Here is a 72,089-nt window from a genome sequence, read left to right on the forward strand (position 1 = left end):
CTTTTTCATTAATCCATATTGGCCACAAGCCGGTGGTGAGGAAGAGCAAACTTTTCGTTCTGTGTTTTTCCTTCCTCTCAGCTGTTATATGTAAGTTATAGTTCTTATTCTTTCTGTATAATAAATATATGCAAGCTTGTCCATTCTGTTCTCTCATTGTCTCTGTTATGTCAAAGCAAGTACATTTTAACCTTTTAGCTGTTGATTGGTTTGAAATCTCAACATTTCCTGTTACCTATTGGCTGCATGTACAGTATATGTTGGGTCTTGAAGTTTCTCTGTGGTTGGCTGACGGTAGATGTCCATGCTCTATAACCTGTTCTGAAAAAGTGCAGAAGACAACTGTAAAGGGAATTTATGTGGATAAATATGTGATCAGCTTAACCTAATACAGTGCTACCTCGGTTCATGAACGCTTCTGTTCACGAACAACTCGGTTCTCAAGTTCACAAAAATTTGCTTCGTTACACAAACTCTGCTTCGGTTCACGAACACAAGCCCTGGCCATCTTCCCTGCTCTGACATGTGGTAGCGACTTCCTGTAGGTGACATCGCGATCACAGAGAGACAATGAAAGTGTACTGTGAAGACACTTACAGTGTTGAGAAGCTTTTTGGTGTGCTTTTTTAGCACATACTGTACAGTACTGTACTGTACATCCCTGTGCACGCTTGCTGTAAAGCTTTTTTGTGTGCTTTTTATCACGTACTGTACTGTACCGAACATCCAGTATGGCTCCAAAGAAAATTCAGAGCAAGCATGGTGGTAAGAAGAAAGTGTGGAGCAGTAATGAAGGTGACAAGACTCTTCAGAGCAAGCATGGTGGTAAGAAGAAGGTAGGAAGGTCTCAAGCAAGGTTAGTGTTCTCTCTCTTTCTCTCTTCATACTGTACTGTACTTTGTTTCATATTTTTGTGGTTCAAAAACACAAAAAAAGTTCAGAACGGATTAACCTGATTTACATTGAACCATATGGAAAAATTTGCCTCGGTTCGCGACCAGAGTCATTTCACGAATTAAGTTTGTGAACCGAGGTTTCACTGTATGGTGTTTTCAAAATTTTTCACACCTCCATTTAGGTTCTTGGATAATTCACATGTGTCTTGACACATTTTTTGATACAATGTTGATTGGATTATGGTGGCTGAGATTAACATGTGGGTGTAAATGTATAATATGTTCCCAACACTCTTTTAAACAGAGAAAGCCAGTGAATAGGCTGCCTTAACTCAAACCACACTAAAACAGGTTAATTTGCACGTTGTAATGTACCGCAATGAAACATGCAGGTGTCCGGAGCATGTTCTTAGGCAACTGCTGGTCTCATTCCTTGTCCTTGTTTTGGCTGAGCTGCACTCTGCCTATCTGACTGTCCACCTTGAGGAAGTATGTGTTGCAACCAATATCACAAGCATGACACTTAGGGCTTGGCAGGCTTAAAACTTGGTTTGGTCTCCACCCAGGGGCTGTGTTTACATCAATCCTGTACAACCCTGTTTTAACCCTGTCAATCCCTTAGTGTCATGCTTGTGATAGTGTTTGCAACATGTGCTTTAAGCTCCCTGTTTGCTTGCCCTGTTCCTGTACCTTGACCTTTGCCTTCGCCTGTTCCCCGCTCTGCCTGCTAGTTTGGATTCCCTTGTTATCAACCTCGGATTAAACTTGGACTATTATCTGAACTCTGCCTGCCTTTTGACCATGAATTTGATGCTGACTACTCTCTGGACATTGCCTGTCTTGAACCCGGACTGCCTTCGGACCACTCTGCCAACCGCAAGTACTTGTTTGCTGAGCTTTGTTTGCGCCTACCCCAGTGTGGTGGCCAGGCACTATAGCATTGTGTATAAAACCTGGGGGCAACTGAGCACCAGTAGGCCTGCTTGTCTTGGGGAAAAGAGGGCTGCTATAGGAGAAGAACACACAGCCAGCTATAGTGCCTGACCATCAATGCATGCTAGGGTTAGGCATGACAGCAGGTCAAAAGAGGCCTTTGCAGTTTTCCATAATGCCTTTCTATTAGTGCTATGTACATTTCCATAGTGTTTTCTTATTGGCGCTATATAAATTAAAGATATCGTTAAAACATGGAAGTCCAAGCAAGGAAAATGTGAACGTCTCATTAAAAATTACTTCCCGATAATTGTTGCAATAGTAACTATAAATGTGTGCATGATGAAAATATACTATATTTTTCTGTTAAATTCCATCCCATTGTAAAACTGTGGACTTAATTAAGACATGAAAGGTCAGCACTGCCAGGAAAACATGAAAATGAGAATCTAGCTTTAATAATTACCTCAGACTTATAAAAGGTTATTTATAAGGCCTCATTTAGCTGATTTCTGTGTCTTGACCCCACTGATTCTCAAGTTATTTGAAAAGGTTTCTTGGAAATTAAAATTTGTGAGGGTTATTTAACACAATACAAGGTTGAAATTGCTGTAGCGTCTCCAGTAGTTGAGTATGCAGTAAGACTTACTCAACAAGGCTTACAAAAATTAAGAACATCATAGGCTCATCTGTATATATGGAGTCCCTGGGAAGGTCCCTGTGTCTGGATCTGGTCCCTGTGCGGGGCTGTGTGATGGTCTGGTCGATCGGCATGCTGTGGCCACCAGAAAGAGGCTGGAACCGGCGTGGAGTGCTCATGGGTGACATCATGGGTCGCAGGAATACAATCGGGGGAACTTCTACAGAGGGAGAGAAAAGCCTAGCAGGCTACCCACTCAGAGCTACAGCTCCTTCTATTGGCCTGGAGGGGGAGTGTCCTAATGGTGCTATTTATATGTCAGCGCTGTGAAACAACAGGTCCCAGCGTGGACGGAAGTGTAAAGTAATTGTGTTTGGGGGAACAAATATAAAACTACTGGCTGATAGGGTTAAAAGAGAAGTATAGCAGCATTAAAAAGGAACAAAAAAACAATAAATAAAAGCAATGAAATGGCCAGAAATAAAGGCTAAAACATAGAGAGGCAAAGCATTCATCCAGGCTTATTCCCAAGGCTCACCCCTGATTACAATTTCCAAAGTATATTACCCCTGAAAGAACATATATTTATATATATATATATATCTATATCTATATAGATATATATATATATATATATATATATATATATATATATATATATATATATATATATCTATATAGATATATAGATATATATATATATATATATATATATCTATATAGATATATAGATATATACATCTATATAGATATATATATCTATATCTATATATCTATATCTATAAATCTATATCTATATCTATATCTATATATCTATATATATATATATATTCACACATACAGTGTGGACGGAAAATATTCAGACCCCCTTACATTTTTCACTCTTTGTTATATTGCAGCCATTTGCTAAAATCATTTAAGTTAATTTTTTTCCTCATTAATGTACACACAGCACCCCATATTGACAGAAAAACACAGAATTGTTGACATTTTTGCAGATTTATTAAAAAAGAAAAACTGAAATATCACATGGTCCTAAGTATTCAGGCCCTTTGCTCAGTATTTAGTATAAGCACCCTTTTGATCCAATACAGCCATGAGTCTTTTTGGGAAAGATGCAACAAGTCTTTCACCCCTGGATTTGGGGATCCTCTGCTATTCCTCCTTGCAGATCCTCTCCAGTTCTGTCAGGTTGGATGGTAAACGTTGGTGGACAGCCATTTTTAGGTCTCTCCAGAGATATGCTCAATTGGGTTTAAGTCAAGGCTCTGGCTGGGCCATTCAAGAACAGTCACAGGCTTGTTGTGAAGCCACTCCTTCGTTATATTAGCTGTGTGCTTAGGGTCATTGTCTTGTTGGAAGGAAAACTTTCGGCCCAGTCTGAGGTCCTGAGCACTCTGGAGAAGGTTATCATCCAGGATATCCCTGTACTTGGCCACATTCATCTTTCCCTCGATTGCAACCAGTCGTCCTGTCCCTGCAGCTGAAAAACACCCCCACAGCATGATGCAGCCACCACCATGCTTCACTGTTGGGACTGTATTGGACAGTTGATGGGCAGTGCCTTGTTTTCTCCACACATACCGCTTAGAATTAAGGCCAAAAAGTTCTTGGTCTCATCAGACCAGAGAATCTTATTTCTCACCATCTTGGAGTCCTTCAGGTTTTTTTAGCAAACTCCATGCAGGCTTTCATGTGTCTTGCACTGAGGAGAGGCTTCCGTTGGGCCACTCTGCCATAAAGCCCCGACTGGCGGAGGGCTGCAGTGATGGTTGACTTTCTACAACTTTCTCCCATCTCCCGACTGCATCTCTGGAGCTCAGCCACAGTGATCTTTGGGTTCTTCTTTACCTCTCTCACCAAGGCTCTTCTCCCCTGATAGTTCAGTTTGGCCGGACGGCCAGCTCTAGGAAGGGTTCTGGTCATCCCAAACATCTTCATTTAAGGATTATGGAGGCCACTGTGCTCTTAGGAACCTTAAGTGCAGCAGAAATTTTTTTTGTAACCTTGGCCAGATCTGTGCCTTGCCACAATTCTGTCTCTGAGCTCTTCAGGCAGTTCCTTTGACCTCATGATTCTCATTTGCTCTGACATGCACTGTGAGCTGTAAGGTCTTATATAGACAGGTGTGTGGCTTTTCTAATCAAGTCCAATCAGTATAATCAAACACAGCTGGACTCAAATGAAGATGTAGAACAGGGGTCTCAAACTGGTGGCTCTCCAGCTGTTGCAAAACTGCAAGTCCCATGAGGCATTGCAAAGCTGACAGTTACAAGCATGACTCCCTCAGGCAGAGGCATGAAGGGACTTGTAGTGTAGCAACAGCTGGAGGGCCACCAGTTTGAGACCCCTGGTGTAGAACCATTTCAAGGATGATCAGAAGAAATGGACAGCACCTGAGTTAAATATATGAGTGTCACAGCAAAGGGTCTGAATACTTAGTGATATTGTGTGTGATATTTCAGTTTTTCTTTTTTAATAAATCTGCAAAAATGTCAACAATTCTGTGTTTTTCTGTCAATATGGGGTGCTGTGTGTACATTAATGAGGAAAAAATGAACTTAAATGATTTTAGCAAATGGCTGCAATATAACAAAAAAATGAGTGAAAAATGTAAGTAGGTCTGAATACTTTCCGTCCCCACTGTATACATATACACACATAAAAACATGCATAAAAAACATATGGAAAAACATATAGAAAATGTATACAAGGGCTATACATAAATTACACACATGTGTTCTATCTACATACATGCCCCCACAGGAGTCTTCAAAATTTCCGGGAAACTTTCAAAAAACTTTCCAAAGAACCTCCCTCTCCAGAAGAAGTTCTTCGGGAAAAACCTCAGAAAACCTCCTAAAAAATCCCCTAAAAAATACATCAATATTAATTTTAATTTAATTATAATTTTAAATGTAAGAAATCATGTTTACACTTAGCCCGGCCATACACTCCCATACCCATGCATGCGCATCGTGGGTGCACACAAATGCAAACCCATGCATGCGCAAGCATAGGAGCACACCCAACGCATGGACGGGAACAAGGGTAGGGGGGTCAGATGCTTGTAAAATAAGACTATGATTATAACTATAAGTCTTATGGGCCTTAATACCACTGTACTTACTATGGCTCTCAGTCATAGCTGTAATATGGATTAGGTGGGTCTGCTATAAGAGAAAAGAGAGCACATTTGGATGTTAATCAGGTTAATGTATTAGCAGGGTTTAAAGATACAAATAAGCGAATAACTAAATAAGAAAATGTATCCATTCAGAGGGCTTTATGAGGAAAAAAGGAGGAGGGCTCACAACACTGTGTGTACCTCGATATCCTTGTTTAACCCTCCTGGTGTTAAAGTACCCAAGGAATAGATATAGAATGTTTCGTGCTGGCACAAACATTTGTATCCTTCAGGAAACACTGCCAGAATTGACTCAACGACCCACACCCTGAGACCAACTGTGGATTGGTTGTGGTGTGTTAAAAAATGTTTTAGGACGCTATGGTGATCACGGCCCTTTCCAATAAAGCGCCTGTGTTCACCAAAGCGTGCTCTGAGGGCTCTGATGGTTCTTCTGACATAAAACAATCCACATGGACATGTGAGACAATATATAACATAGTCCGTGGAACAGTTGTAGAATTCTTTTACAGTGTAACTCTTCCCTTTTAGACCCCATTCACACTGGGGCGTTTTTCAGGTGTTTTTCAAGAGCTTTAACATTAAAAAAGCACCTGTAAAGTACCTGAAAGAAGCCTCATCTGCAATCCCAATGTGAAAGCCCGAGCCCTTTCACACTGCCAGCTCCCGAAAAATGCTGGTAAAGCGCAGTTTAAGACCCCTTTCACACTGGGGTGTTTTTCAGGCGTTTTTCGGGTGCTGGCAGTGTGAAAGGGCTCGAGCCATCGGCGCACCCAACCCGGTGGCAAAAACACGAAAGCGCTGCAAAGACGCTGCTTGCAGGACTTTTTTTTGACGCCCTGCCAGCGCAGCACCCCAGTGTGAAAGCACTCAGGCTTTCACATTGGGATTGCAGATGAGGCTTCTTTCAGGCGCTTTACATGCGCTTTTTTTAACGCTAAAGCGCCTGAAAAACTCCTGAAAAACGCCCCAGTGTGAAAGGGGCCTTAATGGGATCAAGACCAGTGGTGCTATGGTAGGTTGGGCAGTCTTAATTTTGCTGAGAGCAATTTTACTTTTTATGTTTCTAGATTTTCTGTATGCTATTTTGGGTCTGGTATCGACTAGGGTCTTTAGATGGAGATCTTCCAGTAGTATGGACCAGTGTGCAGCAAGAATTTTTTCAATTTTTTTGTATTTAGTGTGAAATTGTGTAATGAATCTCGTGGGCTGTTTTTCAGCAGGTGGTGATCGTGTGTGAGAACCTTTAGATAGGCTACGATAATTCTCAAAGGCCTCATCTACAAATTTGGTGGGGTAGCCTTTATCCAGGAATTTCCGTGAAAGAAGTTTACCATGGATATCATAGTTGGAGTCCCTAGTGCAATTTCTGCGAAGCTGACAAAATTGGCTCCTCAGAATATTGCTGACCCATCTTGGATGATGGCAACTATCATAGTGTATAAAGGAATTCACTGCGGTCGGTTTGATGAAGTTTTTTGCATATATAGTTCCATTCTCATGACATAGTTCCACGTCCAGGAAAGCTAAAATATTAGGATCAGCAACATGGGTAAAGGATAGGCCCAAGGTGTTTTGATTGCAATATTGTACAAAAGCATTAATATCTTCAAAAGAGCCATCCCATATGATCACTATATTGTCGATGTATCGACCATAGTAGATCACATGGGCAGCAAAGGAATGATTGGCAGTAAGATACATATGCTCCCAATATCCCATGGTAAGATTGGCGTAGCTGGGGGCAAAATTAGCCCCCATAGCCGTGCCATTGATCTGCAAAAAATGGGTTCCATTAGATTCAAAATAATTAATTGTGCTTGAGGCAAAACTGTAAAGCCTCAAGAATAAAATGGGCTTTCCGTGGGTTGGTATGAGGGTCATTGGCTAAAAAATGTTCAACGGCCAGTATTCCCACATCATGGGGTATCGAAGTATACAGAGATGACATGTCCAAAGAAAGCCACCAGTAACTCTGTTCTCATGTATAGGGTTTGAGCATGCCTACTAGATGGGGTCCATCATGTATATACAAAGGAAGATGCTGTGCAAGGGGCTGAATGAATTGATCAATGGTGATGCTATCCATAGCCGCTACGATCGGGCTGCCTTGAGGGTGGTTAAGGTCTTTATGTATTTTAGGCAAGTGGTAAAAATATGTGACTTTATAAAAAAAATTCTTAAGAAAGGAGGCTTCTTAAGAATTTTTTTCATAAAGTCCCATATTTTTACCCATACAGAGACTTCTCTCCCTCTGTTGACATCCCCCCGGATGTGTTCCTGCAACCCATGACGTCAACCACGAGTGTTCATGCCAGTTCCGGCCTCTTTCTGGTGGCCACAGGATGTGCTGATCGACCAGACCATCACACAGCCTCGCACAGGGACCGGATCCAGACACAGGAACCTCCCCAGGGACTCCATACATACAGATGAGCCTATGATGTTCTTACTTTTTGTAAGTGTGTTTTTAAACCTTGCCATTAAAGCTGCTTCTAATATTGCACTTAGGTGACGCCTCATTACTGCCTTGTTAAGTAAATATTTTAATGCTATATTAAATATAGCATTTAAAAACTAAATCCAATGAATGACATTTTTACTGATTTAGAATGCAGAGAGACATACAGTGAAGCACAGCACTGGACAGGGGAGCTGCCAAAGTAAACTTTTCCTGTTAACAAGCTGGTGATTGGTAGGTGATCTGAGCAACCAATCACCAGCTTGTTAATAGAAAAAGTAAACTCTGGCAGCTCCCACCCACCCTCCCTCCCCTCCCTGCCCCCACCTCATCTAGTTCTTTGACGACTCCCGTTGTATGCTAGGCCCTGCTAAGGGAATAACAGGGGCCAAGGCTAGGAGGAGAATCAGCTCTCGTTCAACCCTGCCTGCCAGCAGCCCCCGCTCCTCCCCTCCGATGTGTCTCCTGGGCTCCACACTTGCCCTCAGCTTATTTACACTCGCCTTATGCGAGCAGGTGAGTGGAAGTTTTGAAGGCCGTGATTATGATTACACTCGCAAATCCTACTGCTGCAACCAGAACGTGATGTATTTTCCCGCTCTGGGACAACAATCTTAGCACGAGCAGACTGAATGTGATCATCAGTGGGCCAGTTAACCCACTAGTTAGCACTTTGCACACACGGTGTAGCTGCCACTATGAGATTTATTAGAAGCATGCATCATTTACAGCAGGTTTCCTCAAACTATGGCCCGCCCAGTTGTTCTTGAACTACAATTCACATCATGCCTAGTCATGTCTGTGAATGTCAGAGTTTTACAATGCCTCATGGAACTTGTAGTTCTGCAACAGCTGGAGGGCCGTAGTTTGAAGATACCTGGTTTATAGCATCTTCTGTTGCAATTTTGACCTTTAAAGAAGTCCAGCCTGAGCTCGTTTGGCTCGGCTTCTTCTATGGATCACAGGAGTGCAATTCGTTTTGCGCTCCTGTGACCCATTTTCAGCAGAGAGCGGGCTGAAGTCCACTCTCTGCTGACGTCACAGGAATCAGTCCAGGCACCACGTTATTGGGACAATGAAGTCTGGTCCGTGGACTGACACCCATCTCAGCCTCTCAGCGAGCTGCTGAGAGCCTGAGAAGGCCGCTCCCCGCCCCTCCATAACTCAGGGCTCCAATGAACGAGAAGGGAGCAAAGTGGAGAGCTGCTGATTGACAGTCAGCAGCTCTCCGCTTGAGGAGCTGAGAGAACCAAGCCATTGGCAATGGTCGATCGCCGGTTCTCAGTGTAGAGGCACCGGGGGACAGATGCAGCATTGGACCAATGCTGCATCCACCTAGGTAAGTATGATGGGGGGAAAACCCTCAAAGCCATACTTCTCTTTTAAAGAAAATGTCAGTATCACTCGCTGTCATGCCCAGACAGGAATGTAACAGAATTATATAATACAGTTTTAGGAGTTAGTAGTTCCGATAAAAGTTTATTTCTAATTACAGCATTCAGAGATTCAGCTTACATATTTTCAATTATAATTTTAATTAAAAAAAAAAGAGAAAAACTAAGCAGGAAATATTTACAGAAAAAAAATATTTCAAACCAGACAATAAGCAATAGTAAAATAAACAGGTATGGTGCTAACTCAAACACAAAAAAAATATTCACCAAAAACATAAACCCATAATCAACATCAAACAAAAATATCCAATCTACAGTAGGTGGGTTGAGTGGTGTGGCGATTCCTTAATTTATGATATTCCAATCACAATGATTAAAGCATAAAGTGAAGTAGCAGATTAGTCTTTTAACTGGACTCCACCTTCAACCGTGAGTGAGAAATGCAAACTCACCAAAATGCTATAACAAATATGCCTTGTAGTAATTAACTCTCTCGATCGGCAGTGTATATGAAAGGGATGGTTCTCAGCTCCAGAGATGTCTCCTTAAAATGATCTAACATAAAAGGCTCGGGAGAAGCATAAGGGAAATCATAGTGCAGTATGTTAATTAAAAAAATCTATTCCAACAGGTATCTAAAAAATGTGCACTTACATTTAAAAGGGCTGTAAGTCAGCACCAACATGTACAGCCAACTGAATGTTCCCCTTCAAAGGAAATCCGTAACGTGAAAAATAAAGGGTCTTCCACTGGTAGTGTGGAGCTAAAGAAAGCCAAGCAGTGAGCATTTACAGTGGGTTTAGGTCAGCAACTGGATTCTTTACATTTTGGATTTATTTAAAAGTGGACCTGAAAAAATAGAGATGACGCACTCACAACTAAAATGGAGTGAATGGTTTATCTGACTGGGACAGCTCACATCTGTGAGAGTTCACTGAGCGTGGCCAGTGTCTTGCAATCTCATACTGGACTGAGTGGAGGATCTGGAATGCTATTTGGGGTTGAAACCTACTTGGTTGCAAGCAAAAGATACGGACATGTCCTCTTTCCTTTCTTCCAGAATGCTATCAGAGGCTTTGTCTCCACTGTCAGAATCATATTGGGTATAGAATAGGTGAACAGTGTTGTCTTTTAATTTTTTTTAGAACCCAAATGCTCTTGTCAGCAGCACCGCAGTGTATGAAACATTCAACATACTGGGCTTAGTCCCTCATTCCATATTACATTTTCCTTAAATTGTGTATATCTTAATCTCAGTGCATGTGTGCTTTATCAATGATCTTCCAACAGACTAATTCAGTAGGAGGGATGAGGTTCAGGTTTGTGTCCACCAAGGGTTTGATGGGAACCAAGTGTGTTCAAAGTTTATTTTCCTGGTGATCGAAAATAAATCTATGATAAATGAGTCGCCCAAATTCTTTACATTCTAACATTATATCCACTTCTGCATACAGCCCTGGGGGGATGCACATGCATCTGCCAGTGGCTCTGCTCTGGGTAATCGCCCATCTCAATTTGACCTTCGGCTTGTATAAAAGCAGTGTGAACAGCAAGCTTTGACAAAGCACTTGCAGAGCTTTTAGCAAGCTTTGTTGAAGCTTTTAAAGTACTATTCAGTTGCAGTTTGTAAATTTTGAACACTCTATATTCTAATGGGAGTGCTGATTGCCACTTGAAACAAGCTGCTAGCAGGCTTCAGCACCTCTTGAAGCTTGTTAAAAACCTGCTGAAGTCTGCTAGCAGTTTGCTTAAAGTGTAAGGGTTTGTCTTTTTTGTTTAAAATAACAAACATATCATACTTACCTCCACTGTGCAGCTCGTTTTGCACAGAGTGGCCCCGAACCTGGTCTTCTGGGGTACCCCGGCAGCTCTCGCGGCTCCTACCCACATCAGATAACCCCCTCGGAGTAGCGCTTCCCCGAGGGGGTTACCTTGCAGGCGCTCTCCCGAGTCCAGCATTCGGCATCCATAGCCGCTGAATGTATGACTCGGCCCCGCCTCCCGGCACCCGCGTCATTTGGATTTGATTGACAGTAGCAGGAGCCAATGGCTGTGCTGCTATCAATCTAGCCAATCAGAACACCAGCTAGAGCTGGTGTGCTTGTCCCCAACGCGAGAAAAAGAGGGTTCAGGTAAGTAAAATGGGGGCACTGGGGGGCTGCTGCACTGCAAGAGGTTGTTCACCTCAATGCATAGAATACATTGAGGTGAAAAACCACGAAGGTTTTCTACCCCTTAAAGTGGAAATCAGCACTCCTATTAGGATCTGTGTTCAACATTTACAAACTTAAGATTAATGCAAATTCTGTGTCAGTGCTTGCTATTCACACTGTTCTTATACAAGCTGAAGCCCATGTGAAACAGGCCTATGGCATGTTATTTAAAGGATATGTGTTTTCGTCCTCGAAGATATATAAATAGGCCCTCTCCCCGTACATAATTTTTTTTTATGTTTTTGCATTGGTACTTACATTGGTACTTTACATTTCCCACATGGTTTGTCTATTATCCCTAAAAAATGTCCATAATGTACTAGAGGATTTGCCTCCTATAGGGTTTGCCACTAGGTTTGGGTTTGTTCATTGAGCTTCAAACAGGATTCACCGAACCCTCACCAAACGGAATCCAGGCATATTTTCTCATCCCCACTCAATAGAATTATTTTTGTCAGTTGATGTAATCATTCTCCTATTTTCCATACTTTATATGTAATGAGTGCATAGGCCCAGAAGGCAATTTTTTCAGCTTTGACGTTGTGCTTTGCATGGCAAAGCAACAATTTAGCAACAGTTTACTGTTAAAACAGACCTCTCCAGTAACTTACAGTATACTTACCTTCAGGGCTGGGACAAGGGGTGGGCAGGAGGGGCGGCTGCTCTGGGCACTGTAGTATCATGTGAGGTGGGGGGTGCCCAATGGAGATTGGGGGGGATTTGTGTTGGAAGGGGGTATTCAGGGGTGGCGGGGGTAAGTATTGTTCTAGTTGGGGAAATTTGGAGGGGAAGTGAATGGTGATTTAGGGGGATTTGTGCTGGGAGGGGGAGAAGATTTGTGCTAGGAGGGGGGATTTTGTGCTGCGAGGGGGGTGTACTAGGAGGGGATATTTTAGGGGTAGAGGATTTGTGCTAGGAGGAGTATTTTTTTTGGGGGGTGGGCAAAGATTTGTGCCGCGAGGGGGGATTTCAGCAAAGGGGTGGATTTGTACTGGGAGGAGGAGAGATTTATGCTTATGGAGCAAGTTTGCATATTAGTGCTCAGTGTTTTTGTAGGGGGATTTTTGCTTACACTAGACTTGTGCACTGACAAAAAATGTGTTAGTTTTCGTTTTCGTTTCATTCGTTTTTTGCTTTTTTCGGAAATTTCGAAATTTGTTTGTGAACGTAACAAATACGAATTTATCTAAAGTTACAAATTATCCAAAATAACGAATGCTGCATCTAAACAAATGGAATGGAACAAATTAATAATAAATAATAATAATAAAAAGGTTTTATTAATATTATTGTTATTTATTATTGTTAGATTGTTACATTCCATTCGTTTAGATACGGCATCCATTATTTCAGATAATTCGTGACTTCGGATAAATTCGTTACGTTCACTAACAGTCAAATCTACCTATAATATAATATTCATTATAAGTTAGGTATTATTTTAGATTTTCGGGTTTTCGAATTTTCATACTTTCATTCTTTTGAATGTTCAGATTTTCATTCTTATTTTTGGATTTTCAAATTCCCAAATTTTTGATTTTTCTAATTTCCTTATTTTGAATTTTCGAATTTCCCAAATTTCGAATTTCCCCAATTTCGATTTTCCGAACTCCCGAATTTTCCGAAATTTTGACTTTCCGAATTTTCGAATTTCCGAATTTTGAATTTCCGAAATTTTCCAATTTCCAAAATATCCGATTTTTGATTTTTCGAATTTCCTAATTTCGAATTTTCGAATTTCCCTAAAAAGGTTTTATTAATATATTATATAATATTGTTATTTATTATTATTAGATCATTACATTCCATTCATTTAGATACGGCATTCATCTTTCAGATAAGTCCTAACTTTGGATAAATTCGTATTCGTTACGTTCACTAACAGCCAAATTTGAAAGTAAATTCCAATACCTATAATATCATATTTATTATTAGTTAGTTGTTATTTTAGATTTTTGGGTTTTCGAATTTTCAGATTTTCATTCTTTTGAATGTACAGATTTTCATTCTTATTTTTGGATTTTCAAATTTCCAAATTTTTGAATTTTCAAACTTCCTAATTTTGAAATTTTGAATTTTCAGATTTTCATTATTTTGAATGTTCAGATTTTCATTCTTATTTTTGGATTTTCAAAATCCCAAATTTTCCAATTTTCGAATTTCCTAATTTAGAATTTTCGAATTTCCCTTAAAAGGTTTTATTATTATTATTGTTAGTTATTATTATTAGATTGTTACGGTCCATTCGTTTAGATACGGCATTCATTATTTAAAAAATTTGTAGCTTCGGATAAATTCGTATTCGTTACGTTCACTAACAGCCAAATTTGAAAGTAAATTCCAATACCTATAATATAAGATTTATTATTAGTTAGTTGTTATTTTAGATTTTCGGGTTTTCAAATTTTCACATCTTCATTCCTTTGAATGTTCAGATTTTCATTCTTATTTTTGGATTTTCAAATTTCCAAATTTTTGAATTTTCTAATTTCCTTATTTTGAATTTTCGAATTTCCCAAATTTCGAATTTCCCAAATTTCGATTTTCCGAACTCCCGAATTTCTGAAATTTTTACTTTCCGAATTTTCGAATTTCTGAATTTTGAATTTCCGAAATTTTCCAATTTCCAAAATATCCGATTTCCGAATTTCCAATTTCCGAAATTTCGAATTTCTGACATTTAGAATTTTCCATTTTCCGAATTTTTGGAATTTCCGAATATACAATTTCTGAATTTACCAATTTTCAAATTTCAGAATTTTCGAAAATTCGAAATTTCAGAAATTCAGAAGTTCAGAAATTCGGAATTTCGGAAATTTGGAATTCCGGCATTTCGGAAATTCTGAAATTGAAAAATTTGGATATTCGTAAAGTAACAAATTTGTCAAGATTCATTAAAAAACTAATTAGAACTAAACGAATTGCACATGTCTAGCTTACACATAATGCTCAGTTTGGCATGTTAGCCCTGGGCTCTAGATGACCTAGCCCCAGCATTACTTACCTTCTTTTTGTTCCGTTGCTGCTTCATTAAGCTACTAGGAATAAAAGGATGTTTATAAGCCACTAATTATTGGAGTCAAAGCTTACACAGAGCTATAGGCTCTTGGTGTGACAGCCCTGAGTCTCCCAACATTGTTACATGGAGTGAGTCATATGATCATCTATAAGTGAAAGTTCTGGGTATTTCATTCAGCTTCCCGGACTAATCACGGAGCGGAGGCAAAGGTAAATATATGCTTCTGGACATAAGGGGGTTAAGACAAACCTGCCTCTGTGCCCTGAATGGGTAAAGAACAGGCCTGTCTAAAGCTTTTATAACAAACTTACTGGAGCAGCATTTTCATTCTCATTGTAGCCAAGAAATATGCTCACTTTGGAACTTTCATCCCGCTTCCTTTCATATAACACGAGCACTTCCATTAGAACACTTAGGAGAATAGAATAGATTGTCCCTTTGTAAATTCTATTATGTGGACATTGAAGTGCATTGCATGAGAGTAATTACATGTCTGAAAAGCAGGTTAATGTAAAATGAACAGCGAAGGGGGGAGAGGGAGGCTTTTCGAATTTGAAGAAAGTGCTGCGCTCAGCTCGGTATCTTGAAGACACATATGAACAAGGCTATCTAATGCTGTTTAACGGAACAATTTAATGCTCTATTGCAAATTACTGGCCAAAGCAGTCAGCTCACAGAAATTGTTAGTCAGGCAGAACATCTAATGAAAAAAATAAATAAATGAAGGTCACTCATCCGAATATATCAGATACAGAGCGGCAGTTAATTAAGCCTCCTACACATGAAATAATAAGTGATTTTCAAATAAGTCCAAAACAGCACCTTACATAAAGAATTTCTGGACAGTTGAATAATCAGATACATTAATATAAAGGAGCTGATTTAGGTGCCAGAAGATTTGTCAAATAATATGCATATACTTGAGATCCTGCTGTCCAATATACAGTATCTCACGAAAGTGAGTACACCCCTCACATTTTTGTAAGTATTTTATTACATCTTTTCATGTGATAACACTGAAGAAACTAGAAAAGCTACAATTTCTGGGGAAATTGTATGAAGTGTTCTTGCCTCCACCAGTAGTCTACAACTGGAGTGGGCGGAATAACTGGGAGGAGTGGCTTGAGTAACTGTTGTGTGGTTGGAGTGGCTGGAGTAACTGTGGAAAGGTTGGACTGGGCAGAGTAACTTTATGGAGTGGGCAGAGTAACTGTGTGGAGTGTTTGGAGTGAGTAAAGATAGTAAATATTACACTAACCAATTGATTGATCAAATTTAAAAAGTGCACATGACAAGCTTGATAGAGTGAGACATGCATTTCAACTTTTATTTATTTATATAGCACATTTAATTGCAACGTTGTTGCCCAAAGTGCTTCACAGTTACATTAAAACATACATTTATAAAAACATTAGCAGCATTATCAAGCCTAGCAAATGAATATATGACCACATTCATTTGGGAGGTCTCAGCATCTTGACGTAGAATGGAGGTGAAGGTGTGCTATCTGTTTGATGATAATCAGTGTTTACAACCACTGTTTCCAGGCAGCGCTCATGCCCTGTTTATGCTTCACAACCACTGCTCAAAACACAATACACAGGATCATGATAGCTGTAATAACTGTGCAGTACTTCAAACGGTCGTATTTTAAAAACTATAAATCCTACAGTGAAGAGCTTTATATTGTGAGAATAACAAGACCCAGACCTAGATTTGATGCAAAGTATGTCTCTGAAATATTAAAAATGAAGGCACAGTCGCAGTTTAGATATTGCCCTTCAAATTTGAAGTGGCTAGAGTGGAGTTTCAATAAATGTCAATAGACGGCGTGAGTTGCAAACAAATAGTCATATTGTGAAAACTATCAGGACTTTGGCTTAGCCATGGACACATTAGTGGCAGCAGGGATAGCTGAACATTTTGATATAAAGTTTGTGTAGGTGGGTTTGAAAATGAGGGAGTGGTGGCAGTTTAGAAATCATGTCCTGATTTTTCAGCTTTAGTCACCTCCCACTCTAGTTTTGAACATTTCGCCATTCATTCCTATGGGACCAATTTCACCACAAAAAAGACGATATATTGTGAACCATTCGGTGAAACGTTCCACATAGTAATGGCACACCGATCGGGAACAATCCGCACATTTCGGTATATTACTGTCTATGTAGTGTAAAAGCTGTGGGAGGAGTTAGGGTGGTAAATTTGGCTATAAGAATAATAAAAATATATATGTGAAATAACAGTAAGTGGTCTTGCTATGCAAGAACACTTAAATATATATGTGAAATAACAGTAAGTGGTCTTGCTATGCAAGAACACTTAATTACACTTTGCCACAATGTAAAGTAGTGAGCGTACAGCTTTTATAACAATGTAAATTTGCTGTCTCCTCAAAATAACTCAACACACAGCAATTAATGTCTAAACCGCTGACAACAAAAGTGAGTACACTGTGAAAATACAAGTGAAAATGTACAAATTGGGACCAAAGTGTCAATATTTTGCGTGACCACCATTATTTTCCAACACTGCCTTAACCCTCTTGGGCATGGAGTTCACCAGAGCTTCACAGGTTGCCACTGGAGTCCTCTTCCACTCCTCCATGACGACATCACGGAGCTGGTGGATGTTAGAGACCTTGCGCTCCTCCACCTTCCATTTGAGGATACCCTACAGATGCTCAATAGGGTTTAGGTCTGGAGACATGCTTGGCCAGTCCATCGCCTTTACCCTCAGCTTCTACAAGGCGGTGGTCATCTTGGAGGTGTGTTTGGGGTTGTTATCATGTTGGAATACTGCCCTGCGGACCAGTATCCAAAGGGGTGGATCATGCTCTGCTTCAGAATGTCACAGTACATGCTGGCATTTAGGGTTCCCTCAATGAACTGTAGCTCCCCAGTGCCAGCAGCACTCATGCAGCCCCAGACCATGACACTGCCACCACCATGCTTGACTGTAGGCAAGATACACTTGTTTTTGTACTCCTCACCTTGTTGCCGCCACAAACGCTTGACACCATCTGAACCGAATACGTTTATCTTGGTCTCATCAGACCACAAGACATGGTTCCAATAATCCATATCCTTAGTCTGCTTGCCTTCAGCAAACTGTTTGTGGGCTTTCTTGTGCATCATCTTTAGAAGAGGCTTCCTTGTGGGATGACAGCCATGCAGAACAATTTAATGCAGTGTGCAGCACATGGTCGGAGCACTGACAGGCTGACCCACCCACCCCTTCAACCTCTGCAGCAATGCTGGCAGCACTCATACATCTATTTCCCAAAGACAACCTCTGGATATTAGGCTGAGCACGTGCACTCAACTTCTTTGGCCGACCATGGCGAGGCCTGGTCTGAGTGGAACCTGTTCTGTTAAACCGCTGTATGGTCTTGGCCACCATGCTGCAGCTCAGTTTCAGGGTCTTGGCAATCCCAGCTCCCCATCCACACCTGAGATCTTGTAACACTAACGAGTCACATGACACTGGGGTGGGAAAATGGCTAATTGGGCCCAATTTGGACATTTTCACTTAGGGGTGTACTCACTTTTGTTGCCAGCAGTTTAGACATTAATGGCTGTGTCTTGAGTTATTTTGAGGGGACAGCAAATTTACACTGTTATACAAGCTGTACACTCACTACTTTACATTGTAGTAAAGTGTCATTTCTTCAGTGTTGTCACATGAAAAGATATAATAAAAGATTTACAAAAATGTGAGGGGTGTACTCACTTTTGTGAGATACTGTATACCACAAGGCTTTGAACACCACAACCAGTGGCGGAACTACCAGGGTCACAGTAGTGACACTTGTGACTGGGCCCTGGAGTTCCACCACTGTGAGGGGGTCTGTCCGTTCCACCACTGTGAGGGGGCCCGTCCGTTCCGCCACTGTGGAAGGGGGGCCCACCCACCCACGCTGCCAATGCCGCCAGTCCTAGTCAATGATCGGGACATTATGTCCCGGACATAGTGTACAATGTGGGAGGAGGGAGGGGGGCGCCATCGCTCACCGATTCTAGTTACAGTTGGACTTACTGTTACTGGCACAGCGCCCATTCCTCCAAGCAGATCCATGTCAGGAGGAGGAAACAAGTGGAGGTGAAAGTCAGCTGATCAGCTGACGGGCCATTCGAGTGAAGGGGGAGGAGCTCTTCCTTTTGTGAGGTGCAGACAGTGTCCCCATGTGCGGAGAGCAGTTACTGGAGGCACTGTGAGTTTTTAGACTGAGAGAGCACTGAGCAAGGAGGAGAGGCTTGACTGACACTACAAGCAGGTGAGTGCCAGTGTCATCATCCTATCACTATCCCTCTCCCCCTTATCCCATACCACCATCTGTCTGCCCCTGATCCCATCCTCCACCACCATCCCTCTGCCCTTGATCCCATCCCCCCACCATATCCCTCTGCTCCTGATCCCATCCCTCCGCCCTGATCCCATCCCCCACCACCATCTCTCTGCCCCTGATCCCATCCCTCTGCCCCTGATCCCAACCCCCTCCACCACCATCCCTCTGCCCCTGATCCCATACCTATGCCCCTGATCCCATCCCCCCACCACCATTCCTCTGCCCCTGATCCCATCCCCCCACTACCATCCCCCAGCCCCTGATCCCATCCCCCCACCACCATCCCTCTGCCCCTGATTCCATCACCCTCACCACCATCCCTCTGCCCCTGATCCCATCCCTCCAGCACCATCCCTCTGCTCCTGATCCTATCCCTCCACCATCCTTTGCTCCTGATCCCAATCCCGCCATCACCATCCCTCTGCCTAATCCTATCCCTCCACTACCACCCCTCTGCCCCTAATCCCATCCCTCCACCACTATCCCTCTGCTCCTGATCCCATCCCTCCACCACCATCTTTCTGCCCCTGATCCCATCCCCCTCCACCACCATCCCTCTGCCCCTGATCCCATCCCCCCACCACCATCCTTCTGCCCTCTGCCACTGATCCCATCCTCCCACCACCATCCCTCTGCCACTGATAACACCCCCCACCACCAGCACTGATCCCCCCCCTCCACTGATCCCACCCCCTTCCACACCACTACCACCACTGATCCAATCCCCCCCACCACCACAACTGATCCCATCCCCCTCCCATCAAAACCACTGCCACTGATCCCATCCCTCTCCTCCACCACTACTGCCACTGATCCCAAGGGGGCACTCAGGAGGATGTAAGGGTGCACTCTGGAGGCATTAAAGGGGCACTCTGGAGGTACTGTTTTAGTACCTCCAACTCTGGAGGTACTGTTTTAGTACCTCCAGAGTGCTCCCTTACATCCTTCAAAGGCTCCCTAGTAATAGTAAGGTCAGTGGCAAAACTACTAGTCTGAAAAATCACACTTGTGACTGGGCCCTGGTGTTCCACCACCATGTGGAGGCCTCAAGATGGCAGGAGGTCAGGGAGGGGCCTTTATAGTTTCCTGCACCAGGGCCCTGCAGGTTGAAGTTCCGCCTCTAACCACAACTAACATTTTAAGGCCCGTTTTTAAAATTCAGGCTGCAGTGTGGAGCTGGCAGAGCCCCAAGGTGTGCTTTCTTCTTCTTTTTTTTGCAGCCAACAGAGCTCCGTGAATAAGAAAAAATGGTCATGTGATGTTGACAGGTCACAGGATTTCCTGTTATTGGATCGGACTCCTGAAGCCAGCAGAGCGCAATGCACATTTATAAATCTCATCACTGTTCATCAAAAATGTGTACTGCTCTATTTACAACAGGGGTGTCCAACATTTTAATCTTCCTGGGCCACATTGATGTTTTGCTTGGTGTCTGTTTAAAGGTTCTTCCGGCAAAATCCAAGGAAGGTTATACCTCTGTAGTGTATTAATACCTTTACTAAACAGAAAAGCTGCACATAAAACTGCAGGGTACACAATTTATAGCATTACAAAACATGCCTACAAAATGTACAAGCCAATTATCCTTTCTAGCAAAATAAGCATGTAAGCATGTACAATATGGAAGCAATAAGTAACTAAATAGTAGTTACTCAACTTGAGCTTTCCATTGATTGAATATTCTCCATGGTTCTTTGCTCAGAGTCCAACTGCTTTCTCTAAAGTCCTCCAGTTTCCAGCAAATATGTTTCTCCTTTGTCTCCAAGCATAACTCTGTCCATTGTCTGACCACATGCCTGTTCAAAGTCCCCCCCCCCCTCATATCCTGTAAAGAGTTTCCTCTGCTTAACTGATACACCAGTCCTACTGGTTAATTTGCGTATCAATAGGGTTAGAAGCCTTAGCTTCTTAAAACAGCACATGGTCTTAAAAAATCTAACTATGCTATAAAATCACCCATAAATATCCCTAGCAACACAATTGGAAGAAGAATTGTCTTAGGCCGCACATAAAATACACTAACAATAAGGATAGCTTATAAAAGTCCAGTAAAGAGATTCTGGGGTTGATTTCCTAAAGGCAAATCCACATTGCACTACAAGTGCACTGCAAGTGCTCTTGAAAGTTCACTGAAAGTGCAGTCGCTGTAGATCTGAGGGGAAGATCTGAAATAAGGGGAAGCTCTGTTGATTTTATCATCCAATCACATGCAAGCTAAAATGCTGTTTATTTTATTTTCCTTGCATGTCCCCCTCAGATCTACAACTACTGCGCTGTTAGTAAATAAACCCCACTGTCACATTTTTTTGGCAGCATGTGCTCGCTAAGTGTAGCCACACTTTAACAAAAAATTTCCAAAAATTCTACATTTTTAAGTAAGTTTACAATTTTGAGTTGGGCTGCATTAATAGCAGTTTTGGACTGCATGCGGTCCATGGTCCACAGGTTGGACACCCCTGGTTTACAGTCATATCGGTTAGGGCCATAACACTGCTTTTTTAAATTGGACTCTTCTCTGAATGGCATGGTGATACCCACTCTGAACACTCTCCCTCCTGAAGCCCCTCCTCCTTTTATTCATCATAAAAAACAGACACTCCCACTACAATCTTTATTACTAACTTTTAGCTAGTGTGTGGCAGCAAGATATAAAGACTTATTTCAGTTGCACTTTCTGATCTACTATAATATTATTAAATACGTTTTGGATTTATATTTTAGCCCTGATAAAGAGCTAATGCACCTTATAATTCCTGAAATGTGTTGTCTTGATATCTTGGATTTTTTTGATGAAATACCCATGTTGGGCTCCCAAAACCAATGGTGTAATGATCCTGTTTTTACGCACCTGCTGGAATTTGCCCAAGGTGCCTTGTGGACATTTTTAAAAGCTGCTTAAAGAAGAGTTAAGCTACTCGGCATAGGATAGTGAAACACATGGAGATCACTGGAGATCATCACTGGATTTTCAGCTTCCAGGGGCATTGGCCAGTTATGGTATATGCACATTGGTCTAAGCAGCATGTAACAATGTATAAAACATCCATACACGGAATTCTTTAAGTAGAGCTTTTGCACTCTTCAAAATAGAACTTGCTCTGCACTGCAAAACAAAACTAACTTCAATTCGTTTATCAAGTCCATCCTACCCATACCCTCTTAACAGCCATTAAAACATGACAGAGGTTCCAGCCCCTCTCCAGTCTATCTAAAAGTTGAATAAAAAGTTTTGGCTACAGTTGGATTTTCAGCAAATTGTCACATTTTTGCACAGGCATTTTCTCTCTGTCCCTCTGTAAAGGCTTTCAATGTGATCATAATGCTAGGTCCTTGTTAAGATTGATATTGGAAGTACCTGTTTTTTTCTGTGAAATGTTCCCGTCTGAAATATCACCATCAATTTTCTGTAGATCCTCTCATATTTCACTGCTGGATAAAATGCCTGTCGCTGAGCTCATTAGTTGGCTATGGTTTAATGGCGTCCCAATGCTGTAGATAATTGATTCCCAGGAAGAGTCATATAGCTACAAAATTTGACAAGGTTCACTTCCTTACCATTTCTTATTAAAAATAATATGGTTGATTAACATTTAATACCATTGAAAGGTTAATGTGAAATTAAAAGATGACTAGGAATAAGATTGCTCCTAAGAAAGTTTGTAGTTTGAACAGTAGTTTAATATAGAACAGCAGCTTTAAAGTGACCCTGCCAACATTTTGTCCATTACAGGATCATTAAATCGTATTAAATTAAAAAGGAACGCTTAGGGGTCAGTTTTTCAGTGTTTTAATTATAATGTTTGCACAAGGTTCACCCAAGACTTTTGAATACAATTTTTTTTTTTAATGTGTGAACCTTTAGAAAAACTGTGTGACAATCTTGAGTGAAGACATTGAAAAATAGACCTCTTGGTGATCCTCCCTCAGGGGTGTTTCTCTCTTCTGCCGCCTTCTATTTTTGTTCCACCTCCAACATTTCCAGAAGTGACAGAGGCTTTTTCTATCTGCAGTTGCTTTACCTTGTCCCCTGACATCATTAATATTGCTTTTTTTTTTATAAATATTTTTATCATTTTTTAAGAATAGAAATTACAACATTGTATATAATTTATACAATAAATATAATTTTAAAGTATATATAAATACATTAACATTCAAAAGGAAAAAGAAAAAAGGAGGGGGGGGGAGGAAAATACCAGAATGAGAAGAGTTCATCAGAAGTGCAAAAGGCATCTATCAAAATTTTGAGGAAATAAAGATGTAACCCTGGGAGACCATATTATCTCAAATTTGTGTAAATCATCACAAAGAATAGCAGCAAGTTTTCTGTTAGACATGTACCAATTCATTTTATTTTTAACTGATGAGGAATTCGGTGTAGAGGACCACCAAGCTTTTGCCAAAGTTTGTTTGGCAGCAGTGAATAAAAATGTTAAGAGGTAGGGTTGTCCCGCTACCCATACTAGTATCGGTATCGGCACCGATACCGAGCATTTGCCCAAGTACTTGTACTCGGGCAAATGCTCCCGATGCTTCCCCCGATACCTGGACTGTCAGCGGTGATCGGCGCATGGGGGAGTTACAAGCTTCTCCCCCAGCGGCTTTCACCAGCTTTAGTAACATACAGCGGTGATCGCTCACAGCTGACTGTCACTGCATCCTCCTCCATGCCCCCTCCGTTCCTCTGTGCCTCTCCACTGTCCCCCTGCATTCCTCTCTCCTTATCTGTCCTCCTCCGTACTCCCCCTTCCTTCCTCTCTCCTTATCTGTCCCCCTCCGTTCTCCCCCTCCGTTCCTCTCTCCTTATCTGTCCCCTCCATTCTCCCCCTCAGTTCCTCCGTCCTCCTCCTCCTTCCCTTGTGTATGGATAGAGTCAGCTGACTCTGTCCATTCACATAACTGAAACATTGTAATCTCCTGTGATTACAATGTGTCAGTTTATGAATGGAGAGGAGCCGCTGTCTTCTCTCCATTCATTCTCAGTGCAGCTGACGCTGCAGAGAAAGGGACTGGGGAATCTCTATCCTCGGTTTCTTTCTCTGTCTCAAGGGGGAGATATCAGAGGTCTGTTAAGACCCCTGATATCTCACCAAAGCCCCCCAAAAGGGCTGATTTAAAAAAAAAAAAAAAAAAAAAACAATAAAGAATAAAAAAATATTTTCCTGACAGACTCCATGGCAGCAACGTGTGGGTTAAGTCCCGCCTCTACTACCCTATAGGACACTACTCCCATAAATCTTTGCTCCCTGCCCCCGGCCGTGTTCTTTTTTTGTCCTCCTCGCAAGACCTAGTGTTGGTCTTCCTACCTGAAGATGTTTATCCCCACGATCAAGGTTGGCCGAGCTGCGACTTGGATCAGGATAAGTCGCATTACTCCGCTAAGCCCTAGCTATTAGCAGGGTATGGAGTGGGGCATTGGAAGAGGCGCAGGAAGAAGCCATTTTCCCTGGCCACTGGCAGGCGAGGCCGCGCATGGGTTGGATAGCCAGCTATTAGCAGGTGACCCCTTGTTGCCCCTGGAAAGTCCGGTGTTTACCTTCGGCCTGATGATCGTGGCGGGATTGGTGAGATGTTTCCTTGCTATCATGGCAGCAGTTTCTGTTGGAATTCCTTGTTGTTTCTCTCCCTTGTGTGTCTTTCCCCTTCGTCTTACTGTTTATGTGGTTGCAGGCATGGCGGCTGGTTCTTCCTGCGTTCCAGCCGCCGTTTTTACTTTCACTTTGTGTCCGGCCGTACTGCGCATGCGCGGACGGCACGAAACCGAGGCTTGGTTTTTCGCGCATGCGCGATAGCGGCAAGTCGCCGCTAATCGCGCATGCGCACTGGCGTTCGCTCGTCACGGGCGGTGACGTCACTGGGGCGCCCTATTTAAACTGGGAAAATAGCCTGCAGACCCTGGGAATGCCTGCAGGCTGTTTTTGGCTCTTCCCCACGCTCCAGTGAATCAGCTACTGGTAAGTAGCTTTACATACAGGAGGGCTGTCGCTCCCTGGCTCATAGCCAAGTTAATTTGTTTGCTTTACGTTAACTTTGCAGTCAGATGGATATTTCTGAAGACATGAGCACTCCACCGCCTGCCTCTGGCCAGCCTCCTCTCACAAGGTACAGGGGCAGGTCCCATTGCCGAGGGCCCTTAGGCGGGTGGGGGGGGTGTATTTCCACAGATGATCGTTCTTTCTAACTGCTCTGTTTTGTTTCTGTGGTTCTCTGTCTTTTGCTTTAGCCCTTCCAGGTCAGAACAGCGTCGCAGCTCGCACAAAGGAAGTGATTCGTCAAAGTCGCATCACCGGCAATCCTCTTCCAAATCTAAGCATTACGGCTCCTCCTAAAAATCAGGACACCGTAGTGAGGAGCGCTCGCACTCCTCAGTGGCCCACTCCAGCCACTCATCAAGTGTCTGCTGGGGATGCAGATCGCAAGTACCTGTCGGTAAATTGCTGTGCGATTCCTGCTTCGCCAAAGCTTCCAGGGAAAGAGGTGATTCGGACCAACAACTTAAAGCCCTAGTTGAGAGGGTTGTAAAGGAATCACTTAAGGGTATTGAGGCAGTCCGGCCTGTTACCCCTCAGGCAGAGCCACCAGGTTCCCCAGTGAGGGAAACTCAGTTGCAGGACACCTGGGAGTCCTCTGTACCTAGCCACCCTTCAGTGGTCAACTCTGACAGTGACTCGGATGAAGATAATACCTGTGTGGGTTTTGACTTCGCTCTGCTACCTCCCTTGGTCAAGGCTATTAGAGAAACTTCAAATTGGGAGGATCCAACGGCTGTCCCTCCCAAACAGAGAAAATTCTTTAAACAGCTAAAGAAGGAGCGAGTTAACTTTCCTTTCTTTTCTGAGTTGGGCGAGATCATCACAGATGAATGGAGCAAGGTGGAGAAGAAAAACTCCATGCTTACTAAAATTTCAAAGCTTTATCCTTTTAGGGAGGAAGAAGTGAAGCATCTGGAATCAGCTCCATTGGTGGACGCAGCTGTGATGAGGCTGGTAAAACACGTGACACTCCCCTTGGAGGACACAGTGTCCTTTAAAGACAGATGGATTGATGCTGATCTGAGGAGAGTGTACCTTACAGCAGGCATGGCTTGCAAACCAGCCTTAGCCCTGGCAGCCCTGTCCAAAGCTATGGAGGTGTGGACGGATAGTGTTCAAGATACGCTAAGGAATATTTCAGATGACACAGCGAAGAACTCGCCTATTCAAGAATTAAGGCTAGCATCGGCCTTTCTGGGTGAGGCCTCGATTGACATCATTCGTCTGACGGCCCGAGTAATGCTCTCGTCGCTCACCGCCAAGCGGGCTCTTTGGCTCCGCCCTTGGCTGGCTGATCCAGCCTCTAAGCAGGTATGGTGCCGAATTCCCTACGGGGGCTCTTCTCTTTTTGGCAACAAGCTGGACGAGGCCATTACACGGGCTACTGGTGGGAAGTCGGGGTTCCTACCTCAGGATAGGCGCCTGCAAGGCCAAAGATAATCCTTCCCGAAGAGGCAATATCAAGATCGATCCAGAGAGGCTCGTACTTACAAGCAAGGCCGGGAATTCTCCAGATCCTGGAAATCAAGGCAATCGTCCTTTAAGAAGGCTGCAGGTAGTGAGTCGAAAGGGGAGAGGCAACCTTCCAAATCTTTTTGAAAGTGGGCCCGCTCAGGCAGACCGTGTGGGGGCCCGTCTTTTCCACTTTCGGCATGTCTGGGCGGCTTCGATTCACGACTTCTGGACAATCAAGACAGTCTCCTCTGGTCATGCCTGGACCTTTACCGACCCTCCCAGACTCAGGTGGGTACCCACTACTCTTCCGGCATCAGAAGAAAAAAGGACAATACTTTTAGCCTACATAGAATCTTTGTTGGCCCAAGGCGCTGTCATCCCAGTCCCAGTCAGCCAGCAAGGCATGGGAATGTATTCTCCCCTCTTTCTGGTTCAGAAGAAGAGTGGGGCCTGGAGGCCGGTCATAGACCTAACCCATCTAAATCGCTTCATCAAAAAGGAGAGGTTCAAGATGGAAACACTCTCCACAATTCAACAGTCGGTTCAACCAGGGGACTGGATGGTGTCCATAGACCTCAAGGACGCCTATTTTCACGTCCCCATCGCGGAAAACTTTCAACAATTTCTCCGCTTCTCCGTGGGCAAGCTTCACTTACAATTTACATGCCTTCCCTTCGGGTTATCAACTTCTCCTCGGGTTTTCTCAAAGGTGCTGTTGGCAATAGTAGCTCTCCTGAGAACCAGGGGGATTCGTCTACATCACTACCTGGACGACCTGCTTCTCTTGGCACAGGACAGGGTGCAACTCATAGCACACAGAGGGCAAGTGATTTCCACACTACAGGAATTCGGATGGATTCTGAACCAGGAGAAGAGCCAGTTAGACCCATCTCAGTCTCTGGTGTTTTTGGGTGCCCTCTTCGACACGGTCAGAGGCACCATTTCGTTACCGGAAGAGAAGATCTCGACATTCAGAGACAGGATCCACCCAGCTCTTTCTACTCCTCATCTTCACGCTCTCCAATGCCTGAGGATCATTGGCACTATGGTGGCGACGATTCCGATGGTGAGGTGGGCCCAATGGAGAATGAGGCCTTTTCAGAAGGGCTTCCTTCACCAGTGGAAGGGCAGCAAGACCCAGCTGATTCGGATTACTGCATCCATGAGGCACTCTCTCCTATGGTGGCTCCAACGGGAGAACCTCTCCAACTGCCATTCCATCCTTCCCATTTCTTGGGTGACTATAACAACAGACGCCAGCAACAGGGGCTAGGGTGCCCACTGTCTGGCGGAAGTGGCTCAGGGCACTTGGGAATTCCCCTCCAGAAGGATAGTGTCAAACATCCTGGAGCTGAGAGCAGCCTTCCAGGCACTTCTGGCGTTTCGGCATCTCATTCAAGGCTCCTCGGTCCTACTCAGACTGGACAATACCACAGCAGTGGCATACATAAGAAGGCAAGGGGGGACTCGAAGTCTCTCCTTACTACAAGAGGTAGAGCCAATTATGTCCTGGGCCCAGAAAAACCTGAAGGATCTGACAGCGACATATGTTCCAGGGGTTCAGAATGTTCAGGCAGACTTCCTTTCTCGGAGGCTCCTAGACAACAACGAGTGGTCTCTCCACGAAGAAGTATTCAAGTGGATTCTTTCGTTGGGGCTCCTTCCGGAAGTCGACCTGTTCGCCTCCCCCTGCAACAAAAAGATGGCAAGATACTATTCAAGGTACAGGGACCCTCAAGCGTATGGGGTGGACGCCCTGACGGAGAAATGGTGGTTCAACAGAGCCTATGCCTTTCCGCCAACTCCGATCATTCTCCAATTCCTGAAGAGGCTCAGGGCAGAGACAGCAGAGGTGTTAGCGATAATTCCTTACTGGCCCAACAGGCCCTGGTTCCCTCTCCTAACACTCCTCAGTGTCCGAGATCCGATCCCTCTTCCTTCCAGACCAGACCTCCTGTCTCAGGGGTCGAGGCTACACCCTTGCCCGGATCACCTGCGCCTAAGGGCTTGGCTTTTGAAAGGGGAAGGTTGGAGGCGCTAGGCTGCCCGGATGAAGTAATTCCCACTCTCCTTAGTTCAAGAAGGAATAGTACCAACCGAGTGTATGAGAGGATCTGGGCGAAATTTAGCAGCCATATGTCTTCCAGGTCCAACTCCTGTGATAATCTGGCGATTCAGGACGTTCTAAGTTTTCTGCAGACGGGTCTGGACATCTCACTGTCCGTCAGTTCTCTTCGTGTCCAGGTTTCTGCAATATCAGCTTTCTCCGGAGTCGCATGGGCCAAGCACCCTCTGGTCCAGCAATTTTTCAAAGGAGCAGTCAGGCTTAGGCCACAGAGGAAACCCAGATTCCCCAAATGGGATCTTCCGTTAGTCCTGGATTTCTTTGCTCAACTTAACAGATCTCTCTCAGTCAGAGAATTAACCCTCAAGACTTCGTTCCTGATAGCTATAACTTCGGCGAAGAGGGTCTCGGAAATTCAATCCCTGGGGTCCAAGGAACCATTCATCACCTTTTTTCCGGACAGAGTGGTCCTAATACCAATGCTTGGGACAAATCCCAAAGTTACCTCGGTCTTTCACGAGAACCAGGATATCACACTCCCTACCTTCAAATCCACGGGAGGTCCAGATCCACACCCTCTCGATGTAGGAGCTACTCTCAATCAATACCTGGAAGTTACGGCACCTTTCCGTCAATCTGAATTTCTTTTTGTTCTATTCCATGGGAAAAACAGGGGCTCTAGGGCTTCTGTCAGATCCATCGCGGCTTGGGTGGTTCAAGCCATCCAATGGGCTTACAGAGAGAAAGGCTTGGCTCCTCCTGAGGCGGTTACAGCTCACTCTACGAGAAGTCTTTCGACGTCCTGGGCGGCCTCACGTCATGTTGCTCCTGATGTGATCTGCAGAGCAGCTTCTTGGTCTTCGATTCATACCTTCAGGACCCATTATTGTGTTGAGCCAGCAACCTTATCTTCTGTTAAATTTGGTTTAAAAGTGCTGTCGGCTGACAGTGTTAAATAAATCTTTTGTTCAGCATTTAGCCCACCCGGGTGTGTATGGCGAGTTATTTCCCACACGTTGCTGCCATGGAGTCTGTCAGGAAAACGGAAAATTCCTATCATAATACTTACCGTAATTTTCCTTTCCTGATGGACTCCATGGCAGCAGGAGTTCCCTCCCCGAATGGCTGAAGTAGGCTAGTTACCGAACACGGCCGGGGGCAGGGAGCAAAGATTTATGGGAGTAGTGTCCTATAGGGTAGTAGAGGCGGGACTTAACCCACACGTTGCTGCCATGGAGTCCATCAGGAAAGGAAAATTACGGTAAGTATTATGATAGGAATTTTCCGTTATTGTAAAAAATAAAAATTGTAAAAAAAAAAAAAAACACACACACATACAACGTTCACCCCCCCCCTCCCAAAAAGCAACAAAAAAAAACTGTCACGTGACATTAAAAAAAAAGTATCGGTAATCGGTATCGGCGAGTACTTGCAAAAAGTATCGGTACTTGTACTCGGTCCTAAAAAAGTGGTATCGGGACAACCCTATTAAGAGGATTTATTTGATATTTTTTGGTTCAAGATTTAGTAAGACTTCTAGTGTGTTCTTGGAAAGCTGTTTTCCAAACATTGTAAAAATTATTTGGTATATGTCAGCCCAAAATTGCTTTATTCTAGGAAAATCCCACCACATATGGAAGAGGGTACCAGTACTCAAGCAACCTCTAAAGCATTTATCTTATAATATATTATTACATTTTTGGGGAACTAAATATCCTCTCATTAGTAATTTATGGTTGGATTCTACTGTTGCTGTGTTGATAGAACAGTGAGCCATAGTGTACCAAATTTGTTTCCAATCTTTTTGTGCTATAGGTTCACCAAGATCATTTTTTCATTTAGTCATATATTAATGAGATAGAGGAGTCCGCTTTTCAAGTATAGATGAATATATCATCAAAAGAAGCCCTTTAGTAGTGGGCTCATGTTTACATAAGTGTTCAAAAAGAGTAAGGGTTTTAGACCTGATGATATTCCTATTGATATTTAAATCTTCCAAGCCTTTATATATGAGGCTTTGTGTGATCAGGACAGAGGTTGTGCCCTTGTGCATATGTTGCATTTACATGTGACATATTGTTGGTAGTTCCCGTATGTGAAGTCATAAGACCCTACCTCATTCCATTCACCCTGTAGAAACTTTTCTCACCAATGCATGCTCATTAAATTATACAAAATTAATAAAGGAGCTCTTAGGGGTCAGTTTATCAGTGTTATAATTGTAATGTTTGCACAACCTGAACACACGATTCACACATAAATCAATCCAATTTTAAAAACATGTGAACCTTTGATAAAGTATTCGGAATCTTGAGTAAAATATAGACCTCTTAATGATGCTTCTTTAAAGTGTTACTAAACCCACAACAGTAAAATCAGGCTGTATATGTAGTATGTGTACTGTGGAACCTAAGGGGTTAATCCTCTGCATTGTGTAAAAAGGCTGTTTGATCCGGTCTCCTCTGATACTCTCCCCCTTCGGCCCCTTTCACACTTATACGACTTCAAAGTCGCGCGATTTTAACGTGATTTCGTGGCCGCTATTTTGCCGCGATTTTGCCACGATTTGGGAGCAGCACTACTTTGTACGACTTTGCCACAACTTTAGCATTAACTATTCTCAGCTTGTGCTTACAAAGTAGTGCTGAAATCGTGTCTATATTATTCAGGTACGATTTGCATGCTACTTGAGGGTTTAACATTGAGATCTATGGAGTACAAATGTATGGAAGTTGGACCAAAGTAGTGCAGGGACTATTTTGAAGTCGGCATGACTTAAAGTCGTACCAGTATGAATGGTAGTCATTGAAAATCATGGAGAATGACTTGTCATACGATTTTGCAGTACAAAATCGTGGGACAAGTCGTATAAGTGTGAAAGGGGCCTTCCACTGTCTTTAATATATTTCCTGATAATACAGAGCCAGGGGACAGGCTGAACATGCTCAGTTTGGTGTGTATTGCTAGAGTTTTTTTTTTTTCTTGGGAGGGTGCATGTGATCAGCACAGGGCCAATCAGCATTGTCCAGGTAGTGGGTCAGGGGTCCTGTACCCAAATAAGACAGTCATTGCAGAATGAAAACTCCACCTACAAGCTTTAACCAGATGCTCATAGAAGTCATAAGACTGCTATATACTGCTGATGAGAAAAGGTATTTAGCCGTTTCTATTTACTAAAATAATTGCATTTCCATGTTCTGTTTACTGTGGGGGACCAGATATAGTGAATGCAGGGTCCTGGGTTTAGTAACACTTTAAGGGTATTTCCATAAGTCTGTAATTGGTAAGTGGCTTCTGTTTTTAGAGCCCTGTCACACTGACAGTGCGGTGCATTTTTAGCAGCGCTTTACCATAGTTTTAGAGGCGCTTTTCGGCCGCTAGTGGCCAATTAAAGAGTTAAAAGCGCCCGCAAAGCGCTGCGGCGCTTTGGCAGTGCTGCCCATTGACTTCAATGGGCATGGGCGCTTTAGGAGCGATTTATACACCACTCCTAAAGCACCCCAAAGATGCTGCTTGCAAGATTTTTTTTAACGTTCTGCGCCCTAGTGTGAAAGCACTTGGGCTTTCACACTGGGACTGCAGATGAAGCATTTTTCAGGCGCTTTACAGGCACTATTTTTAGCGCTAAAGTGCCTGAAAAACACCTCCAGTGTGAAAGGGGTCTTAGAGTATCACAGTATTTTTCTTTCTGCAGTTGCTCTATTCTGTCCCCAAAGTCATCAGTTCCCCTGTCTGCTAGATATGTAGCTTTGCGTGATCGGGTCAGAGGTTGTGCACTTGCACATATACTGCATTCATATTGTGACATTTTGTTGGTAGTTCCAATAAATGAGTTGTAGTATAATGTCTAGTAGGGGATATGTAAAAGCAGCAGAAGATATGAAGATTCATGTACAGGTTCCTCTCTGGCAAGGAGAACAATGAGCAGCACAGTAATGACATCACCAAATCTTCCTTCAGTCAAAGGCAAGGGTACTAGATGAATTCACTCTACAGATATACAGCTATGAGGTTTTAGGCACATAAGGTTTTTCAAGGTACTGCTTAAACACAATTCACATTTTCAGATGTTCCCTACAAGATAGAAAATCTTCACTTTTTGAGTTTGGGTCCCTTCAAATTGTCTAATTAAATTTCAGCAGACAATCATATACGGCAGAGACATTTTTTGGTATATATAGGTTGACACTTTCTAATTTGGATAATAATGTGTCTTTATAGTGACTACATTATTTTGCTTCTTGTCCTCAAGTGAATAGTAATCGGTACAGCAAGCTCATTTTCAATATAATGAAAACAACAAATCAGACACTTTCAGAAATTTTGTTGTTGTTTACCCTGCTAAGTGCCGATTCCCTCTCCAACAAACAAACTCGAATCATGTAAATGTGTTAAAATAATTGGAAACGCTGAGAATAGGCGTTTGTGCCACCGACAAAGAGAAGAAGTATGTTAGCAGACACTCCAGTACATGTCTTCTCCACAATGATGTCTCTTTGGGTCCTTAATAAAATATTGATGTGACTATTGCGTGATAATAATCTTGTTTTATTAAACACCATGAATAAAACATGATCAAACACTGCTTCTGCGTTGTACATCCTCCAAAATGCATATGGAGACAGCCATCAAATATTGAGACATAACACGGGTAAATTAATAAAGGCAACATCTCTAGCATATAGAAAATCAAAAGATGGTTTGTATTGTGTAAGTTATAAATAGCAGCACTATAAAGAAAGCTAAAAAAAAAAAAAATTGACAAAGGAACTGCTTGGAAATTTGAGTTCTCCATTCTGCCCCTCAATTCCAAAGACCGCCTCAGCCCCTTTCACACCAGGTTAATCATATAGGCACTATAATACTGTACTGCACACAATTTTAATTTGCTACCAGTAAGTGGACTTCAGCTTGACTATAATAAAGAAGCGTGTGATGCTTTAATGACTTGAAGTGAAAGGAAATTTGTATGTATATGAACAGGTAAAATGTCAACCAATACAGTTCTCTAGACAACAAGACCACCAGCTTGTAGCAACCTGTTATAGAACTCATGGTAGTAGAATAGACTTATACTCAATAACATGCTAAATAGCATAAGCAGTGGCAGGAACCATATTAACCGTAGGGTACACAGTATTGCAATGACTTTACCTGCTATCAGTACGCTATATTACTAGAGTGCACTCAAGAGGTGATTAGCCTATAGCCCAGGTCTACTGCAGTGATACTCCTACAAGCAATACCAGGATCCTTTGAAGGACAGCTTATCTAAAGAGACAGTGATACACCTTAGACATCCAGTTGGATAACGCTGGGGCCTATCTTGGCATCGGTGCACACAATTGTACCCCCGATGGGAATCTGCATGTACTATTATAAGCTATTGGTTATCCTTTTAAGCTTACTTTCCTTAGTTTCTGATAGCAGAGACTTTCTCCAGTAATGACTCAGGTCTCTCTCTTTCTCTCTCCCTCTCTGTCTCCCTCTCTCCCTCTCTCTCTCCCTCTCACACTCTCCCGAACCCCGTCCGGGAATTACAAAACCTGGAGAAAAAGCTTTTTCCCGCTCAAAACTAATATTCCAGTGTCAATCTGCAACTTTGAGAACCCTGCGTAACCTTTAATCCTAATAACCCAGGGGCATGGTACAGCAATGACACAATATATACAGTATATGAAATTCAGCTCGACTACAGATTCTCATTAAGGCAGACCTGAACTCAGAAAGTGACAATTTGCTATGTTGGGGAAGGAAAGACTGAGTAGGTCCTGTAGCAACCAGGTCGTATTTCAGCAGGCATAACTATAACCGCAACAGACCATGGAACTACCATGGGGCCTATAACTGTCTGGCTACAAAGTGATTTATACAGACAATAACATTTGGCTAAAAATGAATGCAAAAGCAATAGCTATTTTGTGTTACTAGAGGAATTGAAAGCAAGGGGGTCCTAAATGGCTTTGCTACAGGGCCCCAGCACTCACTGTTATATCCCTGAAGACATGGCAGCATACACTGAGCCACTGACATCAGCAGAGCCTTCAGTGACATTAAAAGTGAATGAAGTCTATGCTGATAATGTGTAGCTGATGCAGGTCACATGACCTAGTACTAGCTTTAATTCACATGGCCTGGAACTGTAGCACAAGGGACCTGCTTAATGCAGCTGACAGGTTCATTAATACAAATTTTAGCCCTTATCACCCTACTTCGCCTCCTTCATTCCTGACTAATTTTTTTAACTCAGCGTTTAGGTCACCTTTAATGTGCCCAAATCACCTTAACACCGGAATCCTAGTAATGATTACACTAACCATATGTAATGAATAATTTGGAGGCATATTATATATACAATTATTTCTGAATATACATAATAGAAGAGCTGCTTGGGTAAGGTGTGACAGATAACCGTACCGTTATATAAAGCCATCAGCACAGAAAATCCAGAGGGTAAAGCCATATGGTATAGTTTTCTGAATATTTAAAAATAGTGTCTTGCTCCTCCTGGGATTCTCACTCTGTCTGAAAATTACATCAAATTGTTTTAATATGTACATTTCCTGCTTGAGTGTAATCAAAAATGAAAGCTTGGGAAACCATTTTTCAAAATGTTCTTTCTTGGTTTTGACAGAATATTACATTTTAAATGATAAATGATAAAGTGGAATCAGTTCCTTTGTTAAAACATTCACCTAAGTGCTGCAAAAAGAGAAAAAGAAGATGGGCAAAAGAGGTTTTAATAAGGCAGCAAAAGAAAAATAAAATATTATATTATCACACACCACAACTGTAGAGCAAATGTGTCCATTTCCTAAATACAATCAGAGAAAAAAATAACGGAAAACTACAATAAAGATAAACAATGGTATATGTGAACGTTCTGATTGTTTTTCCAATTGTAAATTGCAACAGCCCCTGCAACTGGCACTTAAAGCAGTTAGGGTTCGTTTACACTTTTATCACCCCCCAACCGTTCCCCCTTAAGCTGCACATGCTACAGTAGCATGGCAGAAAATTTTTCTTTGCAGTCTTAGATTGAATAGAGAAGAATTAATCTTGGTGGCCATAGTCACGGAGACTGAAATTTTGAGCTGTCACTGGAACAGGAATGGAGAGGAAATTTTCCAATGGGCACACCTGTTCCATTAACAAACATCTAAGAGGGAAATTCCCCTAAAATTGTTAAGATTTCCTCTCTCTTCCTGTTGCTTTTCCAAAACAGGAAGTAAAGGGAAATCCTTACAACAGGGCATTTAAATGCTTTATTCAAAAAGGAATTTTGCTATACATACAGTTTACGAGAAACACCCTCTAATCATAAGAAAAGGTTGGGGGCTGGTCAAGTGCCAGAAAAAAAATTGATCACGTAGACTATTCTTTTGATCAGTACAAAATGCTGTTTCTAGAAAACCTGTAAGTGTTAATTTTTAATCCTTTTTAAAAATAAAATTGTTTCTTTAGGGCTCGTTCACAACAGAACGCTTTTCAGGAAACCTGCGTTCCATGTAAATTTACTGCACCTCGTTCAAAACACACTGGGTTTTCGATCTGCTGCAAGTGTGAATATAATCCTAAATTTCCCAAATGTAGATCCCAAATGCAGTGCGTTTGTTTGCACTAGATCACATGGTACTGCAGAAAAGTACTTCCCAGACTGGGGAAAATATATTAATTAAAACTCAGGATATTGTTGACATTCATAAAGCAGGGAGGCAAATTAGGCAGTGTATGCGAAGGGCCCAAAGAAAAATTTTGTAGACATTAGCATTTTTGGTATGTCTATGTATATTTCCCCCAACACTTTTCCATTACAATGGAGGTGTAGATTCTCTACTTATCAAAAGGCAGAACAGCTGATTTGACCTCTTCTAAATACTGAGGTATGTATACTGCAATTCTGACGTTCTCTTTGATCAGCTAAGCCTCACCTACAGTGCCTTGAAAAAGTATTCATACCCCATTGAAATTTTCCACATTTTGTCATGTTACAACCAAAAGCTTAAATATGTTTTATTGGGATTTTATGTGATGGGCCAACACAAAGTGACACATAATTGTGAAGGGGAAGCTAAATGATAAATAATTTTCAACATTTTTTACAAATGAATATGTGAAAAATGTGGCGTGCATTTATATTCAGCCAATACTTTGTAGAACCACCTTTCCCTGCAATTACAGCTGCAAGTCTTTTTGGGGATGTCTCTACCAGCTTTACACATATAGAGAGTGAATTTTTTGCTCATTCTTCCCTTCAAAATAGATCAAGCTCTGTCAGATTGGATGGAGATCGTCTGTGAACAGCAATTTACAAGTCTTGCCACAGATTCTCAATTGGATTTAGGTCTGGACTTTGACTGGGCCACTCTAACACATGAATATGCTTTGATTGAAACCATTCCATTGTAGCTCTGGCTGTATGTTTAGTTTCGTTGTCCTACTAGAAGGTGAACTTCCGCCCCAGTCTCAAGTCTTTTGCAGACTCTAATGCCCCGTACACACGGTCGGATTTTCCGATGGAAAATGTCCGATCGGAGCGTGTTGTCGGAAATTCCGACCGTGTGTGGGCTCCATCGGACATTTTCCATCGGATTTTCCGACACACAAAGTTGGAGAGCAGGAGATAAAATTTTCCGACAACAAAATCCGTTGTCGGAAATTCCAATCGTGTGTACACAAATCCTTACGGACAAAGTGCCACGCATGCTCAGAATAAATAAAGAGATGAAAGCTATTGGCCACTGCCCCGTTTATAGTCCTGACGTACGTGTTTTACGTCACCGCGTTCAGAACGATCGGATTTTCCGACAACTTTGTGTGACCGTGTGTATGCAAGACAAGTTTGAGCCAAACATCCGTCAGAAAAAATCCTAGGATTTTGTTGTCGGAATGTCCGAACAAAGTCCGACCGTGTGTACGGGGCATTACAAGTTTTCTTCAAACATTGCCCTGTATTTGACTCCATCTATCTAACCATCAACTCTGGCCAGCTTTCCTGTCCCTGCTGAAGAAAAGCATCCCCATAACATGATGCTGCCACCACTATGTTTCACGGTGGGGATGGTGTGTTCAAGGTGACATGCAGTGTTAGTTTTCCACCATACATAGCATTTTGCTTTTAGGCTAAAAAGTTAAATTTTGGTCTCATCTGAACACCTTCTTCCACATGTTTGCTGTGTCCCCCACATGGCTTCCCACAAACTACAACTGGGACTTCTTATGGCTTTCTTCTTGCCACTCTTCTATAAAGGCCAGATTTGTGGAGTGCACGACTAATAGTTGTCCTGTGGACAGATTCTCCAACCTGAGCTGTGGATTTCTGCAGCTCCTCCAGAGTTACCATGGGTTTCTTGGTTGCTTCTCTGATTAATGCCCTCCTTGCCCGGTCTTAGTTGTGCCATACTCTTTCCATTTTCAGATCGTGGATTGAACAGTGTTCCGTGAGATGTTCAAAGTTTGGGATATTTTTGTTTATAACCTAACCCTGCTTTAAACTTCTCCACAACTTTATCCCTGACCTGTCTGGTGGGTTCCTTGGCCTTCATGATGCTGTTTGTTCACTAAGGTTCTCTAACAAACCTCTAAGGCAGGGGTCTTCAAACTACGGCCCTCCAGTTGTTCAGGAACTACAATTCCCGTCATGCCTAGTCATGTCTGTGAATGTCAGAGTTTTACAATGCCTCATGGGACGTGTAGTTCTGCAAACAGCTGGAGGGCCGTAGTTTGAGGATCCCTGTTCTAAGGGCTTCACAGAACAGTTGTATTTATACTAAGATTACATTACATACAGGTGGACTCTATTTACTAATCAGGTGACTTCTGATGGCAATTGGTTCCACTAGATCTTAGTTAAGGGTATCAGAATAAAAGGGGCTAAATACAAATGCATGCCACACTTTTCAGATATTTTTTTTTTTTTAAATTGAAAACCATTTATCATTTTCCTTCCACTTCACAGTTATGTGCCACATTGTGTTGATGTATCACATAAAATTCCAATAAAATAAATTTACACTTATGGTTGTAACATGACAAAATGTGGAAAATGTCAAGGGGTATGAATACTTTTTTAAGGCTACTGCCTACCTCTATAATAATCCATGGGCAGCACCAATGTATAGAAAGCATTCATGTCCCCACTATTGCTGTACATGCCCACTCTCACTGAGAGCAGTAACATTGGTATCACTCTTTGATTTGCTAACAGTGACCCTGGGTGTAAAAAATCCAGAAATTTTATCCAGCCAGCCAAAATGCTGCGGATTTCTAGGTTTAAAGCAATGTATGTTTATAGTTGCCACCAAAAGGGTGATGCACACTCAGTCTCAGTTCTGATAAGTAAATATAATATTGTGACTGTCAAATGTGTGAAGCAGAGGACTGTGGACCAGAGATCAGGAAACAAGTGCAGAAACATCAAGATATTGAAGCAGGTACTGTAATGGTAAGTACTAACACTAACAGAAGGGGGGGGGGTGGACACAGTTGGGCATCAGGGTTCCAGATCAGGAGACAGAGTCATGGCGTGAACTGGGGTCAAATCATCTGAACAGTGTTGGTCAGAAGGCAATCTGTGCCATACAAAGAATTAGCGGTTGGGTTGCAGGTGTAGCACAACCCCCAAATGAGCTGCTTTAATTTTAACCGTTTTTTTTTAGAGTTAGTGCAGAGACAGCCAGGCACACCCCAACAGTCCATCCATTCTGGCTCAATAATTGGTCTAGGAAATGTCCTTTTAGGGTTTTTATGGTGGAGAAACTGAGATGGGGTGTACGGTAGTATGGGATACTTTGCTTCCATAGTCTCTCTAAGCAGTCTTTATGCAGGAACAAGTGCAGATGGCAAACTAAGTCTCTTCTTTTGGAAGCTATCCCAGACAGAAATACTACTGGCTTCTATACCCAAAAGATTCAGCACACAGTCACAGCCTCCTTCCAGTGTCCACCAGACATTCTTCAGTGAGCAAGAGGTTAGTGCTTACAATGCCACAGGACAATCAGACTTCTTCTAACCTCCACCGGGCACTCTTCACTGAGCTCTCCAGATCAGGTCCCCAGATGAGGATTTCCTCGACTAGCTTCAAAGGTGGATTATTAGGAGTAGGCCCCAGCTATGCTGCAACTAGGACCTTGATGAATAATTGCTGGAATGAGGATAGTTGCTGTAGATGGGGGTGGCCACCCCTCATCCAGGCTGGTGTATTCCCACCAATAGGGTGAAGAGCCCTCCAGCTCTAAATCTCAGAGCATTTATATGGCTCTCCAGCCACCTTCTGGGCATGCCTCCCCAGGGATTGACAGCAGCACAATAAATATTCAGGCTGTCCATTTGCCTTGCTTATCCCTTTATGTTCCAGAAGCCTCTGGAAAGAAGGAGAGGGCAATCAAACATGCAGTCTGTGAGATCCAGAATAACCAAAAGAAATCAACAACCGCTCCACCGAGTGCAGAGGAGCCAAAAAGAACTAAATTTGCCTAACAGCCTAGCAGCCTAACTCGTAGGATGCTACACAGATATTCAGTAGGGATGAGCCCGATGTTCGAGTCAAATGTAAGTTCGACTCGAACATCGGGTGTTTGCCCGTTCGCCGAATTTAGAACATTATGGGGCATTCGCAGGAAATTTGAGCACCTGCGGAACACCCCATAATGAACTGCGAGACCGTCAATGCACTGCGAAATCGCAGTGCATTGACGGCTGCTGATTAGCCAAAGCATGCACCTGACTTGCATGCTTTCTCTGATCACAGCGCCCCCTTTGAGAGAGCCATGATTGGCCTAAGGCAGGGTGCCTTTAGCCAATCATGGCTCAGGGGGCTGAGTCTACGCCCCACACTATGTAAGGCTGCTTACATAGCGGCCGTACATAATGTAATAAATTAGAGCAGCAAAATTACATTTCTAAAGGAAATAATGTCATTTAAAACTGCTCGCAGCTGTAATGTATTGCCGGATCCCAGCAATATACATAAAAATCACTGAAAAAAATGGTGTGGGCCCCCCCCCAGTCCATTACCAGGTCCTTCAGGTCTGGTATAGATATTAAGGGGAAGCCCGTGCCAAAATTTTTTTTAAAAATGGCGTAAAGGTCCCCCCTTAAAATCCATACAGGCCCTTATTCGAGCACGCAACCTGGCAGACCGCAGGAAAAGGGGGGGACGAGAGAGCACCCCCCCTCCTGAACCATACCAGGCCACATGCCCTCAACATGGGGAGGGTGCTTTGGGGTCCCCCCAAGACACCTTGTCCCCATGTTGATGGGGACAAGGGCCTCTTACCCACAACCCTTGCCCACTGGTTGTGGAGGTCTGTGGGCTGGGGGCTTATCGGAATCTGGAAGCCTCCTTTAACAAGGGAGCCCCCAGATCCCGCCCCCATGTGTGTCATGTCAAATGTCAAAAAAGTAGAAATGACAGGAGACAGTTTTGGACAATTCCTTTATTCAAAATTATGTCCATCCATCTTCAATCACAGCGCCCGACGGACCTGAAAAAAAAAAGGAAAAACTCCGCCTCCATGGGAGGCATCTCGCCAGCTGCAGCCTTTTCACAATGACAGCTGTTATATAGCTGAGGGCAGGGTGATGTAAACAGGTGACCCCGCCCCCTCTGACGTCAGGTGATGTCAGAATGTCAGAAGGGGATGGAGTCACCTGGTTACAGAGTTTTTCAGTTTTTATCTTTCCGGTTGTCGGCACTGTGATCGAAGGTGGATTTACATTGCGGGACACTTTTTTTTTTAGAATTTTTATTTCAATGACTGTCTCCTGTCATTCTGTTACTTTTTTGACACTTTTTTTGGTGAATTGGAAGGGGGAAAATGTACCTGATACCCAATCACATGGGGGGGCGGGACCTGGGGGCCCCCTTGTTAAAATGGACTTCCAAATTCCGATAAGCCCCCTGCCCACAGACCCCCACAACCACTGGGCAAGGGTTGTGGGGAAGAGGCTCTTGTTCCCGTTAACATAGGGACAAAGTGTTTTGGGGGGACCCCAAAGCACCCTCCCCATGTTGAGGGCATGTGGCCTGGTGATACTTTTCTGCGGCCTGCCAGGTTGTGTGCTCAGATAAGGGTACGGTATGGATTTTGGGGGGACCCCATGGCATTTTTTTTTATTTTGGCGTGGGGTTCCCTTTAATATCCATACCAGACCTGAAGGGCCTGGTATGGATTTTGGAAGGGACCCCCATGGCATTTTTTTTTTAATTTTGGTGCAGAGTTCCCCTTAATATTCATACCAGACCCAAAGGGCCTGGCAATGGACTGTGTCAAAGCTCAAAACTTTTTTTGCATTGATACATGTCCCCAGGGGCAGGACCCTGGTCCCCAAACACTTTTTATGGCAATAACTTGCATATAAGCCTTTAAAATGAGCACTTTTGATTTTTCACGTTCGTGTCCCATAGATTTTAACGGTGTTCGCACAAATTTTTTGCCTGTTTGCATGTTCTGCTGCGAACCAAACCGGGGAGTGTTCGGCTCGTCCCTAATATTCAGGAACTAGCTGAATACAACTCAGAAACTTTGCTCAGAAGTGTTTGAGTTCATATAGTCTGCTGTACCCAACACCAGTGTCAACTGTCCATGCTAATGTCAGCTCACACATCGCAAGGCATGCACATTTCTACTGTACTTCCAGCAGCTACCCTATGCACAGACATATCCGCATGCACATAGGCCTGCACTGGTTTCCTTATACTACAACAAACCTGACCTTCCTTACACTTGCAGTACCAATATAGATAGGCTAGCGAAGAAGGCCTATCAACACCTTTTTTTTTTTGAGGAGATAGAGGAATGCTAGTCTTGACACTCCAGCACTTATTTCATTTTATAGGTGCATAGTGGACAGTATTCTTACCTTGTGCATCAACGTATGGTATGGTAACTGCACTGTTTCAAATAAACAGTATTTAGGTTGGAGGCTTTGTGGCATTCAGGCTAGGATCCCAAGATAAGGGTTTGCTTTCTCCTGGCTGCAGTGTGCTTCATACATTCCAAAGGTATTAGATGATTTGTCATGGCATAATTGATTTTATGGTATTATTATATGCTATAATGTAATCTATTTTTATAATGCAGTTTATAATGTACAGAATCTCAAAAAAGTGAGTGCACCCCTCACAATTTTTTAAATATTTTATTATATCTTTTAATGTGACAACGCTGAAGAAATTACACTTTGCTACAATGTAAAGTAGTGAGTGCACAGCTCACTTTCAGGGTCTTGGCAATCTTCTTATAGCCTAGGCCATAATTATGTAGAGCAACAATTCTTTTTTTCAGATCCTCAGAGAGTTCTTTGCCGTGAGGTGCAGGGCCATCTTAAGAGCATTGTAGGCCCTCGGGCAATACAGTGCACTGGGACCCTGTCTACACAATCACGCACGAGAATAAAAATGCAAATTATCAATAAGGCTATATTTATTGGTACTTTCAACAAAATCAGTGTTTAAACGTTAACATAACGTTTGGACAATATAACTTTTGATGGGCACAGTGGCAGCGTTTGATGGGCACAGTGGCAGCGTTTGATGGGCACAGTGGCTGTGTTTGATGGGCACAGTGGCTGTTTGATGGGCACAGTGGCAGCTTTGATGGGCACGGTGGCTGTGTTTGATGGGCACAGTGGCTGTGTTTGATGGGCACAGTGGCAGCTTTGATGGGCACAGTGGCTGTGTTTGATGGGCACAGTGGCAGCTTTTGAGGGGCACAGACAGTGGCTGTGTTTGATGCACAACTTGAACTTACTTAAGTAGACAGTGTTAGACTTACTTGAGGCCGCCGGCCTGGTGCAGTACAGTGTGTCACTCACAGCAGAAGGGCAGCGCCAGCTATCAATCAGGGCCGTCTTTCCGCTCTGCTCCCTCTCCATGCTGTCTGAAAAACATGGCAGAGGTGAGCGGAGCTTGTTCACTAGCCGCTAGGGATGGCCACGGCACGCTATGAATGAATTAATGCGATTCTGGCAAGTGAGCAACCAGTGCAGTCAGTCAACTTAAGCAGCAGATTGCAGCGCTGAGGATCGGCCCTGGATGGGGCCCTCCAGGCAAGTGGGGACCCCGGGCAACTGCCCAGCGTGCCCAGTGGAAAAATCTGCCCTGATGAGATGCCATGTTGAACCTCCAGTGACCAGTATGAGAGAGTGAGAGCGATAACACCAAATTTAACACACCTGCTCCCCATTCACACCAGAGACCTTGTAATACTAACAAGTCACATGACACCGGGGAGGGAAAATGGCTAATTGGGCCCGATTTGGATATTTTCACTTAGGGGTATACTCACTTTTGTTGCCAACATTTTAGACATTAATGACTATGTGTTGAGTTATTTTGAGGGGACAGCAAATTTACACTGTTATATAAGCTGTACACTCACTACTTTACATTGTAGCAAAGTGTCATTTCTTCAGTGTTGTCACATGAAAAAATATAATAAAATATTTACAAAAATGTGAGGGGTGTACTCACTTTTGTGAGACACTCTATATCTTCTGTTTTTATATGAAAGTATTTTTATGATTATGATATACTGCTGTTTGTTGAATGGTAAGGTATGTCTGCTGATTTGGCTTTGTCTTGTTTTCTTATTATTGTTATTTGGACCAGAGTACTGTGTTTCATTTCTCTTCATGTATCCTCGTACAGAAATGATAATAAGAATAGTCTTATCCATGGGTTTTTTTTTCCTCAGAGAATAGGTAGTTACTCCCCCCTTCCAAGTCACCCCTTGTCTCCATCTGCTACCCACCTCTGAACATGATCCTGTGCAGCCAGCAACAATAGATCCCCCCAACAACAATAAATTCCCAGCAACAATAAATGCCCTCCAGCAACAATAGTTCCCCCCAACAACAATAGACATCCAATATTTCAATACAGTAGATTTCCCAGCAGCCAGCATCAACAGAACTTCCAGCAGCCAGCATCAAAGGACCCTTCCCTCAACAGTAGATGCCTCCCAGAAACAATTGACCCCCTAACAACATAAGATCCCCACCAGCAACAATAGAACCACCAGCAACAATAGACCCCCCAATATACCAATCCAGTAGATCTTCTGGCAGCCAACATCAATATACCCTCCAGCAGCCAGCAACAATAGACCTCTCCTTCAATAGTAGGTCCCTCCCACCAATAATTGATCCCCTAGCAAAATAAGACCCCCCCATAAAAAAAAATCCCTATCAGTAAAAATAGACTTTGCCAGCAACAAATACCACCCCCCCAGCAACAATAGATCCCCCAGCAGTTGGCATCAATAGACCCTCCCCACCACCCCATTCAGTGCTGGGGGAGCACTGGGATCAGTATCATAAATCCTGCACCTGATGTCACAATTACAAACATTTTTCAACCCGATTTACCCTATGGGGTAATATTAGGGCCAGATATTCCTATGTCTGTATATTATTGAATGTGTTTTTAACCTAAAGATCCCCTGCAAGAGAAGGTCAGTATTACAGGTGTTTTCATTTTTGACAATTTGCCAAAAAAATAATATAAAAAAACGCTTCTAAACGCAAAAGCGGCTAAACGCGACATGTAAATGCAGCAAAACTGACTTTTTCAAACGTCAGTTACTATCTATCAAGTTAAATAGTTCAGGAGAGGTTGAAAAATGTCCCGTGTACATTAAGCCACATTGCTAATTGAATATTGTACTTATTTGTAGCCTAAATAGTGAAATTTGCACTTAAAACTGTGATTTTGTAACTTTTGGAAATGTCAGTAAAAACGTCACTGTGCCAGTAAATTCTGGGTGTCAGTAAATTGGTAGGTTGGCAACACTGGTGGTAGCCCACCCCCCCCCCCCCACAGTTAGACTCACTCCCTAGGACACACTTAACCCCTTGATCGCCCCCTAGTGTTTAACCCCTTCCCTGTTAGTGTCATTTACACAGTAATCAGTGCATTTTTATGGCACTGATCGCTGTATAAATGGCAATGGTCCCAAAATAGTGTCAAAAGTGTCCGATGTGTCCGCCATAATGTCGCAGTCACAATAAAAATCGCAGATCGCCGCCATTACTAATAAGAAAAAAATAATAATAAAAATTCCATAAAACTATCCCCTATTTTGTAGACGCTATAACTTTTGCGCAAACCAATCAATATACACTTATTGCAATTTTTTTTTACCAAGAGTATGTAGAAGAATACATATCAGCTTAAACTGAAGAAAAAAAAAAAATTTTATATATTTTGGGGGGATATTTATTATAGCAAAAAGTAAAAAATATTGCTTTTTTTCAAAATTGTCGCTCTTTTTTTGTTTATAGCGCAAAAAATAAAAACTACAGAGGTGATCAAATGCCACAAAAAGAAAGCTCTATTTGTGGGAAAAAAGGATGTCAATTTTATTTTGGTGTGACGTCGCAAAGCCGCGCAATTGTCAGTTAAAGTGACGCAGTGCCGAATCACAAAAAGTGATCAGGAAGGGGGTAAAATCTTCCGGGGCTGAAGCAGTTAAATAATTTTAATTGAAAAATAGAAGCAAAGCAGGTATCACTCGAATCAATGTCCCATTGTAAAATAAGCTTCACCTTCATTTTAACCTGCAATTTATTCAAACATACATTGACATTCTATCATTGCACTCTTGGAAATGTACATTCCTTTGACTCATCCTTTCATTTTTTTCGTCTGCATTCCCACATTTATACACTATACTGTCTTCCCTCATCAAGCACTATGTGTGGTTCAAAACTATTTTCATTGACTTCTAAAAGACTTTCATATGTTAATTCTTTTTACCTACAATCAATATGTCCCAGAATTTTGACTATCAAACTATAAATGGAAAGTTCTACTTCATCTTTTCAGTTTTTTTCTGAACCCTCAATTTTTGCCACCGCATGAAAGCCACAGTTGAAAAAAACATTATTTTAGTTCACTATTCATTTATAAAGAAAAATGTGTTTCTTAACCATTTTTTAGATCTAAACGAATAAAAAAAAAATACATCAAAGAATTATATGTGGCACATTAGCAAACAGCATAAAAATAAAAAAATATATAGAAAAAAATTCACACAATGAAACATATCAAAGACCAAGTCAAACGTGAAGTTGGATCTTTGGTCTTCGTAGTTTGAAGTCACATTTCCTGACAACACAGGGAAACGGAGAGACACTTGGATGATGAAAGGAAGTGAATCGTCAATTTTACAAAAAAGAAAATGTAAAATCTTAAGCCTGAAAATAGATGTGCCTGTGTCAGAACCAACTTTTGTTTGAACAAGTTTTGAACAAGTTTTTCAGATGGTTTAAAATGTCAATATCTATTTTTTAAGTTAAAGGATCAGGCCATCCAAAACTGATATCTTAGCTTTAAGGAGTTGCTGCTGGGTCGAATCACCCATCGATACTTGTAGAGAGATTTTTTTCCAAGTTCATATAGTGGATTGGATTTTTTTTTTGCTTCAACTATTTATGTATATAGCGCAAACTACTGTTCAACAGCTCTTAACCACCTCCCGCCCACTGCGTAGACAAATTACGACGGGCGGAATGTTCACTTGTTCTGGGACAACGTCATATGACATCGCCTAGTCTCGCCGCAATCCCAATCTCAGTAAAGGGCCAATGACGTGGCTCTTTACCCATGTGATCAGCTGTGTTGAATCACAGCTGATCACATGTAAACAAGGAAATGCCGTTTATCGGTTCTCCTCGCCTCACACTGACAGAGTGTGAGGAGAGGAGAGCCGATCAATGGCATCTCCTCACAGGGGAGACCTGTAGAGATAATCAGTGAAGGAGAAAAATTACTTATTTACAAAATTTCTGACAAAGACTAAGAAAAACATTTTTTTTCAAAATTTTCTGTCTTTTTACGTTTTTTTTTAGCAAAAAATAAAAAATCCAGCAGTGATTAAATACCACCAAAAGAAAGCTCTATTTGTGGGGAAAAAAATAATAACAAATTATTTTTCGTGCAGCGTTGCATGACCAAACAATTGTCATTCAAAGTGTGAAAGTGCTGAAAGCTGAAAATTGGCCTGGGCAGGAAGTGGTTTAAAAAGAGCATCAAATCACTCTGATAAATATCTCTCTACTCTTGTAATCTAATGTTCCTACCAGTCATACACAGGCGCATGCTTTCTCACTAGGACTTGTGTTGGGTAGAAACCAATTAACATACCAGACTGTTTTTGATATGTACATTGTACTAAAACATTTAGAATAGATAAGGGCCAAACACCCCCCGGTTCGATTTGCACCAGAACATCTCGAAAAGAGAAAAGGTTCTTCAAAAATGCGAACTCTATTAAAGTCTATGGGACACGAACATGAAAAATCAAAAGTCCTAATTTTAAATGCTTATATGTAAGTCATTTCCATAAAAAGTGTATGGGGGGCATGGGTACTGCCCTAGAGGACATGTATATATGCAAAAAAAGTTTTAAAACAATCGTTTTTAAGGAAGCAGTGATTTTAATGATGCTTAATGTGAAACAATAAAAATGTGATATCCCTTTATATATCGTGCCTGGGGGGTCCACTGGGGAGTCTGCCTGTAAAGTGGCGCATTTGTGCAATGTATAGAACATGCTGCAGAAATAATGACATTTCTAAAAAAATGTGATTTAAACTTGCTCACGGCTGTAATGTATAGATTAAAAAAATAAAAAAAAAAACAGCGTGGGGTCCCCCCAAAATCCATACCAGACCCTTATCCAAGCATGCAGTCTGGCAGGTCAGTGGGGGAAGGGGGAAAAGCCCCCCTCCTGAACCATACCAGGCCCCATGCCCTCAACATGGAGGGTGGGTGCTTTGGGTCAGGGGGGATCTGCGCCCCCCTGACCCCCCTCCCTATGTGAAATCGTATCGGGTATATCGTACCCCTACCCATTCATCAAAAAAGTAAGAAACACAGAAAACAGTTTTTGACAAGTCCTTTATTAACCCTTCCCACCGAGCGTACGCAGATGTGGGGGATATACCGGGATAATGCCCGCAGCTGCAGGCATCATCCCAGTACTGTTTTTTAGAGCCGGTGATCGGCTTTCCAGGTATAACAAAAGATGCAGTTAAAATCCGCTCGGCTGTTATACGGGTGGAGCGGGAGGGGACATCCCCGCTCCCTCTGCCTCCCGCCGCTCTTATCAGGCCTCCCGATCCACCGGGAGGCCCGATTACCAATCCGCCAGCTCCAGCGGCTAGTGACAGTCTCGAACTAAGCCGTAAGTGGCTTAGTTCCAGCCTCCTAATAGTAAACGTCATGACGTCACTTCCCATTTACTCGGCTGCCAATGGCGCCGGTTCTAAAAAAAAATATACAGTATTTAGAATCGACGAAAATGGCAATCTGAATACTTTGAAGTGCAAAGGAGGGATCGGGAGTCTTTTAGACCCCCGATCCCTCCATAAAGAACACCTGTCACCACCTGTTACTGTCACAAGGGATGTTTACATTCCTTGTGACAGCAATAAAAGTGATCAAATTTTTATTTTTTTTTTTAAACACAATTTATAAATATAAAAATAAATAAAATAAATAAGAAAAAAAATTAAATTTTTTAAAGCGCCCCTGCGCTCGGGCAGCAAAGAAAACGCATACTGAAGTCACGCATATGTAAACGGTGTTCAAATCACACATGCGATCGTCAGAGCGAGAGCAATAATTCTACCACAAGACCTCCTCTGTAACTCTACCCTGGTAACCGTAAAAAAATTTAAATCGTCGCCTATGGAGATTTTTAGGTACCGTAGTTTGTCTCCATTCCACGAGTGCGTGCAATTATAAAGCGTGATATGTTTGGTATACATTTACTTGGTGTAACATCATCTTTCACATTATACAAAAAAATTGGGTTAACTTTACTGTTTGTTTTTTTTTAAATTCATGAAATTGCCCCTTTTCCCAAAAAGTTGCGTTTAAAACACCGCTGTACAAATACCATGTGATATAAAATATTGCAACAATCACCATTTTATTCTCTAGATTCTCTGCTAAAAATATATATATATATATATATATATATATATATATATATATATATATATATATATATATAAAATGTTTGGGGGCTTTAAGTAATTTTCTAGCAATAAATACGGATTTTAACTTGTAAACACCAAATGTCAAAAATAGGCGTAGTCATGAAAGGGTTAAAAAAGAAAAAATAATAATAATATCCTTCAATGTAATCCATTGTCAGTCATGTCCCCCCGCCGGACCCGAAAAATAGTAAAAAAAAATGCTCCGCTTTCTGGGAGGCCACCAGTCGTCTGCCTGCTCTCTGCTTTGACAGTTCTTATATAGGCAAGGGACGAGACCACCCAGTTATGTCACCTGGTGGCACCACCCCTTCTGACGTTGTTTTTTTTTTTCTATTTTTGCTGGCGACATGATTGACGATGGATTACATCGAGGGACACAAATTTTTTTCTTTTTTAATAAAGGACTCGTCAAAAACGATGTACCCAATACCTATTCACATAAAGGGGACAGGATCTGGGGGCCCCTTGTTAAAGGGGGATTCCAGATTCCCGATAAGCCCCCCGCCCTTGGCCCACGACAACCACAGGGTTGTCGGGAAGAGACCCTTGACCCCATCAACATGGGGACAAGGTGCTTTGGGGGGGCAAGCGGCCTGGTATGGTTCAGGGGGGGCACTCGCTCACCCCCCCTTTCCTGGCCTGCCGGTCTGGTATGGATTTTGGGGGACCCCATGCCATTTTTTTAAATTTTGGCATGAAGTGCCCCTTAAAATCTATACCAGACCCAAAGGGCCTGAGGGGGCCTGAGGGGGACCCCATTCCATTTTTGTTTTTTTTACCCCCCCAATTTTCAGCTTTTAGTGCTCTTACACTTTGAATGACAATTACTCAGTCATGCAACACTGTACCCCAACATTTTTATAATTTTTTCACACAAATAGAGCCTTCTTTTGGTGGTATTTAATCACTACTAGGTTTTTTCTTTTTTGTGATACAGTATAAGTAAAAAAAGAGCACAAATTGTGGAAAAAAACACTTTGTTTTAGTTTCTATTATAAAATTTTGCAAATACCGGTAAGTCATTTTTATTCATAAATTCGGGTCAAAATTTATACTGCTACATATCTTTAGTAAAAATAACCCACATTAGTGGATATTATTTAGTCTGTATGAAAGTTATAGAGTCTACAAGCTATGGTGCAAATCAAAAAATTGATCACATCTGATGTACTGACAGCCTATCTCATTTCTTGAGGCCCTGTGTCAGGACAGTTCAAATACCCCACAAATGACCCCTTTTTGGAAAGTAGACAGACCAGGGTATTTAATAAGAGGTATGGTGAGTTTTTTGAAGTTGTATTTTTTTCCCACAATTCTTGGGAAAATGAAGAAATCATATTTATTTTTTTATTTTTACTCAAAATTGTCATAACAGTTATTTCTCACACACAGCATATGCATACTTCCAATTACACCTCAAAACACCTAAAAACACATTCTGCTACTCCTCCTGAGTATGGCGATAACACATGTGTGAGACTTTTTCACAGCCTGGCCACATAGAGAGATGCCCAACATGCAGGGAGCACCATCAGGTGTTCTAGGAACATAAATTACACATCTAATTTCATTCCTATGTATCACACTTTTGAAGGTTCCGGAGCACCAGGACAGTGGAATTACCCACAAAATGACCCCATTTTGGAAATGAAACACCCCAATGTATATTCTATGAGGCATGGGCTGCAGATAGGTACTCGGGTACTCTGATGGGCTGCAGATAGGTACTCAGGTAGTCTAATGGGCTGGAAATAGCTACTCGAGTACTCTGATGGGCTGCAGGAGGGGGGGAGTGTTCCTACTGGTGCCATTTTACAATGTGCTGGTAGGGAAGTGGTTAAAATCCATACCAGACCCAAAGGGTCCCCCCTTGCCATTTTTTCCCCATTTTTTTTTAATTTACGGGCCCTGCTGTTAAAAATTAGGATTTTTTTTTTATTACATACACCTGTCAAACAGGTGCAGAACAATTGGGCCCCTTATGCATATTGTGGCTCAATAACACGGCTAGCACTGGAAGAAAAGGAGAAGCGTGCCCCACCTGCAGAGGATGCACCATGTCCACGACCACCACTTTTCACTGTAGACACAGAGGCTGCTTGCCCTCTTTAAGTGGTCTGTGAGCGTATGCCTCTCCTTGTTGGCCTTTTTTTTTTACTGCTGCTGGAAAAAAAATAAAATAAAAGTAAAATAAATGTAAAAAAAATTAAGAAAGGCCAAAAAACAAACAGTGGTGATTCAGAAGGAAGATCACCTGCAATTCAGAAGAAGCAACAGCAATTATGGAGAATTTTTTTTTTCTGTTTCTTCTGGAAAACAAATAAAAAATCATAAAGCCAAAAAAAAAAAAAAAAAGGGAACCACTGCTGACGCAGAAAGAGGAACACCTGCAATGCAGAAAGGGGGACGGCAATTATGCCCTAAATCTTCTTTGTGCTGCTGCGTCGCCAAAAACAAAAGTATATCACTGCTATGCTGACGGAGAAGGAATAACACCTGCGACACAGAAGTGTTGTACGCACCAACACTTCATTAGCACCAGAACACTGTTATTCACACTACACTACACTGTTTTATATACGCCACACTACACTGTGTTACATATACCAAACTACACTGTATTATATAAACTGCACTACACTATATTATATACACCACACTACACTGTGTTATATACACCACAGTACACTATGTTATATACACTGCACTACACTGTATTATATACACCACACTACATTGTGGTATATACACCGCAGTACACTGTATTATATACACCACACTACATTGTGTTATATACACCGCAGTACTATGTGTTATATACACTGCACTACACAACTACCTGCCTAATCTCCATTAAAACACACTATACATGAGGGCAGGAGGCGGAGCCTAGCAGAGCAGACATGCATTGTTAGAGCTCCACACCGCTGAGGAGAGAAGAGAAGGACAAAGCGGAGCCTGCAGGCTCAAAAGGTATCCATTTGAACCTTTTTGCCCCAGGGAACAAACTGTGAAAGTTTGGGCAGGAAATATGGTACTGGGAGGAAACCGTGGCAGAAATAAAAATCACCTCACAAAGAGCTCACAGGCACTCACTGCAGCTGAAGCAGCTCCAGTCACCTCACAAGATACAGCATCAGGGCGCTCTCACAGACAGAAAATGTCACAGCAAGACTCTCCATTTGAGTCAGATACAGAACAAATCCTCTCACAAACTTCTCCACAAGCCTCCTCAGTATCCCCAGTAATATTATTACAATTTGAAAAGATGCTTCATAAGGCTTTAAAACAAACCTCAGACCAAATAACAAAAAGCCTGGGAAACCTCACCGCAGCCTTAGAAATAAAAATGGATGAAATTGAAATTACAACCCAAGAAAATATAACAGAATTGGAACAATTAAAAAAAGAGAATTTAATACTTCAAACTAAGCTCGAAGATTACGAAAATAGAGCCAGACGTTCAAACTTGCGCATAAGGGGAATACCTGAAACTGTGACAGACCTGCAATCTACTATTACTGCTCTATTACAAGAACTAAAGCCAGATATCCCTATTGAACGTTTAGAACTGGACAGAGTACACAGAGCCCTCACAGCCAAAAAGAAAGATGGACCCCCACGTGATATAATCACAAAATTTCATTATTACAGAACGAAAGAACAAATACTAATTGCTGCAAGAGAAAAAAAGGAACTTAATTTTCAAGGACACAATTATCAAATTTTTGCTGACCTATCCCAACTTACTATTACTAAAAGACGATCCATGAAACCCCAACGAATGGAACTGCAACGCCACAACATTATGTATCAATGGGGCTTCCCCTTTTCAGTCAGATTTAACTACCAAGGTACAATTTACAGAAGCAGATCAGCAGATGAACTACAACAAACCCTTTTAAAATTAAATCTGACAGAACCCACAAGCAGCAACACTCCCACACGCAGAAGAATGGCATCATCTTCACCTTCAGGCAGCACCCAGAAAATTTCAGAACAAAATGGGAATCATCATTCTCACAAAAGAGGCCGTTATGCCACATCATCCATGGACCAAGAAGATTCAATGGACTGACATCCTAATTCCTGATATCTCTTCATTTATTATACTAAGAGATGGTTCTCTATAAAAAACCTGTATTTATAACTGAATGTAACTGCATTCTGATAGTCACACACCGTGTGGGATCATGTTACATTCCAGGTATATTTCTTATTACTTCTGATTCATATAGCCTTAGAATATATAAGTGAAATAAGGAAATTCTTGTTCAGTTATATATTATCAGGTAATAACAATAGATTTATTACTTTTTAGGACAAATATGTTCAATAATCCAGAAGTAATGGAAGCTTTTTCTTTCTTTTCTTAAAACAAATATATTATTATATAACTAGTTCCTAGAATTATGTTTTTGTTTATTCTAATCTGAAGCAATACAACTTCAATTTTATGAGTTAACATATCTAAACAGTTACATATGAATAAAATATGTAATTGTTTACTCTAAAAGGGTTAAAATCCCAAAATAATTCAAACTATCTTCATCAATACCAACGTTATTAACAGTACCTTTCTAACTGAATTATTTAGCCTAGGGCAAGACTAACCATATACAACCACCCTGGAATAAATAATTTCAACAAAAACTATATTCTGCACTCCAATTAATGAAACATCATTTTGATGTCTTTTGACATAGCACTTCTCTCCTGTAAGCGGAAGATCCGTGTACCCCCATTAGCCCTCCTCATTCTCCCAACCATATTATGTGGGAGTGTGACGAAGGCACTTATTCCCCTGAGAGAGATATTTATTCTCTTTCACGGGTAAATTGTGATTACTTGCAAAAAATAATTTATACAATGTATCATCTAATCTCATATGTTTTTTGTTTACTCTTTACTCCAGAATTCACTGGTTTCTTTTCTATCTATTCATCTCTTCAGTCCACACAGGTTGATCTGCGCAGTCAGCTCTGCATAACAAAAAGTAAGTCAAAACTATTTGATCTATTGCCATGGCACCACTGAATATACTTTCCCTGAATGTTCAGGGAATAAATGTCCCTCAAAAAAGGACCAAAGCCTTCCGTACTTTCCATAACAAGAAGGCTCACATAGTATGCCTCCAAGAAACACACTTCACCAAAGATTCTACTCCAAAATATATTTCTCCTTTTTATCAACAAATTTACACGGCTTCTGCCTGTACCAAGCAAAGGGGAACTCTAATTGCATTTCACCGATCCACACCATTCACCTTATCATCAGAAATTAAAGACCCAGAAGGTAGATACCTGATACTCATGGGTTATATAATGGATACAGCAATCACGGTGATTTCCTACTACGCTCCTAACAAACAACCTACACCATTCCTCTCACATATATTACAAGTGATTAATACACACAAAATAGGAACAGTGATAATGTGTGGGGATTCGAACCAGGTCCTCCTCCCATTTCTAGATAAATCACCTTTTACGCCATCCAAAATAACCTCTAGATTACCTTTTTCTCAACTTCTTTCCAAATACAATCTGGTAGATTCATGGAGAGAAAGTAACCCAATGAAAAAGAAATTCACTTATTTCTCGCACCCTCATCAAACCTTCACCAGAATAGATCATATTTTTCTAACAATAGGAATGATACCAGAAATTATTGCATCAGATATAATTCCGATTCCGTGGTCTGACCATAATGCAGTATACACTACTATAGCCTCAGCCATACCAAAAGCGCATGACCCAACGTGGTACTTACCGGACATAATGCTCAAACACCCACTACATCAGATGGCCATTGAACAAGCTTTAAAGGAATACATATCAATTAATAATACAACAGACATTTCCCCAATAACACTGTGGGAAGCTCATAAGCCTGTCTTGCGTTGTACAATACAAAGACAAATGGCACTATTTAAACGGGAACGCAAAAATCTAGCAAAAAAACTAGAACTCAATTTTAATGCAGCCTACATATCATTTCAAGATAATCCATCTCAGAGTACAAAATCTCATCTGGAAAAATCTAGATTGGAATACGATCTATTTCTCACTGAGTCAGTTGATAAATCCCTCAAACGCTCCAAACACAATTTCTACATGAATACAAACAAACCAGGTACATATTTGGCTCGGGCATTAAATTCAGCTAACAAATCTTTCAAACCAATACGTTTGAAATTATCAAAAAATGTTTACACTTGTAATCCAGTTAAAATAGTCCATAAATTTCACTCACATCTCGCAACTTTATACAAGACAAACAATGAATTTAATCCTACAGAAGCTGAATCCTTCTTCTCAAAAATAACCTTACCTGAGTTATCTCAGAATCAAAAAAGCAGTTTGGATGAGCCTATAACTATAGATGAAGTTGCTAACGCCATAAAAGACCTAAAACTTAACAAAAGACCAGGCCCAGACGGCTACTCGGCTTTATACTATAAAACATTCTCAGAAATACTCTCTCCCATTCTCACTGAAACTTTTAACAATCTTCTAGATGGACATTCTTTTCGGCAAGAAACACTAATGGCAATTGTTTGTATGATCCCAAAACCCCTTTCTGATGATACTTCCTGTGTGAATTATCGGCCTATCTCTCTGTTAAACCTCGATATTAAATTATTAGCAAAAATAATAGCAAAACGCCTCAATAGCATTATAGGAAAATTAATACATAGAGATCAAGTAGGCTTCATGCCAAATAGACAGGCAGGCGATAATATACGCAGGGCAGTGTTATTGGCACATATTGCTAAAAAACGGAAAATCCCTTTATGTTTTCTATCTCTCGATATTAAGAGGGCATTTGACACAGTATCCTGGCAATATATGCAATATTCATTACAAAAATGGGGTTTTGGACCCCACTTTTTAACATGGATCAAAGCATTATATAATAAACCCAAAGCCTATATAAAATATGCTGGATACAAATCTGAAGCCTTTAATATCGAAAGAGGTACCCGACAGGGTTGCCCATTATCTCCCTTATTATTTGCCCTTATACTCGAACCCATGGCCCAATACATCAGAACAAACCAAACTATAACTGGCATTGAAGTAGGAGGTATTACACACAAATTATGTATATTTGCAGACGATATATTACTTTTTCTATCATCACCACAGGTCTCTGGTCCTAACTTAATACCAGCTCTTGATGGATTTGCAGCCCTATCCGGCCTTATGATTAATCCTAAGAAATGCCTAGTGCTTAATATTTCACTCACAAACATGGAATTGATCCCGGCTAGGGCTGCACTCCCATTCACATGGGCAGAAAAATCAATCCCATATCTTGGAATTCATTTAACAGCATCTCATTCTGACTTATTCTCAACCAATTATCCTCCTGTATTAAGACAGATCACAAATCGAATAAAACAATGGTCGCAACTTCCTTTATCCTGGATAGGGAAGATTAATGCAATCAAAATGACTATTCTACCCAAATTGCTTTATCTATTCAGAGTCCTCCCTATTCCAATTCCTTCCTATTTTTTGAGAATAGTACAAAAAAGAGCAACTTCGTTTATATGGGGATCTTCTAAACCACGTATACCTATACACACACTACATCTTCCCAAAAATAAAGGAGGCCTGGGATACCCTAATTTTACTAACTACTACAGAGCAGCACATTTGGCCAGTCTGTCCAAATACCATGCAAAACAGGAAATCCCATTATGGGTATTTATAGAGGCTTCAGAAAATGACCCTCTATTAATATCAAATTTATTATGGCTTGATCCTAAAGACCGCTTTAAAATTCATAATCCCATAACTAAACACTTCTTATCTCTCTGGGATAAACTAAAAACCAAATATCAGTTACAATCTCCACACAATCCTCTCCTTTCTTTTATCAGAAATCCGGCCTTTTATCCGGCATGGATCTATCCAAATTCTTTTAAAGCTTGGACAACATCAGGCATTCAGACACTAAATGACTTCATAGCATCTAAATCATTCCTTTCATTCCCATCGCTTAGAGAAAAATATGATCTACCAAACTCTGAGATATTTAGATATCTCCAAATCAAAAATTTCTATACACCATTCCTAAAGGGGGATACACCATTATCCCAATTATCCATTTTTGAATCAATCTGTACAAAAGATCCATTTGCTAAAGGTACAATTTCATCACTTTATAATCAATTATATGGAGTAGCAAATCTTAATAGACCCTCTTACGTTCAGAGGTGGGAGGAGGACCTGGGACGAACTTTAGAAGACACGGACTGGTCTAATATATGGCTCACATCTAAGTCATCTTCACCCAACATCTTGGCACTGGAGACAAATTATAAAGTCCTAACTCGCTGGTACCTTGTACCCGCTAGAGTGGCAAAATATTCACCTAATACCTCAGCTCTTTGTTTTCGAGGATGCCCAGAAATAGGCACATATTTACACATATGGTGGACGTGCCCAGTAATCCAAACCTTCTGGAAGGAAGTCTTCGTGATTGCATCTAAAATATTTAAAAAAATAATACAACCAGATCCATATTTAACTTTACTTAATCTAAAACCGGAATGGTTAACACTCTCTCAATTCAAACTTATGATCCAACTAATAACGGCTGCAAAACAAACAGTGGCCAAGGCATGGAAATCTCCTACATTGGTACTACCAGAAACAATTCACAGAATGAATAATACAATGTCCCATGCTAAGATGGTAGCCATCGATCAAAATCAAATTCCAAAATTTGAAAAACTTTGGCATCCTTGGATAAAACAACAGTTCCTGTCAAATTTCAATGACTCTGTCCTGTTGCCATGGTAACAGATTAAATGACTTACAGAGACACCCATTCTAAGGCTTCAAAGAGAACTAAAAAGAATAATAAACTGACGAGCGGGACAACCTTGTGGACCATACCTCTACCTTTCAACCCTTTTTCTTCTTTCTCTTTCCTTTTCTCCACCTTACGATTAAAGCTCATTATCAAAATGTATTTGACCTATATACACTCTACTTGTAAACAATATGTATAGTAGGTATAAATCATTTAAATACCTACAAAAGTAACTAAGGAAATTATATATATCTTTAATTTAGGTTTACGTGAACCCAATGTTTAATATTTGAAATTTCATGATATTTACCTATATAAACCCTACTGTAAAACAATGAGCTTACTTTATAGATCCTTGTAAACTTACTTTATGTATCTTTATGTATCTTTATAACATTGTATACTCAATAAACTTCTTTTGACAAGAAAAACACACTATACATGGCCGCTGTGTAAGTAGTCTTATATAGTGTGGGTCGTGGACTACCTTTGGCCAATCATGGCTCTCACAGTACATTGCGATGTGATTGGCCAAAGCATACACATCAGGTGCATGCTTTGGCCAATCAGCAGCCATCAATGCACTCTGATCTCTCAGTGCATTATGGGGTGCTCGGCGGTGGGCGAACTTCCTGCAAGGGCCCCATTTGTTCGTTTGTTCAATGAACAAACACCGATGTTCGAATCACATTAACTTTCGACTCAAACATCAAGCCAATCCCTAATTTAGAACACAAAACAATAGGGAGAACATACACCGTAATGGCAAATGTACAAAGGTTCACATATTTGTACTTTAGCTACATACTGTATTTAGCTGTTTTCCTACTGTCTACCATAAAAGTGATGTGCTATGTACATTGGAGGAATCTCACACACCATATTAAATCTTTGTAGAACATGCCTTTTCGTATGCCTTGTTGATAAATAATGTGCATTTGAACCATTTAAACAGTTGCACAGTTCAGTAAATGTTTGCATTAATAAAACATTTCATGCATGCAGCCCCCTTATTTTTAGCGGCTCCGTGGAAAATAATGTTTACATCTTTGCAGATTTTTAGCATCTTCAGCAGTCATTTCAATTTAGCAGAACAGATGAACTTTTCACCTCTGGTAAATATAACATTTTACATAAAGCGTGGGTCCGCAGCGCCGCTTTATCAGGAAATGCCCAATTATCTAACATACGGATGCCTCTAATCACTGGAGAGATGGCTCTATTGAAAAACACACTATACAGTGTACGACGTGGCTCCTAAGGATAACAATGAGCATGCTTGGCTGGGCTAGCAGAGGATTTTATCTTGTGTTGAAGATAAATAAGGTCAATAATCAGAGGAAAGCGATGTATTAATGGGTAATACTAAGCTATTATATTAATGGGGTTATATTTAAGGTGTAGTCCAGCTGAACATGAAAATTGAGAGTTGATAATAAAGCCTTGTAATGCATACAAGGAGCATAGTCTACCTGCTCAGCACTCCAGCTCCTACTCAGGCTTGTCTGTAGAACACCAGTCCATCTCTCTCCATTTTGTTGGTAATCTGAAGGCTTGGGAACCCCTCTTGCATATCTGTCTGTAATGTAATGTAGAAAAGGTACTCACAAACACTGTCACTGTGGGCTCCTTGCAGTCTCCCACATAGAGAGCATTTGTGAGCAATGTGCAGCGTGGCATGACGGGCAGTAAAACACACAAAGTCCAAGTCAAGCAATAGAGTTATATTGTAGAATGGGTCAACACAATTTATTCGGGCCCGGTGGGTAGGCACATGCGTCCGGTGCCACTTACAATCTGTGACAGCGGTCTGAAGACTTAAAGATGCCAACAGTGTCTGCAATGAGCAGCAGAATGCAAACGGGCCAATCCACACCCAAAGGGGAGGCTTCCTGAAGTGTTGTAGTCCCTGAACTATCCCTACTCCTCTGGAACCTTTCGCTACCTCTAAGCACTGTACCTGCCAGATGGGGATCCTGTCCCTACGCTAGCTACTCGCATAAAGCTCACCAAACCTGGGAGTAGGAGTCTTCAATAAACTCTGCCTAACCCAATATGTCCACTACAGTCAAATGGGGTGCCAGCATCTAGTCGGATGGCTGTCTCCCTGTGACAGCAGGAAGTCATAGAGGAACTAGGTTCCTCACAACTTCCTTCACCTTCTGCATTGCCGCATCAGTTGCCTACACACGCAATCGAAAATCCCTCCCCCCCATCTTACAGCCAATCAGGTTGAAATCTGCATATACAATTTATGGCCACTAAAATTACTGTTGACAATGGTTTCACCAGACAGGACTCACTGTGCCAAATCAAATCAGACTGCAGCGATAGACAGTATGGTCACTCTGAATAGACAAAGTAGAGTTTAGTTTTGAAGTTAGGGAATTACTGTATACATTTGGCTTCCTATAAAAGCAGAAGAGTCTCTTCTGTCTAGTAAAGGTAACAGGAGGCACTTTGTGGTATCTGTTCTTAGGTAAGACTTTGACATTTAAAAGATTAAAATAGAGTTCCTTATTCCAGCATGGTTGTGCTTTTGCTTGCAAGGCCCCGGAACGATGTTGTATGGCAAAACGTGTAGGGCGAAGTCAGGACACTGACGCCAACACGCTGTCCAGGATTGTACTTGCAGCTCGCAGATAGATCACAGTGGCTGGAGACGATTTGGATACATTTTTATGCTTGAAATCCCTAGTGTCGGGTCTGACACTTGCAAAGTGTGAGTGTAAATTTTAAATGTTTTCACCACTTCCAGACCAGTTATACTAGGGTGAGCCCCCTAGGCGGCTGCTCCAAACGGACTAGCTTCAGGACCGATCAGTCTCCAGGCCCAGGCAAATCATTTCTGGCCTAGACCTGCTGATCGGTCCTGACGAATGAAATTCCCCCCCACCCCGCCTGTGTAAGTGTAAACAGGGAAGTGATGTCATCTCCCTCTCTGGAATTCTTTCCGTTCCAGAGAGAGGAGAGAGGACATCCAAACATGAGTTGCACCAACACTACACTGACACAGTACACATAGGCACATATTTCACCCCCCGATCGCCCCCCAGTTAACCCCTTAACTCCCTGTCATTGTGTCACCCAATGCAGTGTTTATATTTTTCTTTGATCACTGTACTGGTGTAATTTGTGACACTAATCAGCGTTAGTGTACTTAGTAGTAGCCCCAGATAGGTCTAGGGACCCCGCTAACCCCTACTAATAAAGGTTTAACCCCTTGATCACCCCCTGTCACCAGTGATCACCGTATTAGTGTCACGGGTGACGCTGGTTAGCTAGTTATTTTTTATAGCGTCAGGGCGGGTGCCATATATTACCTAATAAAAGGTTTAACCCCCTGATCAACCGGCGGGTGATATCAGGTTTTAGGGTCTGCGTCGCCCCAGGCAGTGTCAGATTAGTGCCAGTAGCGCTAACACCCATACCATACACCTCCCTTAGTAGTATAGTGTCTGAATGGATTAAGATCTGATCAGATCTATACTAGTATCCCCAATAGTTTAGGGTTCCCAAAAACGCAGTTTTAGCGGGATAAGCCCAGATACCTGCTAGCACCTGCATTTAGCCCCTCCGCCCAGCCCAGCCCACTAAAGTGCAGTATTAATCGATCACTGTCACTTACAAAACACTAAGCACATAACTGCAGCATTCAAAGAGTCAGGCCTGATCCCTGCGAACGCTAACAGTTTTTTTTGGTAGCGTTGGAAGCAGTCGCTGACAGTCAGGTACTCTTTTTACCTGTGATTTTACGTCACTTGATTTTTATTCACTTTTTTCACGGAAGATCTCTATAGATCTTTTGTGGACCAAAGCAATTTGTATGCTGGTCAATTCATTGCCGCTTGCTAGAGACTGGAGACCGTGAGATCTAATCGCCGGGGCTTCCCCCAACTGATTGTAGAATCCCGGCTTAGACCTTAGACAGGGGGAGAGAGCCTGCTTGAAATGTAATAATTTGTTAGCAGTGAAGTGTAGGGATACACGGAATGTTTTCGTTCTGTCCTCCCTTCACACAGATACAACAGAAATTCCTACAGTGACTGGTGTTGTGGAGAAACCCCTCTCTGTCCACGAATACAACCTTAACATGGGAGGGGTGGACCTCAATGATCAGTTGTTGGCATCGTACCTAATTGCCCGTAAGCCCAGACGCTGGTATAAAAAAATGTCTGTATATTTATTCCAATTGGCTCTGCTGACTGCTTTTGCGCTATACAAAGCTTCAGGACAAACTGGCGCCGTACCTAATTGCCCGTAAGGCCAGACGCTGGTATAAAAAAGTGTCTGTATATTTATTCCAATTGGCTCTGCTGACTGCTTTTGTGCTATACAAAGCTTCAGGACAAACTGGATCCTTCCTAAAATTCCAGGAAGAGATTATCACAGCCCTTCTATTTCCAGACGGTGCTGTGGCCCACCTTCCCAACGCAAAATCAGTGAGCTGGCTGCATGAGAGGTATTTTCTGTATGTCCTCCCTGGTACCCCTACCCAAAGAACCTCCCAAAGATGTTATGTCTGCGGATATAGGCGTGACACCCGCTTTTATTGTCCCTCCTGTCCTGACCAACCTGGTCTCTGCATTGGTGACTGTTTCAAACGCTACCACACACTAGTGGAGTGTTAGCATAGGGTACAGTGTGTAAGTGTAAACAGGGGGAAGTGATGTCATCTCCCTCTCTGGAATTCTTTCCGTTCCAGAGAGAGGAGAGAGGACATCCAAACATGAGTTGCACCAACACTACACTGACACAGTACACATAGGCACATATTTCACCCCCCGATCGCCCCCCAGTTAACCCCTTAACTCCCTGTCATTGTGTCACCCAATGCAGTGTTTATATTTTTCTTTGATCACTGTACTGGTGTAATTTGTGACACTAATCAGCGTTAGTGTACTTAGTAGTAGCCCCAGATAGGTCTAGGGACCCCCCTAACCCCTACTAATAAAGGTTTAACCCCTTGATCACCCCCTGTCACCAGTGATCACCGTATTAGTGTCACGGGTGACGCTGGTCAGCTAGTTATTTTTTATAGCGTCAGGGCGGGTGCCATATATTACCTAATAAAAGGTTTAACCCCCTGATCAACCGGCGGGTGATATCAGGTTTTAGGGTCTGCGTCGCCCCAGGCAGTGTCAGATTAGTGCCAGTAGCGCTAACACCCATACCATACACATACACATGAGAGGTATTTTCTGTATGTCTTCCCTGGTACCCCTACCCAAAGAACCTCCCAAAGATGTTATGTCTGCGGATATAGGCGTGACACCCACTTTTATTGTCCCTCCTGTCCTGACCAACCTGGTCTCTGCATTGGTGACTGTTTCAAACGCTACCACACACTAGTGGAGTGTTAGCGTAGCGTACAGCATTGCACAGTCCTAGGGCACACTAACACAGGGTCTCGAAAGATGAGATAAAAAAAAAAAAAAAAAAGCAAAAAAGAATTGTCATTTTATTTTTCTTCTCTCTCTCTATTGTTCTCTCTCTTACGTTCGCTCTCTATTGTCCGCTCTATTGTTCACTCTCTATTGTTCTATAGCTATTGTTCTTTCTCTATTGTCATTGACAGCCTGTTGACATTGGCACTAATAATATCTATGGTTTCGGAAGGGGATGACTAACATGCTCATGTACCTGTAGCGGTCAGATATCCACAAACTTTTATGCCGCGTACACACGGTCGGACTTTTCGTCTACAAAAGTCCAACGGACGCTGACGGACTAAAGCTGGCTGGTAATCCGATCGTGTGTGGGCTTCTCCGGACTTTCAACGGACTTTTTTAGCCTCAAATCCGACGGACTTTAGATTTGAAACATGCTTCAAATCTTTACGTCGTAACTACGACGGACCCCGAAGTCCACTCGTCTGTATGCTAGTCCGACGGACAAAAAAACGACGCATGCTCATAAGCAAAAACTAAACGGAAGCACTCGGTCTAGTAAAACTAGTGTTCGTATTGTAGGTAGCACATTCATCACGCTGCCAAATCTGTGATCGTTGAATGCAGCGCATTTTATTTCTTCTTTACGAATGCTCTAAAGAACGAAGGTGTTTTGCTGTTCATAATCAGAGTTCTCCCAAACTGATTTCTGGATTCTTTTTCTCTTTGATCTCATGAATGATATAGTATGCATTTTAAAAACAATGTTTCCATACTAATAATACTTTTTCCCCTTTTTTTTTTTTTTTTAGGTTTGTAAAGTTACCACAAAGAACCCATTATTCTATTTTTTTTTTATAGTGATTATTTTTTAGTTTTTAGATAAAGTTAACCCAAAGCACCGTTTTTGGTTATGTAAATTTTTTTATTTTCAAGACTTACCACTTGAACATTATTAACATTAGTAATGTATTTTTGGTGTGTTTTTTTCAAACTCAATGAGATTGTTGTCCCTTGTTAATTTAACATTGTGTGTAAAATCAATGATTTAAAAGAAAACACATAAAGTCTTTTGCTAAACTCAAAAAAGATCCATTTATTCATGGTCAAAATAAAATAAAGAGGAAGTCAACGCTGGCAAAAGTAGGTGTACCAGAAAATTGTGATCTTGCGGAGTCCATATAAGAGGGAGCACAATCTGGTCCAAGAATCCCAGAGATCAACAGCACCAGCAGATGATCTAGATGTCCCCAGACTGTGGTCCTACAACAGCCTGCGTCTTCTGTCAGACCAGACTGAACCCAGGTCATCACTTTCTTCTCTTCCCTGCAGCCTTTCCTCCACGCTGCCCTGCAGCCTTCCCTGTAGCCTTCTTTGGAGGCTGTGGCTGTGGTGTTTCAGTTGTGGCAGGAGGAGGAGGAGGAGGAGGAGGAGGAGGAGGGGGGGCTGCCTCATGTAGTTGGGTGTTTTGTGTTAGCGTGCCCTGCAGCCCCTTATGGATTGTTTCCCCAAATAGGCGCTCACAAATGAGGCGCTGCTCCCAATCCATCTGAAGAAGCCTGCTGGCTAAGTAGCAGCCATAGGATTCTTCCGCTTCGGGGGGGCTCCTTAAAAAACGGGTGGCCTCTTGCATGAGGCGCAGGGATGCGTCCTGTGTGACCATCCCCTTCCTGGCCCTTTTTTTGGGAAGGTGGAGGGGAGGCACTTGGGATTCGGTCAGGCTCCTACTGGGCCCAGCCACCTCACTTGGCCCAGCCACCTCACTGGGAGCAGCCACCTCACTGGGAGCAGCCACCTCCTGCCTGACACTGGGCCCAGCCTCCTCCAGGATGATGGTGAATCCGGCCTCCTCCAGGCTGTCCATGGGCCCGGTCTCCTCCTGCCTGCCACTTTCCCCACATTCCTCCTGGATGGACTCATCCTGTGTATAAAAAAAGGACAATAGTTTTAGTATATTTTTTTGGGTTCATCAATGACACACAGTTTGCTTCTCATGAATAGTAAATTCAATGTGAATACATCTCTTTAATAAAAGAGTCTAATCAGACACCCTAATTATTTCAAGCAGGTGCCAAACATATTTAGCCACTACTGTCAATTGATATGTATACACAATTTTGAGTGCAAAATTATTTTAGACAATTATAACATCCAGTTAACATCATTAATATTAGTACAGTAAATATTTGTTAAAATAATTTACCTGACTCCAGATGGTCATATCTGGTTCATCCAGGATGGAAGACCCAGCTTGCTCCTCATCAGCCTCTGCTGGGGTGGAGGGAAGGGTGGAGGGAAGGGTGGAGGGAAGGGTTGAAAGTGATGGCCTGGCTTCATTCTGGTCATCAAGAAAACGGAGTTGATTGTAGTACCACAGCCTGGGTACATAAACATCATCTGCTGATGCTCCTGATCTCCTTGATTCCTGGATCTTCTTATGCTCCCTCTTATACATGTTCCTCAAGACCCCAATTTTCTTGAGCAATTTCTCCATTGTTGCTTCCGGGATGGTCGCCTGGACAAAGGACAGAAGTCTCTCCAGCGTTGACTTCCTCACATGCTTTGCATAATACTGAGGGTGTTTCACCTCCCACAAATTCCTCATCTCTCGATATTTCGAAATAAAAGCTGTAAGGAACTCTGGATCCTTAAATAGGGGATTCATTATATCTGGAAAAGATGAAGTCACAAGACAAAAAACACTTTTATTATAGGTTTCTGCTAACCCCTCATCATCTTCTCCCTATGTAGGCCTCATCAATCTATCAAGCCATATAGGCCGCTTGCTACAAAGTCATGACCATAAAACCCAAAAAAAAATATATATCTAAAATTACCTTCGTTTTGTAACGTCCTGGTCCACTATCACCTACGCACAGAACGTACGTACGACACGTGTGCAAGGGCCCTCTTTACACACTACGCATGTGTGAAACTCCGCCTGCGTCGCCTGCCCCTGACGTTCGAAATTAACTCATGTTCTCCGCCCCCTAATTCGACGCACAGAACGTACGTACGACACGTGCGCAAGGGCCCTCTTTACATACTACGCATGTGTGAAACTCCGCCTGCGTCGCCCGCCCCTGACGTTCGATTTTAACTCATGTTCTCCGCCCATTTTTTGTTACGGCGCGTAGTGGAGTAAATAATGGAGGAGACACCTGACATGTTGACGACCTCAGGTAGTGGAGACAGCCCGGAGGCTGGAACGTCAACAAAATCTGTGAGGCCTAGATTTAAGGCCTCTAATATGAGTTTTAAAGAGATGGTGGAGATGGTGGCCATTCTTCACAAAGACGACTATGATGGGAAGTATGGGCCGTACGCACGGCCAAATTTGCGCAAGGCCAAAATAATGGCGAAGGTCGTGGACACTTTGCAGGCATCTTTCCTCCAGCGCTCCAAGGATCAACTTCGAAAAAGATGGTCTGACCTGAAACTCAGGGAGCCGGATCAATACAGACGTATCCGGAAAGTTCTTAAAAAAAGTAAGTACTTGTCGTGTTTTTCTCTTGTGTTTATTACCTTGTATACTGCTCCATGTGCTTTTCCTTCCTATACGATTTTTTTGTTCATCGTTTTAAACGATCTTTTAATAAACTTCGTTACATATCTATAGATAGATCTATCTATCTATCTATCTATATATATATATATATATATATATATATATATATATATATATATATATATATATATATCTATCTATTATATAGATATATAGATATAGATAGATAAATATATATATATATATATATATAGATATATATATCTATATATATAGATATATATCTATATATATCGATATATATATATAGATATATATCGATATATATAGATATATATCTATATATATAGATATATATCTAGAGATATAGAGATATATATATAGAGAGAGAGAGAGAGAGAGAGAGAGAAATATATAGAGAGAGAGAAATATAGAGATAGGTAGATAGATAGATAGATATATAGATATAGAAATGTAAAACATTCTTTTTGAATATTTTAAGTTATCTTTTTTTTTTGCTTTACATTTAGTTAGATATTTATAGATTTTGTTCCAGATATAGAGAGAGAGAGAGAGAGAGAGAGATCAAAAGATTATTAACTATATTTCGAGATATTGATATCTAGATATCTATCTATACGATATGTCTTTATAATTTTAAATATTGAGGTAAAATAGGAACTCTACACAAACCACTTCACTACAAATGTTGGAAAATTACTATGTACTAAAATATCTGTGTGCTAAGTAGATTAATAATTTTTTGTTTCACATAGGGGAAAAATCACTCAGCCAACAAGAAGACAGTCCACCCCAAGCCAAACATGATTGGGAAATCAGCCCAAGTCCCACTGAGGATGTGGAGGAAGGAGAGGTGGGCGACATGGGCACCCCACCAGGTGAGTGTCTGACACACCAGCTTACGGTAATCTATGCATGGCTGCCTTTTGTTTAATGTAATTTGTCTACTCTATTTTAGGGGATCTGGTTGTGCTTGATTCAAGCAACAGCGCCACCCCCGAGGATGTGGAGGAATTATGCTACATGGGCACCCCACCAGGTCAGTGTCTGAGACAACAGCTTTATTATGGTAAGGTAAACTATGTATGTGTGCATATTTCTAAAGACATTTTTTGGTTTCATTCCACTTTAGGTACAACAAGAAGTGACTATTTCACCTCAGAAAGTGCCCAACGGCTAATTGGTCAAATAATGGCCTGGAATAAGGACATAGATGAAATGCGTAATCGGCTGGATCGTATGCAGCAGGAAATGAAGGACATGATTGATGTTTTGGGTCGAATCTAAATGCCCTTTTTGAAACCCCAAAACATCAATCATGTCCTTCATTTCCTGTTTTGCTGACCCCATTCTGGGCCTTCTCTTTATTTTTTTGGCTGAACAGAAATGGCTGTTTAACCTAATTTAAAAAAGGAGGGCTGTTTCTCGTAAATACCTAAAAAATCCACAAAAAAATAAAACTTGATTTTCTCAAAAACCAAAAAAAAAAAAAAAAAACTTGATTTTAAAAAAACCAAAAAAATAAAAAAACTTGATTTTAAAAAACACAAAAAAAAAAAAACTTGATTTTAAAACAAAAAAAAAAAAAATTTGATTTTCTCTAAAACCCAAAAAAAAAATAAAACTTGATTTAAAAAAAACCCAAAAAAAAGAAAAAAACTTGATTTGAAAAAAACCAAAAAAAAAAAAAAACTTGATTTAAAAAAAAACCAAAAAAAAAAAAAAAACTTGATTTTCATAAAAACCAAAAAAAAAAAAAAAACTTGATTTTAAAAAACCAAAAAAACTAACAAAACTTGATTTTCAAAAAAACAAAAAAAAATAAAAAAACTTGATTTTAAAAAACCAAAAAAAATAACAAAACTTGATTTTCAAAAACCAAAAAAAAAAAAAAAAAAAAACTTGATTTAAAAAAAACAAAAAAAAAAAAACTTGATTTTAAAAAACCAAAAAAACTAACAAAACTTGATTTTCAAAAAAACAGAAAAAATAAATAAACTTGATTTTAAAAAACCAAAAAAAATAACAAAACTTGATTTTCAAAAACCAAAAAAAAAAAAAAAAAAACTTGATTTTAAAAAAACAAAAAAAAAAAACTTGATTTTAAAAAAACAAAAAAAATAACAAAACTTGATTTTCAAAAAAACAAAAAAAAAAACTAAACTTGATTTTAAAAAAACAAAAACAAAAAAAAAAAAAAAAGCCTGTTTGCGAAAATCGAAAAGCCAAAAATATTTTTTTGTGGATTAGGTAGAAATATTTAAATATAATTATATTTTTCTACATTATTAAGATATCATTATATTTTTGTCTATGAACATTTTATACTAAATGCAGAACTGAATGCATAACAACCATTAATAAAAACATCTCCTTATAGGAATTAAATAAATGTGTGGTTTGTTATTTCAAGGCTCAGTATCAGTTTGGTTATAATTGTAAAAAAGTTGTTTACAGTGGCAATGGAGCTTATTTAGACATTTAAAATTAAAATACAGTTGGCACTACAACTGCTCGACCATAACCTAGGAGACAGCCCAAAAGAAAGACAAGCAATAAATATAATGCAAGATTTCATCAATATTTTTTTTATTGTAAAAAATTAAATATCCTGGCCCATTGCAATGGCCCCCCTACCCATAAAATAATTAACATATTGCTGTCTAACTTGACGGGCACTTTGGGGGGCCAAGCCAGTACGGACAGTATCCAGGCCCGTAAGGTTGGCATCTATTTGTCCGGCCTCAGGCCCAACTGTGCCTATATAATTCTGAGAATGTTTGTTTAAAAAGTTGTGCAGAATGCAGCACGATAAAATGATAAAATTAAGTTTGTATTCCGCCAAATTAATGGCTGTTTGAAACAGGCGGAACCGGCTGGCCAGAATTCCAAACGCATTCTCAACCACTCTTCTAGCTCTGGCCAGCCGGAAATTAAAAACCCTCCTCTCTGGGGTGAGGGTTCTTTGGGGGAATGGCCTCATGAGGTGCTTGCTGAGAGCGAAGGCTTCATCGGCAATGAAGACAAAGGGGAGTCCTTCCACGTTATCCGCATCAGGTGGCAATCCCAGGCCACCACTCTGGAGACGCTGGCAGAACTCCGTCTGGGCAAATACTCCTCCATCCGACATCCGGCCATTCTTCCCCACGTCCACATATAAAAAATCATAGTGTGCCGACACCACCGCCATTAAAACAATACTGTGGAACCCCTTATAATTAAAATAGTATGACCCCGAATGGGGTGGTGGCACAATGTGGACATGTTTCCCATCTATAGCCCCTCCACAATTGGGAAAGTCCCAACGGCTGGCAAAATGGGATGCCACAGTCTGCCATTCCTGTGGCGTTGAAGGAAACTGGGGAATCAAACAAGAAAACCAAAATCAATTAATTTGGAAGCTAACATTGCAAGAAAATTAGACAATTAAAAACATTATTCCCCAGCATCAGTATAACATTCAATAATTTAATTCTTCTGGAATAACTAATATGGAAAGGCACACTTATCAGATTGCTCACCCCCTCTGATGGAACATTGATTACATTTTAGGGGGTTGTGAAATCCCTAAAAAAGATTACTTTTAGGACACGCAGGAATTTAGGGACTAAAAAGGCTACAAGACTGCCGTTGTCGCACTCTGCAGGTGCAGTTGCTAACCAGCTTACAGTAAATGAGGTAATGTAAAAAGGCATTCATGTTGCAAGGAGTACACAATCACATGCAAGGGCAATTAATGAAAACACTTTGAGGCTTGCATATGATTTGATGATGGAAATCAGCAGAGCTTCTGCTCATTTACTAAAGCACTGGAACAAATGCACCTGTAGAGTGCACATGCATTTTGCAAAGTGCAACATATATTTGCTTTAGACAAATCAACACCACAGAACATTCAAGCTAATTTTTACGAGGGTGGGGGGGGGGGGGGTTGTGAAATCTAGATAATTGCTATTTAGCAGCACACTATTTGGAGTGAGTTTAGGTGGGGGGGGGGGGGGTTGGGAAATCTAGCTAATTGCTAATTATAAGCACACTAAATACACTCAAACAAAATACATTCAAAATGAGTAGACTAGGTGGATATGTTCCCATCACTTCATGCTGGGGAGGTTATTGAAGGAAAATATACATGCATGACAAAAAATAACAGGAAAAAAATCCAGCATGTGTGAGGATAAAAAGGGGACATTCACACTATATTGCAATGATGGTAAGTAGTGTTTGAAGCAAGAAATACATTACATTATCAAAGATTACATAAAAGAACATGTGATGCTAATAAAAGAAAAATATCTTACCTTAATATAGTCCTTCTGCAGGACCTGGATGATGGCAGAACAGGTCTCTGGGATAATGATCCCCAGAGCCTGGGGGGAGATGCCTGTCGAGAACTTAAGGTCCTGCAGGCTTCTCCCTGTGGCCAAATACCGCAAGGTAGCAACCAGCCTCTGCTCCGGAGTGATGGCTTGCCTCATGCAGGTATCCTGCCTGCTGATATAGGGGGTCAGCAAAGCCAACAAACGGTCAAAAACGGGGTCCGTCATCCGGAGAAAGTTCCTGAAATCCTCAGGATTATTCTCACGGATTTCACGGAGCAAAGGCATGTGACAGAACTGGTCACGCTGAAGCAACCAATTCTTGGTCCATGAACTCCTCCTCGCCCTGTTCATGGACTGGTCTTGGGCTGAAGAATAAACTACAGCACCAAGCACATACAATGCA

Source organism: Aquarana catesbeiana, linkage group LG06 (assembly GCF_042186555.1).
Source record: "Aquarana catesbeiana isolate 2022-GZ linkage group LG06, ASM4218655v1, whole genome shotgun sequence".
Classification (NCBI taxonomy): Eukaryota; Metazoa; Chordata; class Amphibia; order Anura; family Ranidae; genus Aquarana; species Aquarana catesbeiana.